Source organism: Lutra lutra, chromosome 16 (genome assembly GCF_902655055.1).
Source record: "Lutra lutra chromosome 16, mLutLut1.2, whole genome shotgun sequence".
Lineage (NCBI taxonomy): Eukaryota > Metazoa > Chordata > Mammalia > Carnivora > Mustelidae > Lutra > Lutra lutra.
Window position 1 is genome coordinate 34,846,591 of NC_062293.1, and position 72,089 is coordinate 34,918,679.

General features: G+C 36.6%; 1 pseudogene; it reads left to right on the top strand.

Annotated features, from left to right (window-relative positions):
- The first annotated feature begins 20,952 nt into the window (after positions 1 to 20,952).
- LOC125086682 (60S ribosomal protein L32-like) lies at positions 20,953 to 35,869 on the top strand (annotated as a pseudogene).
- Positions 35,870 to 72,089: the final 36,220 nt, after the last annotated feature.

The window sequence follows — 72,089 nt, forward strand, 5'->3', positions numbered from 1 at the left end:
ATTTTGATGGATTCCTTTCTCACACTGAGGTTTTTCATCCATTTTGAGTCTACTTTTGTGTGTGGTGTAAGGAAATGGTCCAGTTTCACTCTTCCACATGTGGCTGTCCAATTTTCCCAACATCATTTGTTGAAGAGACTGTCTTTTTTCCACTGGACATTCTTTCCTGCTTTGTCAAAGATGAATTGACCATAGAGTTGAGGGTCTACTTCTGGGCTTTCTATTCTGTTCCATTCATCTAGGTGTCTGTTTTCGTGCCAGTACCATACTGTCTTGATGATGACAGCTTTGTAATAGAGCTTAAAGTCTGAAATTGTAATGTCACCACCTTTGGCTTTCTTTTTCAACATTCCTCTGTCTATTCAGGGTCTTTTCTTATTCCATATAAATTATAGGATTATTTGTTCCACTTCTTTGAAAAAAGTTGATGGTATTTTGATAGGGATTGCATTAAATGTGTAGATGCTCTAGGAAGCATGGACATTTTCACAATATTTGTTATTCCAATCCATGAGCATGGAACGTTTTTGCATTTCTTTGTGTCTTCCTCAATTTCTTTCATGAACACTTTATAGTTTTCTGAGTATAGATTCTTTGCCTCTTTGGTTGGGTTTATTCCTAGGTATCTTATGGTTTGGGTGCAATTGTAAATGGGATCGACTCCTTAATTTCTCTTTCTTCTGTCTTGTTGGTGTATAGAAATGCAACTGATATCTGTGCATTGATTTAATATCCTCACAGTTTACAGAATTCCTGAATGAGTTCTAGCAGTTTTGGAGTGGAGTCTTTTGGGTTTTCCATGTGAAGTATCATATCATCTGCAAAGAGTGAGAATTTGACTTCTTCTTTGCTGATTCAGATGCCTTTTTATTTCTTTTTGTTGTCTGATTGCTGAGACTAAGACTTTTGGTACTATGTCGAATAGCAGTGGTGAGAGTGGATAGCCCTGCTGTGTTCCTGACCTAAGGGGGAAAAGCTCCCAGTCTTTCCCCATTCAGAATGATATTCACTGTGGGTTTTTCATAGATGGCTTTGATGATATTGAGGTAGATACCCTCTACCCCTACACTGTGAAGAGTTTTGATTAAGAAAGGATGCTGTACTTGGTCAAATGCTTTTTTAGCATCTATTGAGAATATTATATGGTTCTTGTTCTTTCTTTTACTAATGTATTGTAACACATTGATTGATTTGCAGATGTTGAACCAACCTGTAGCCCAATTATAAATCCTGCTTGGTCATGGTGAATGAACCTTTTAATGTACTGTCGGAACCTATTGGCTAGTATTTTGGTGAGCATTTTTGCATCCATGTTCATCAGGTATATTGGTCTGTAATTCTCCTTTTTGATGGGGTCTTTGTCTGGTTTTGGGATCAAGGGAATACTGCCCTCGTAAAATGAGTTTGGTAGTTTTCCTTCCATTTCTATTTTTTGGAACAGTTTCAGGAGAATAGGTATTAATTCTTCTTTAAATGTTTGGTAGACTTCCCCTGGGAAGCCATCTGGCCCTGGGCTCCTGTTTGTTGGGAGATTTTTGATGACTGCTTCAGCTCCTTATGGATCTGTTCAGGTTTCCTATTTCTTCCTGGTTCAGTTTGGGTAGTTTATATGGAGCTAGGAATGTATCTATTTCTTCCAGATTGTCCGATTTGCTGGTGTATAGTTGCTTGTAATATATTCTTATAATTGTTTGTATTTCTTTGGTATTAGTTTTGATGTGTCCTCTTTCATTCATGATTTTATTTATTTGGGTCCTTTCTCTTTTCTTTTTGATAAGTCTGGCCAGGGGTTTATCAATCTTATTAATTCTTTCAATGAACCAGCTCCTAGTTTTGTTGATCTTTTCTACTGTTTTTTTTTTCCCCTATTTCATTGATTTCTGCTCTGATCTTTATTATTTCTCTTCTGCTGGGTTTAGGCTTTCTTTGCTGTTCTTTCTGGAGCTCCTGTAGGTGTAGGGCTTGGTTTTGTACTTGAGACCTCTCTTGTTTCTTGAGAAAGTCTTGTATTGCTATATACTTTCCTCTCAGGACTGTCTTTGCTGTATTACAAAGATTTTGAACAGTTGTGTTTTCATTTTCATTTGTTTCCAGGAATTTTTAAATTCTTCTTTAATTTCCTGGTTGACCCATTCATTCTTTAGTAGGATGCTCTTCTGCCTCCATGTATTTGAGTTCTTTCCAACCTTCCTCTTGTGGTTGAATCCTAGCTTCAGAGCATTGTGGTCTGAAAATATGCAGGGAATGATCCCATCTTTTGGTACTGGTTGAGACATGATTTGTGACCCAGGATGTGGTCTCTTCTAGAGAATGTTCCATGTGCACTAGAGAAGCGTGTGTATTCTGTTGCTTTGAGATGGAATGTTCTGAATATATCCATGAAATCCATCTGGTCCAGTGTATTATTTAAAGCCCTCATTTCCTTCCTTTTTTAAAAATTTTATTTATTTGACAGAGATCACAAGTAGGCAGAGAGGCAGGCAGAGAGAGAGAGAGGAAAGCAGGCTCCCTGCTGAGCAGAGAGCCCAATGTGGAGCTCGATCCCAGGACCCTGGGACCATGATCTGAGCTGAAGGCAGGGACCTTAACCCACTGAGCCACCCAGGTGTCCCCCCTCATTTCTTTCTTGATCTTTTGCTTAGATGATCTGTCCATTTCAGTGAGGGGGTGTTAAAGTCCCCTACTATTATTGTATTATTGTCAATGTGTTTCTTTGATTTGGTTATTAATTGGTTTATATAATTGGCTGCTCCTATGTTAGGGCATAGATATTTAAAGTTGTTAGATCTTCTTGTTGGGCAGACCCTTTAGTGTCCTTCCTCATCTCTTATTATAGTCTTTGGCTCAAAAGCTAATTTATCTCATAGAAGGATTGCCACCTCAGCTTTCTTTTGATGTCCATTAGCATGGTAAATTGTTTTCTACCCCCTCACTTTAAATCCGGAGGTTTCTTTGGGTCTAAAATGAGTTTCTTGCAGACTGCATATAGACAGTTCTTGGGTTTTTTGTTTGTTTGTTTGTTTGTTTATTTGTTTTTATCCATTCTGATACCCTATGTCTTTTGGTTGGGGCATTTAGCCCATTTACATTCAGGGTAACTATTGAACAATATGAATTTAGTGTCATTGTATTGCCTATAAGGTGACTGTTACTGTATATTATCTCTGTTCCTTTCTGGTCTGTTACTTTTAAGCTCTCTCTTTGTTTAGAGGACCCCTTTCAATATTTCCTGTATGGCTGGTTTGATACTTGCAAATTCTTTCAGTTTTCGTTTGTCCTGGAAGTTTTTTATCTCTCCTATTTTCTTTTTTTTTAAATTTTTTAAATTAATTTTCAGCGTAACAGTATTCATTGTTTTTGCACCACACCCAGTGCTCCATGCAATCCGTGCCCTCTCCAATACCCACCACCTGGTTCCCCCAACCTCCCACACCCCGCCCCTTCAAAACCCTCGATTGTTTTTCAGAGTCCATATCTCTCCTATTTTCAATGACAGCCTATCTGGATATAGTATTCTTGGCTGCATATTTTTCTCATTTAGTACTCTGAATATTTCATGCTAGTCCTTTCTGGCCTGCCAGGTCTCTGTGGATAAGTCTGCTGCCAATCTAATATTTCTACTGTTGTATGTTATAGACCTCTTGTCCCAAGCTGCTTTCAGGATTTTCTCTTTGTCACTGAAACTTGTAAGTTTTACTATTAGATGATGGGGTGTGGACCTATTTTATTGATTTTGAGGAAGATTCTCTGTGCATCCTGGATTTTGATGCTTGTTCCCTTCACCAAATTAGGGAAATTCTTTGCTATAATTTGCTCCAATATACTTTCTGTCCCTTCTCTCTCTCTCTTTCTTCTTCTTCTGGGATCCTAATTATTCTAATATTGCTTCATCTTATGGTATCACTTATCTCTCGAATTCTCCCCTCATTGTCCAGTAGTTGTTTATCTCTCTTTTTCCCAGCTTCTTTATTCTCCATCATTTGGTCTTTTTTATCACTAATTCTCTCTTCTGCCTCATTTTTTCCTAGCTTTAAGAGCCTCCATTTTTTATTGCACCTCTTTAATAGCTTTTTTGATTTCAACTTGGTTAGATTTTAGTTCTTTTATTTTTCCAGAAATTGATTTTATTTCTCCAGAAAGGAATTCTCTAGTATCTTCCATGCTTTTTTTCAAGCCCAGCTAGCACATTGATACTGTCTTCTGATCACCAGTTCTGACATCTTACTCATGTCCATATTGATTAGGTCCCTAGACATCGGTACTGCCTCTTGTTCTTTCTTTTGAGGTGAGTTTTTCTGCCTTGTCATTTTATCCAGATAAGAATAGATAAATGAGAGAACAAAATACTAAAAAAGTAGCAACAACCCCAGAAAAATATACACTAATTACATCAGAAGAGACCTGAAACTGGGGGAGAAGAAAGAAAAAAGAGAAAAAAGAAAAAATATTTTATATATATATATATATATATATATATGTGTGTGTGTGTGTGTGTGTGTGTGTGTGTGAGAGAGAGAGAGAGAGAGAGAGAGAGAGAGAGAGAGAGAGACTGGTGAATAGAACGGAGCCACACACTTGATTCTGGGTGTATTTTGGTCTGTTACAAGAAACTGCCTCCCAAAATTTTAAAGAAAGAAAAAAAGAAATACACACACACACACACACACAAACACACACAAAAGTAAGGATAAACATGGTAAAGGGGTGGAATATGACCATAAAGATGAAAATTTTTAAAGATTCTAAAAAAAGAATTGATAAGATAAGAAGATGGTTGAAAAAGAAAAAAAGAAAGAGGAAAGAATGTGATCAGGTTGGAGATAGAACAAAGACATTTGCTAGATTTAGGGTATAGTTTGATATGTTAGAAGAAACTGTATCCCAAAATTTTAAAGAAAGAAAAACCTGTATGTATACAAAAAAAGGTTAAATATAATGAAGAAATAGAGTATGACAATAAAAATGAAAATTAAAAATTTCTTATAAGGTATTGATAAGATAAAATTGTTAAAAAACATTAGAATAGGAAAGAGGAAACATTTTTTAAATAGAATAAGAAAAAAATAAAATTAAAAATTTTTAACTTTGAAAGTCTAAAGAATCATGGGGAAAAAGCCATGAATTCTATGTGCTGTATTCTCATAGCTCTGAAGTTTTGCAGTTCTCATTGATCAGTGAATTTGGTCTTGGCTAGATGTTCTTGTTGATCTTCTGGGGGAGAGGCCTGATGCAGTTATTCTCAAATGTCTTTGCCCAAGGCAGAATTGAACCACCCTTGCTAACTAATCTGCTCGTGTTTGCTCTTGGGAGCTTTTGTTCCCTAAATGCTTTCTGTAGAGCTTTGGGGGATGGGAATGAAGATGGCGACTTCCCAATCCCCAGCCCGTAGGAGCTGAGAGCTTGGGGCCCCACTCCTCAGTGAGCTCTCAGAGAAAAGCAGTCTGTCCCATCTCCATGGTCTCCAGCTGCGCTCCAAGCTCACCCAGCCTGTGACCGTGCATTTCTATCTCTGGTGCACAGCCCTGTTTGGGAGTCTCCAAACCCAGGATATCCCTACAGCACACTCCTGTGCCACTCCTCCCAGAAGAGGAAGGAGGGGTTCTCCCCAGATCTGTCACTTGTGGGTTCCCTGCTCGAAGAGCAGTGGCCCGACTGTGCCTTGGATCATGGCTTAACTTAACCCCAAGCTGAAAGCCCCTTCTGCAGCTCTGTCTCTGTAGCCAGCTTCCCCACTCTGTCTGCCACACTCAGACAGCTCTGGTGTTTTTGTGACCCTGCAGTTCCTGAGACCACACTGTCCCAGCAAAGGCTCCACCCACCTCTCACTTCTCCCCTCCTTAGCCCTGGAGTGAAATCCTTCAGTGGGGCAGACTTCTAAAAGTTCTGATTTTGTGCTTGACTGTTCTACCACTTGCTGGGAGCCAGCCCCTCTCCCCTGCAGTCTGTCTTCCCATGTATCACCTCAGATTCACTTCTCCACACATCCTGCCTTCCAGAAAGTGGTCGCTTTTCTGTTCCTAAAATTGCTGCTCTTCTCTTCAATCTCCTGTTGAGTTTGTAGGTGTTCAGAATGATTTGATAGGTATCTAGCTGAACTCCTGGGACCCAATGATATTTAGGTCTCATCTTGCTCCTCCCCCTCCAGCTTCCTTCCTTCTAAGTTTGGACTTCATAGTCACTGTAACTATTCTCTTGCTCAGGTCCTGAACTCCTGTCAACCTTTGTCATTCTGCTATCTTAGTCTTGCAAAATCATAAATCTAATTTAATGTCACAGTCTATCTTCGCTATTTATACATTTGGGAAGTTGAGTACTACTTAAAAATTTTGTATATTGGTGGATTGGTGCCACTGCAGTATAATGGCTTCCAGTCTTCATTGGATTCCCAATACTGCTTTTCAGGTTGTATGTTTTCCCTGATTAGTTTTCCATCTCTTCCCTCACCCGGCAGCAACTGGACTAAACTTACATGTTACTTCTTAGCCCAATTCCCTTCCCAGTTGATATGCTTCCTCTGAATAATCTTATCCTCTCTTCAGCTGTGTGCTGATGATGCTTGACCCATCACCTAGCTATGTACTCAACATGTTGAGTGTTCCATAGTACCTCAAATTCAATTTGTACAAAATAACTCCTGAACTTGCTCTTCTCTGTTTTAGCTGGTGGCACCATCATTCATGTACTTCTCTAAATCTTTTTTTATTTTTTTGAGTTGAAATCTTTTTGTTTTTTTTTTTTTAATTTTATTTTTTATAAACATATATTTTTATCCCCAGGGGTACAGGTCTGTGAATCACCAGGTTTACACACTTCACAGCACTCACCATAGCACATACCCTCCCCAATGTCCATAATCCCACCCCCCCCAACTCCCCTCCCCCCATCAACCCTCAGTTTGTTTTGTGAGATTAAGAGTCACTTATGGTTTGTCTCCCTCCCAATTCCATCTTGTTTCATTTACTCTTCTCCTACCCCGTTATAACCCCCCATGTTGCATCTCCTCTGCCTCATATCAGGGAGATCATATGATAGTTGTCTTTCTCCGATTGACTTATTTCGCTAAGCATGATACCCTCTAGTTCCATCCACGTCGTCGCAAATGGCAAGATTTCATTTCTTTTGATGGCTGCATAGTATTCCATTGTGTATATATACCACATCTTCTTTATCCATTCCTCTGTTGATGGACATCTAGGTTCTTTCCATAGTTTGGCTATTGTGGACATTGCTGCTATAAACATTCGGGTGCACATGCCCCTTCAAATCACTACGTTTGTATCTTTAGGGTAAATACCCAGCAGTGCAATTGCTGGGTCATAGGGTAGTTCTATTTTCAACATTTTGAGGAACCTCCATGCTGTTTTCCAGAGTGGTTGCACCAGCTTGCATTCCCACCAACAGTGTAGGAGGGTTCCCCTTTCTCCGCATCCTCGCCAGCATCTGTCATTTCCTGACTTGTTAATATTAGCCATTCTGACTGGTGTGAGGTGATATCTCATTGTGGTTTTGATTTGTATTTCCCTGATGCCGAGTGATGTGGAGCACTTTTTCATGTGTCTGTTGGCCATCTGGATGTCTTCTTTGCAGAAATGTCTGTTCATGTCCTCTGCCCATTTCTTGATTGGATTATTTGTTCTTTGGGTGTTGAGTTTGCTAAGTTCTTTATAGATTTTGGACACTAGCCCTTTATCTGATATGTCATTTGCAAATATCTTCTCCCATTCTGTCAGTTGTCTTTTGGTTTTGTTAACTGTTTCCTTTACTGTGCAAGCTTTTGATCTTGATAAAATCCCAAAAGTTCATTTTTGCCCTTGCTTCCCTTGCCTTTGGCGATGTTCCTAGGAAGATGTTGCTGCAGCTGAGGTCGAAGAGGTTGCTGCCTGTGTTCTCCTCAAGGATTTTGATGGATTCCTTTCTCACATTGAGATCCTTCATCCATTTTGAGTCTATTTTCGTGTGTGGTGTAAGGAAATGATCCAATTTCATTTTTCTGAATGTGGCTGTCCAATTTTCCCAACACCATTTGTTGAAGAGGCTGTCTTTTTTCCATTGGACATTCTTTCCTGCTTTGTCGAAGATTAGTTAACCATAGAGTTGAGGATCTATTTCTGGGCTCTCTATTCTGTTCCATTGATCTATGTGTCTGTTTTTGTGCCAGTACCATGCTGTCTTGATGATGACAGCTTTGTAATAGAGCTTGAAGTCCGGAATTGTGATGCCACCAACTTTGGCTTTCTTTTTCAATATTCCTTTAGCTATTCGAGGTCTTTTCTGGTTCCATATAAATTTTAGGATTATTTGTTCCATTTCTTTGAAAAAAAATGGATGGTACTTTGATAGGAATTGCATTAAATGTGTAGATTGCTTTAGGTAGCATAGACATTTTCACAATATTTATTCTTCCAATCCAGGAGCATGGAACATTTTTCCATTTCTTTGTGTCTTCCTCAATTTCTTTCATGAGTACTTTATAGTTTTCTGAGTATAGATTCTTAGCCTCTTTGGTTAGGTTTATTCCTAGGTATCTTATAGTTTTGGGTGCAATTGTAAATGGGATGGACTCCTTAATTTCTCTTTCTTCTGTCTTGTTGTTGGTATAGAGAAATGCAACTGATTTCTGTGCATTGATTTTATATCCTGACACTTTACTGAATTCCTGTACAAGTTCTAGCAGTTTTGGAGTGGAGTCTTTTGGGTTTTCCACATATAGTATCATATCATCTGCGAAGAGTGATAGTTTGACTTCTTCTTTGCCAATTCGGATGCCTTTAATTTCCTTTTGTTGTCTGATTGCTGAGGCTAGGACTTCTAGTACTATGTTGAATAGCAGTGGTGATAACGGACATCCCTGCCGTATTCCTGACCTTAGTGGAAAAGCTTTCAGTTTTTCTCCATTGAGAATGATATTTGCCATGGGTTTTTCATAGATGGCTTTGATAATATTGAGGTATGTGCCGTCTATCCCTACACTTTGAAGAGTTTTGATCAGGAAGGGATGCTGTACTTTGTCAAATGCTTTTTCAGCATCTATGGAGAGTATCATATGGTTCTTGTTCTTTCTTTTATTAATGTGTTGTATCACATTGATTGATTTGCGGATGTTGAACCAGCCTTGCAGCCCTGGAATAAATCCCACTTGGTCGTGGTGAATAATCCTTTTAATGTACTGTTGAATCCTATTGGCTAGTATTTTGGTGAGAATTTTTGCATCTGTGTTCATCAAGGATATTGGTCTGTAGTTCTCTTTTTTGATGGGATCCTTGTCTGGTTTTGGGATCAAGGCGATGCTGGCCTCATAAAATGAGTGTGGAAGTTTTCCTTCCATTTCTATTTTTTTGGAACAGTTTCAGGAGAATAGGAATTAGTTCTTCTTTAAATGTTTGGTAGAATTCCCCTGGGAAGCCATCTGGCCCCGGGCTTTTGTTTGTTTGGAGATTTTTGATGACTGTTTCAATCTCCTTACTGCTTATGGGTCTATTGAGGCTTTCTATTTCTTCCTGGTTCAGTTGTGGTAGTTTATATGTCTCTAGGAATGCCTTCATTTCTTCCAGATTGTCAAATTTGTTGGCGTAGAGTTGCTCATAGTATGTTCTTATAATTGTCTGTATTTCTTTGGTGTTCGTTGTGATCTCTCCTCTTTCATTCATGATTTTATTTATTTGGGTCTTTCTCTTTTCTTTTTGATAAGTCTGGCCAGGGGTTTATCGATCTTATTAATTCTTTCAAAGAACCAGCTCCTAGTTTCGTTGATTTGTTCTATTGTTTTTTTGGTTTCTATTTCATTGATTTCTGCTCTGATCTTTATGATTTCTCTTCTCCAGCTGGGTTTAGGCTTTCTTTCTTGTTCTTTCTCCAGCTCTTTTAGGTGTAGGGTTAGGTTGTGTACCTGAGACCTTTCTTGTTTTTTGAGAAAGGCTTGTACCGCTATATATTTTCCTCTCAGGACTGCCTTTGTTGTGTCCCACAGATTCTGAACCATTGTGTTTTCATTATCATTTGTTTCCATGAATTTTTTCAATTCTTCTTTAACTTCCTGGTTGACCCATTCATTCTTTAGAAGGATGCTGTTTAGCCTCCATGTATTTGGGTTCTTTCCAAATTTCCTCTTGTGATTGAGTTCTAGCTTCAGAGCATTGTGGTCTGAAAATATGCAGGGAATGATTCCAATCTTTTGATAACGGTTGAGACCTGATTTAGGACCAAGAATGTGATCTATTCTGGAGAATGTTCCATGTGCACTAGAGAAGAATGTGTATTCTGTTGCTTTGGGATGAAATGTTCTGAATCTATCTGTGATGTCCATCTGGTCCAGTGTGTCATTTAAGGCCTTGATTTCCTTGTTGATCTTTTGCTTGGATGATCTGTCCATTTCAGTGAGGGGAGTGTTAAAGTCCCCTACTATTATTGTATTCTTGTCGATGTGTTTCTTTGATTTTGTTATTAATTGGTTTATATAGTTGGCTGCTCCCACGTTAGGGGCATAGATATTTAAAATTGTTAGATCTTCTTGTTGGACAGTTCCTTTGAGTATGATATAGTGTCCTTCCTCATCTCTTATTATAGTCTTTGGCTTAAAATCTAATTGATCTGATATAAGGATTGCCACTCCTGCTTTCTTCTGATGTCCATTAGCATGGTAAATTCTTTTCCACCCCCTCACTTTAAACCTGGAGGTGTCTTCGGGTTTAAGATGAGTTTCTTGTAGGCAACATATAGATGGGTTTTGTTTTTTTATCCATTCTGATACCCTGTGTCTTTTGATTTGAGCATTTAGCCCATTAATATTCAGGGTAAGTATTGAGAGATATGAATTTAGTATTTAGGCCATTGTATTGCCTGTAAGGTGACTGTTATTGTGTGTTGTCTCTTGTTTCTTTCTGTTCTACTACTTTTAGGGTCTCTCTTTGCTTAGAGGACCGCTTTCAATATTTCCTGTAGAGCTGGTTTGGTATTTGCAAATTCTTTCAGTTTTTGTTTGTCCTGGAAGCTTTTAATCTCTCCTTCTATTTTCAATGATAGCCTAGCTGGATATAGTATTCTTGGCTGCATGTTTTTCTCATTTAGTGCTCTGAATATATCATGCCAGCTCTTTCTGGCCTGCCAGGTCTCTGTGGATAAGTCTGCTGCCAATCTAATATTTTTACCATTGTACGTTACAGACTTCTTTTCCCGGGCTGCTTTCAGGATCTTCTCTTTGTCACTAAGACTTGTAAATTTTACTATTAGGTGACGGGGTGTGGACCTATTCTTATTGATTTTGAGGGGGGGTTCTCTGAACCTCCTGGATTTTGATGCTTGTTCCCTTTGCCATATTGGGGAAATTCTCTCCAATAATTCTCTCCAATATACCTTCTGATCCCCTCTCTGTTTCCTCTTCTTCTGGAATCCCAATTATTCTAATGTTGTTTCATCTTATGGTGTCACTTATCTCTCGAATTCTCCCCTCGTGGTCCAGTAGCTGTTTGTCCCTCTTTTGCTCAGCTTCTTTATTCTCTGTCATTTGGTCTTCTATATCGCTAATTCTTTCTTCTGCCTCATTTATCCTAGCAGTGAGAGCCTTTATTTTTTATTGCACCTCATTAATAGCTTTTTTGATTTCAACTTGGTTCGATTTTAGTTCTTTTATTTCTCCAGAAAGGGCCTTTATATCTCCCGAGAGGGTTGCTTTAATATCTTCCATGCCTTTTTCGAGCCCGGCTAGAACCTTGAGAATCGTCATTCTGAACTCTGGATCTGACATATTACCAATGTCTGTATTGATTAGGTCCCTAGCCTTTGGTACTGCCTCTTGTTCTTTTTTTTGTGGTGAATTTTTCCGCCTTGTCATTTTGTCCAGATAAGAGTATATGAAGGAGCAAGTAAAATACTAAAAGGGTGGCAACAACCCCAGGAAAATATGCTTTAGCCAAATCAGAAGAGATCCCAAATCGTGAGGGGGGAGAAAGGGGATAAAAAGAAGTTCAGAAAGAAAAAAAAAAAACAAAAAAAGAAAACCAATAAAGAAAAAATGTAAAAAATATAAAAATATAAATAAAAAATATATAAAATATAAAATATATATTAGATAAACTAGTTAAAAAACGTTAAAAAAGAAAAGGGTAAAAGTTAAAAAAATTTAGCAGAAGAAGAAAAAAATTGAAAAAGAAAAAAAAATTAAATTAACTGCAAGGCTAAAGAATCATGGGGAGAAAGCCATGAGTTCCGTGCTTTGCTTTCTCCTCCTCTGGAATTCCGCTGCTCTCCTTGGTATTGAAACTGTACTCCTTGGTAGGTGAACTTGGTCCTGGCTGGGTTTCTTGTTGCTCTTCTGCGGGAGGGGCCTGTTGTAGTGATTCTCAAGTGTCTTTGCCCCAGGCGGAGTTGCACCGCCCTTACCCGGGGCCGGTGTGAGTAATCCTTTCGGGTTTGCTCGGGAGCTTTTGTTCTCTGAGCACTTTCCGTAGAGTTCTGGAGGGCAGGAATGAAGATGGCGGCCTCCCGGTCTCCAGCCTGGAGGAGCCGAGAGCCCGGGGCCCCACTCCTCAGTGCGCCCTCAGAGAACAGCGCCCAATTACTCTCGTCACTCTGGCCTCCGGCCGCTCTCTGAGCTGACCGAGCCTGCGACCGGTTCAAGGTAACCCCGAGCTTAGAGCTTACTCCTCGGCTCTGTCTCTGTAGCTGGCTTCCCCGTTCTAATACCTGTAAGCTCTGCGACACTCAGACACCCCCGATCCTTCTGTGACCCTGCGGGACCTGAGGCCACGCTGACCCGCGTGGGCTTCACCCCGGTTAAGCCTCTGGAGCGATGTCCCTCAGCGGAACAGACTTTTAAAAGTCCTGATTCTGTGCTCTGCTGCTCCGCCGCTTGCCGGGAGCCGGCCCCTCCCCCCGCAGTCTATCTTCCCGTCGCTTTGGATTCACTTCTCTGCCAGTCCTACCTTTCAGAAAGTGGTTGATTTTCTGTTTCTAAAGTTGCTGTTCTTCTCTTTGATCTCCCGTTGGATTTGTAGGTGTTTGCAATCTTTAGATAAGCTATTTAGCTGATCTCCCGCTACCTGAAGTAGTCTCAGCCTGCTACTTCTCTGCCATCTTGACTCCTCCCCCACTTCTCTAAATCTTAAACTATCAAGTCATCCAAGTTTTAGAGTTGAGCAATATTGCTCAACTTTCCATCTTTACTGTGATTGCATTAAGACTTTCATAATCTTTTCTAACCTAGAGTAATGGTTCTTAACTAGTCACTTTGCCATCTGTCCTACTCCTAAAGTCCACTTTACATTTTGTTGCCACTTAACTGATCAAAAATGCCAATCTGGCCTTTTCACTCACTTCTTTAAAACCCTTCTGTGGGGGCGCCTGTGTGGCTCAGTGGGTTGAGGCTTCTGCCTTTGGCTCGGGTCATGGTCTCAGGGTCCTGGAATTGAACCCCGCATCTGGCTCTCTGCTCGGTGGGGAGCCTGCTTCCCCCCTCTCTCTGCCTGCCTCTCTGCCTGCTTGTAATCTCTCTCTCTGTCAAATAACTAAATAAAAATATTAAAAAATAAAAATAAAAAAATAAAACCATTCTATGTACAGGACCAAGTCAAAACTCTATATGAAAACATACCAGGCTTTTTATGATCTGGTCTTTGCTGGTGTTTCCAGCCTTATCTCCTGCCACCCCCCCTTTGTTGACATTATACTTAAGAATAGTTTTAAAAACAGACCATGCTGTTTCAGATCCACTGCTTTTGCTAATGCTCTTTCACTTGTGTAGAGTTCCCTCCCTCTTCTTTACCTGGCAAACTCCTACTCATCCTGAGAGATTTAGCTAAGGCATTATTTCTCTGAAAACACTCTGTCTTCCCAGCTGCATTAAATGTACTTCTAATTTTCTTGCTCCCCCCCCAGGGCCTACCTTCAACATAGTATTTTTAACACTATGTTAAGTTGTTTATTTTCACTCCTGTCTCTGTACCAGACTATATAAGCTTATACAACATAAGACCTTGTTTGTCTTTGTAACTCTTGCATCTGGTACATGCTTTAAAACCACCCAATTTATGACACTGTTCAGTTCCATAAGCCAAACTGAATCATGCTATTTTAAGACAAGCTACTTTTATTTAGGTACTGCATTGATTTGTTTATTATATTGCTGATTACTGTTTTAATATTTTAGAGTAGGCCAGAACTTTAGAAATCATATACTTCCCTTACATTAAACATGAGGTAACTGATGTCCAGAGAGATTTAGTACCTAGACCAATGTTGATAGCAATACAATACACTGTGTTTTTAATGTAATTTAGAAAAATTAACTTGATTTAGCCTCTTTTTCAAGCCATTCTTAGAGAAAGGTACAAGGTTAGATAACCAAAAACATTAAAATACTAATTAAGAAGCCACTTAATCACATTCTTTATGATTACATATAACTATAGAGTTTATTATGAGAAGAAGTATATGTTGGTAGTAATATATTTTAATGATAATATACTTTTTTTATTGCTACCACTATGTGTGATAATTCTCCATTGAGTTGTCTTCTGATTGACTAAACTTATACACCTTAATAAATTATCACAACCAGCAGTATATTTTTAGGAAATTAATATAATTGTTAGTGTGATATGGCTTTCCTAAATCTTTTTTAACTTATTTTATTCTTAGGAATTTTTTATAAAACTATTTCCAAGAATACTATGCTGATAAAAATCCAAATTGCATAAAAATCCAAAATCCAAACATTTCCTGAATGTTAAATTAAATTGCACACACAGTGCCTGGGTGACTCAGTCTCTTGAATATCTGACTCTTGTTTTTTAACTTAGGTCATGATCTCAGGGTCGTGGGATTAAGCCCGTGTTAGGCTCTGCACTCAGTGGGGAGTCTGCTTAGAGTTTCTCTCCCTCTGCCCTCTCCCCACCCCACCTCCACCTCTCTAAAATAAAATAAGTCTTTTTAAAAAATTGCACAAAATCCCTTTGCCATTGCTTAACTGAGAATGCAGATCAGAGGAAAATTTATGTCATTGGTGACAGTGCTGCCCTTAATAATTTAAAAGTAATAATTTATTTTTATTTTATCTGATAAGCCTATGGTTTATCAGACTTCAGGGACGAATGTAGGTGAACTTACTTAATTGCTACATAGCATCCTTGTCACTTTCTAAAGCCTTCAAATGTAAATAAGACACCTTTTTCATGCTCATGTAAAATCTGAAATGAAAAGCAATTTTTAAACTTTTAAAATATGATCCAGTCTCTTAAGAATTACAAAGGAAGACACAAATAAAATAATCTCAGATTCTGCTCAAAACATAGAAAGTAAGAAATGTCACATTGTGGCAGATAGGCATTGCTCTATTTGTGTCTGATAATGAATTTTTAAAAAATATTCCCAAGGTACACATAATCCAGATTTCATGCTTTGGCAGGCTTGACTTGGGGAAAGGATGGTTGCTTCCATGGGTTACAGGAAGCAACCTATAGGATTTAGTGACTCATAGAAGCAACCTATAGGATAAAGGGGGATGGGTTCCACCAGCTGTTCCTAAAAAACAATGGGATGGGTGCTCATATACAAACAAGTAACCCGTAAGCCTTTTTCTTTTGCAGAAGTATGTCTTAGGTTGCCTGCTAGCCTTTTTCAATTGCCCAGCCACTTTCAATGCTGCTCGTCATATTAATTTTTATTCTAATACCCACTTCTAATGTTACATAGAAGGGACTAGGTCCCACATTATGATTTACTTAAGGCCCTGCACTCACCCAGAAATAACCTTAAACTCCACTTTTCCTAGAAACAGTATGGCCGAGGAGAAACAGATTAGTTGTATTCTAAAATGCTTATTTTAACATCTATTATTTATCCACTTTCAACATCAGTGGATTCATCTAAATTCTTTCTACCCATTTAAAATCTGAGAGTAACAAGTTCTGTGATAATATGCATTCATTCAATACTTAAGTATAAAAGACACAACTATAACTTGGGATTTTCCCTGCTTCTACCCCCTCAGAGGTGGACCGTTTATGACAAGTCTGAATGTTTACTTTGGTTACAAATGTCTGCAGAAACATATGGTCAGATCATATGGTTCTAATAATGTTCCCTTTAGTACTTTGCAGCTTTGACCAATTTCAATATTTTTTCTGGAATTGGAAATTCTTTCTTGTGGGAATGTACTCATTTATCAAAAAATGAATATGTGGTTGTTAAGAACTTTTTGGCTTAATGCAATATGAAGGACTGTAAGAATTTTTCTGAGAACTACAACTTTGTATAGATTCATAGTCTTATTATACAAATTCTTCAGATTTCAACTGTGTACCCTTGAGCGTGAAGTAAAACGCTATGTTGTTATATTTTTTTTGAGCTGCATCATTCAATATCTTCTCATTCTGAGTTTCCACTCCTCTTTATAGTGATTTCCAGCACAAATGTAATTCAATCCCAAAAAGAGTTTGGGGAAATGGTGTATGGGAGGTTCTCTCTTGGTCTATTTTCTTCTATTTGGTGTAACTAAGAATCTTTGTTGTATAGTACCATTAATTCCTACAGAAGGTAGTGAGAGTTCACTCAACACCAGGAGGAGCTCGTCCTTCCTCTATGAAAACTTGGAGGTTTACTCACTTTGTGCAAAAGGCAGTTTGACATAAAGAAGATTGCCCTTGCTTATTTGAGATTTGCTTAGTGATTGCTTGGATTGTTTGGCTAAAGAATACGGAGAAATTTTTGTCCTGAAACCAGTTGTGTAGCCGTGACTTATTACTATTATTATAAACATACTGTTTAAAAGGAACACTACTCACAGATTTATTCTAATGTGGAGGAAGCTTGAGCAAAATTACTTTGCTATTTCTTTTCATTTAATTTAATTTTTAAATTTATTTGACACAGAGAGAGGGATCACAAGTAGGCAGGGAGCAGGCAGAGAGAGAGGGGGGGAAACAGGCTCCCCATTGAATGGAGAGTCCAATATGGGGCTCAATCCCAGGACACTGAAATCATGACCTGAGCTGAAGAGAGAGGCTTAACCCACTGAGCCACCCAGGCATCCCTACTTTGCTATTTCTAATTGCTAAAGAAATATTTGCATTAAAAATGTTTTCTTTTAAAATAGCTCCCCGGTTTGAAAATTTTGACAGGTACTATTTCAAATTTAATTAATGTAGACAGATTTTCTTATTGTAGAATATGGAGATTTGGTAATATTTTCAATTATACATAATGATAAAACAAAGAAATATACTTTTCTCTTGAACAGTTTTGATTTTTAGGAAGGCACTAAGCCTAATGGATTGGAGCATGAATTTGAGGTTATGACATTTTATTTATTTACTTATAAATAAATTTTTTATAGAGAGAAAGAGAAAGATAAGGGAAGTGGGGGAAGAGCACAGAGAGAATCTCAAGCAGGATCCATGCCTAGCAAGGAGCCTAGCACAGGGCTTGATCTCATAACCCTGAGATCATGACCTGAGTAAAATTAAGAGTCAGCCCAACCAACTAAGCCACCCAGGCACCCCAGGGTTAGCATATTTTAAATCCTCACCTACTGCTTTCTAACTTTTACTTATATTCTCTGAAACTTAATTTTCTCATCTGTAAAATGAGGACAATATACTTACTTCATAGAGATGTTATGAGAATAAACTTAATTAATGAATTTACCTAAAGGCAATAGAAAATGTATGCTAGTAATCTTTTTAAAAACTTATTTTTGTGGGACGCCTGGGTGGCTCAGTTGGTTAAGCAGCTGCCTTCGGCTCAGGTCATGATTCCAGTGTCCTGGGATCGAGTCCCGCATCGGGCTCCTTGCTCAGCAGGAGCCTGCTTCTCCCTCTGCCTCTGCCTGCCATTCTGTCTGCTTGTGCTTGCTCTCTCTCCCTCTCTCTCTGACAAATAAATAAAATCTTTAAAAAAAAAAAAACTTATTTTTGTGACTCTTCTATGTTAAACTAAAGATTGTAAAAGTTAAGATTTTATTTTTTCCTTTACATTAAACTAATGGTTTTCAAATTTTTATCCATTCTTAACATCCACTCTACCTTCTAATGGATCTTTATAAGTGCAATTGAGATGTTGAATCTGGTGGTTCAGGGTTTTTGAAAGGACTTTTTAAATTTTTGGTAGGCATGGAGACAGGTTTATCTTTAAATGCCATCTGGAATATGAAAGAATGTTCTTTAACCAACTACTTATGGCGTAGGAATTGTATAACCAGTCTCTATGCCCATGTCCTTTAATTGGTGCTGAAAAAAGTGATCCTGGAAACATTGCTGAATCAAGGGTAAGTTTTTATACATTCGTTCTTGAAATGTAATATTGAGCTGCTTATGTATAATGATATTTCATATATCTTCATCATAACATAAGTATTGCTATGTTGCAGAGAAATACGATTAATAAGGCCTATTCTCTCCTTTAATAAAAAATATAAAATATGATATACTATTAAAAATGAACTATTTCTAGATATAATACTTCAGTAAATTTGGCATTAAACCATAAGTATTGAAGCCAGAACTAAAAAGCCATTTAATATGGCCACATAGAAAAATTAGACACATTATACTTCCATATTGCAATGAAATTACACTTTAAAAACTTGCATTGTTAAAGCAATTCTGTCTTATCTCTTTGTGTGTTTTTTAATCTGCTCACTGAAGCCTAATCAGGATTAAATATACTGGAGACAAAGACATGACCCAAAGATTAGCCTTGTAAAATAAGGATCGGATTTCCAACTCAATGTAAATTCCTGGTGTATATCCCTAAACCAAGGAGAATCAAAGTTATAATAGTAATGTAAACAATTTGGTTATAAATACAGTTTTATCAAAGGATAGAAGGACTTTCAACACATATGCTCTATGAATAAGACTAGGTATGTTCTTAAAGAACTATGAATTACCTTACTTTAAAAAACATCAAATCCCAGGTAACTAAATGTAGTAAGATTTTTAAAATGTTTTCTTAGTGTAATACAGTGTGGCAGGTAAGAATGTGAACTCTGCAATGCAATCAGTTGGATATCAAATTCTACTACTCTGCCTCTTTATTGGCTCCATGACCTAGAGCAAGTTACTTAACTTTTCTTTTAGTTTTCTACAAAACTAGGGAAATAACACCTAAGCAATAGGGTTGTTATAAGGATTAAATGAGTTAATTCCTATAAACTACTTAGAATACTGACAAGCATGATGTAAGAACTCATGCAACAAATACGATGATGCTATATTATTAATATTTATATCACTTTAAAAAACCTTTAGTCATTAAAAAATACAAAATCACACATTATCCCAACATTAAATAATATAGTTAGAGGTTAGAATATTTATCCATTTTAGTGTTTAAATTGTGTGATGATGGTTAGGCATAGGAACAATTTAAACCGTAATATTCCTGTTATGAAATAGTATCATAGTCCCTCAGCAACAAGACATGCTCTACTGCTGTGGGTTTTATAAGGTGAGTTTCAATACACATTCAGAGGAAATGCCATTTATAAGCATACAGTTAATTGAATGCTCACAGGAAGAGCATAGTTAAGTACTATTCCTTTGTGGACTGGTAAATTATGCCTTACAATTAATACTTCTCTGTGGGAAAAAAATAGAGCTTGTCTTTCTTCCAAGGAAGGTAAAATTGGCAGTATGGGAACATTGAAAAGTTCTGGCAGGGTTATATATTTTATTTTTGAAAATTTACTCTTCCCAACTGGAAATGTAATAAGGATTTTGCAACAAGATTTTGTTCCATTGTCTTACCTGATAAGAAATTTAGACAGGACAGTAAGCATAACCTTATTTTGGTTAGGGCCACTGGGAATTAACTTTCAAATATGACTTTCTCTTTTTTGGTTATCCCCATATCATAGCTATCCACATTACACTCTTGTGTTAGTGAGTTATATCACTTATTATCATGTATGTTGAAATTATATCACTTATTATCATGTATGTTAACTTAACATCACTATTACCTGTGTTACTGAGAGATAATTTGCTTTCTGTTCTCTCATTCAGTCTTACCTAATAGTAGCACATTAGATATTTTTTAACTTGTTTTAATATAGTGAATCTTTTTAAATAAATATTGGAGATATTTGGGGGTCTAAAATCTGAAATGATTGTACATACAAATGTACTGTGTGCAAATGAAGGATTAGTTCTACTGATTCTGACTTTACTGAAGGTGGTTGTTTTAAGCATTGTTGACAGTCTTATTGATGGAAATGAGATTTGCTCTAGAGATGTTAATATTTTAAGCTAGTTATATCATATGTAACTTAAAAGCTTATTGAAGATGTATTTTTTAAACAAACTCCATTTTCTCTGATTTGTTGTGTTCTTAACATCTCCCTCTTCCCTTTTATCTTCAAAACATCCATTGAATAATGTTAGTTTTTAAAATTTTCTGTAGGTTTATTTTTTCTTATTGTTTTATTTCTCTCATTTATGCCTATTTGTAACCCTTCTCTTTTCTTGTTTTTTTTTGCTACTATTTATACTAAATTAGAGTTTTCATACTAGTGTGCTCTAAATGACTGCATCAGTAAAAATCACATTACTCCATAAAAATACTTTATTTGTTTTAGATGATATAACACTTTTAATTCCATAGAAAAAATAGTAGGAATGTTTTCACATTTTACGCATGTGGCTTGATGAAGGACCTATGTGTACATGGCTTGGAGCCTTTCTTTCAGTGGAGAAGGTGAGTTTCAATACACATCTAGCAGTACTAGAAAAGCACAAGTAAATCAATGACAAGGAAGAGAATCTAGGAAAAAGGAGGAGTGGGGAAAGGAAATAAAAATATTATAGCAAGCACTTGATCCTATTTGGCTACTATTGTAAGAGAACATTGTGTCAATCCAAAACATTCAACTTCTCCTTAGTTAAGACAACACTTCTTTCTAAGAACTAGACATACTGTGAGATTATTATGTCACTGCCATTGCAATATTGTTAAAGCGGGATGAAGGATGAAGAAGAACCTCAAAATCTCAGGTTGCATCCAAAGATCAGCAAGAGTAATGGTTCAATAGGGAATTGGTAAAAAAAACAAACAGGCAAACAAACAAACAAAAACCCAACAACAAAAAGCTGCTCTCTTTCAGATCTCCTGGTTTGGTTAGTATGTGTATGTAAATGAAAGAAAAGAGTTCTAAATAAATGATGTTTAAGTGTTCTTTTTAATAATCCATTCTTTATTCATAGTTCATTAAAGCTTTTGAAATTTTGTTCTTATTATCCTTTGAATTTATCTTTGTAAACTTATAGATTCTTTAGAAGATACCTTAATACAAGTAAGAAACTTTGCACACTCATAGTGATCATTAGTGAAAGGACTAAGCAACTATACTTTATTATAGTTGATCATCTAAGTTTTCAGTAATTTTTTCAAATAATTGCCTAATTCAGTTCTATTGGGCATTTTCTTCAATGAGTTAATTTTCTACCTCTTTGTTATTATAGAAATCTTTTTATGTTAATCTTAAACTTGTATGGTAACCCCATAATTTCAAAATACTCACTTTTTTAATGTAATAAAACAAAAAGTTCTTTAATATTGTTTCAGATTCTACATTACAACTTATCACATTTGGTGGAGTATCAAAGAAAAACATTAACAATTATGTGAGAAAATTACTTAAGGATTCCTTTTTCTCCAACTACGTATGTGTATGAAACCAGATTTTCTTCAGAAATATCAACCAAGACAACACATTTCAAGAGATTGAATGTAGAAGCAGATATGGTAATTGAACTGTCTTTTAACTTTTTGCTTTTTATATTAAGTGAGAATATAGTTAATATGATGTAAAATTTACCATATTAAGTTCAGCAGTATTCAGTAAATTCACATTGTATCTCCAGAACTCTTCCTTTTCTCAAAGTGATTATACTCATTAAATAGTCATTTTAAATATTTTTTTTTCTTTATTGAGAGAGAAGAAAGCACATATGGAGTGTGGAGATGGACAGGGGGAGAGGGGGAATCTTAAATAGGCTCCACACCCAGTGCAGAGCCCATTGTGGGGCTTGACCTCATGACCTTGAGATCATGATCTGAGCTGAAATCAAGAGTTGGACACTTAACCAACTGAGCCACCCAGATGCCCCAGTCATTATAAATCTTAACGAGTATATTATTCTATGTTTAAGAATATTACTCCTGATATTTTGTAAAACAGTATATACTTTTGATAAGGCCATAGTTAAAATAACCTCTAAGGAGGAAAAATTGAAATAACTAATATTCAAGATAATTTTCACTTCTATCTTTATTTTTAAAGAACGTTTTAAAGTATTTAGAGGATACTTGGAATATCAATTTCTCTTACAAGATGAAAAAGTCCATTTAAATCTAGGAAATGTTTACAACCTATTGGAAGAAAATCATAAAACTTATCTGGAAGGTGTTAAGCAGTGATTTTCAAATGAAGGGAAGTGTATCAACTTCTACTCCAAAGATTTCCTACATAATTAGAGTTACTATTGATGGAAGTGTGGATGCATGTAAATGACATGGAGGCTGAAAAGAAGTTTGAGAGTAAAAGCTTTAAATAGATACTGTGTCATAGGATTAGGGAAATAAATATTGTACAGATATTAGTTCTTTATTACTTAAGACATAGAATTAACTGATTTGAATATGGCTAATGAAGGGATCTCATCTTAAGGGATGTTAAAAACATACATCAAACTTACAAATAATTAATATAGGAGGTCAATGTCTGGAATGGTAGTATGAGGATCTTTGTAACTCACTTTTCCACAAAAACCATAAAACGACTAACAGCTATTTCGCAAACCAAAGACACAGAATGAACTGAAAACAAAACAAAACAAAACATCGATCCAAGGGATACTATTATACCTCAGTAAGACAACAATGTTAATGACTTCTTCCTAACTCCGTGATACCATACCCATTCAAAGCTATCAGTTTCACAGCTAGTAGAGAGGCACTCATTTAAAAGGTAACACCACTACTCAAAAAAAATTAAAAGTAGAATTGTTATATAATACAGCAATTCCAATTCTGGGTATTGTATTAAAAGCAGGGTCTCAAAGAGATAGTTGTACACTCGTTAATCATAGGAGCATTATTTAAAATAGCCAAGAGGTTGTATCAACCTAAATGTCCATCAGTGGATGAAAAGATAAAGAAAATGTGGCAGGCACATACAAAGGGATCTTCTTTAAAAAAGTTTTTTAAATCAACATATAATGTATTATTAGCCCCAGGGGTACAGGTCTGTGAATCATCGGGCTTACACACTTCACAGCACTCACCATAGCACATACCCTCCCCAATGTCCATAACCCAACCACCCTCTCCCTACCCCCTTCCCCTAGCAACCCTCAGTTTGTTTTGTGAGTTTAAGAGTCTCCTATGGTTTGTCTCCCTTCTGATCCCATCTTTTTTCATTTTTCCTTCCTTAGTCCCCAAACCTCCACTTTGCCACTCAACTTCCTCATATCAGGGAGATCATATGATAATTGTCTTTCTCTGAATGACTTATTTCACTCAGCATAATACCCTCTAGTTCCATCCACGTTGTTGCAAATGGCAAGATTTCATTTCTTTTGATGGCTGCATAGTATTCCATTGTATATATATACCACATCTTCTTTAACCATTCATCTGTGGATGGACATCTAGTTTCTTTCCATAGTTTGGCTATTGTGGACATTGCTGCTATAAACATTGGGGTGCACGTGCCCCTTTGGATCACTATATTTGTTATCTTTAGGGTAAATACCCAGTAGTGCAATTGCTGGGTTGTAGGGTAGCTCTAGTTTCAACTTTTTGAGAAACCTCCATGCTGTTTTCCAGAGTGGCTGCACCAGCTTGCATTCCCACCAACAGTGTAGGAGGGTTCCCCTTTCTCTACATCCTTGCCAGCATCTGTCATTTCCTAACTTGTTAATTTTAGCCATTCTGACTGGTGTGAGGTGGTATCTCATTGTGGTTTTGATTTGTATTTCCCTGATGCCGAGTGATGTGGAGCACTTTTTCATGTGTCTGTTACCCATCTGGATGTCTTCTTTGCAGAAATGTCTGTTCATGTCTTCTGCCCATTTCTTGATTGGATTATTTGCTCTTTGGGTGTTGAGTTTGACAAGTTCTTTATAGATTTTGGATAGTAGCCCTTTATCTGATATGTCGTTTGCAAATATCTTCTCCCATTCTGTCAGTTATCTTTTGGTTTTGTTGACTGTTTCTTTTGCTGTGCAAAAGCTTTTGATCTTGCTGAAGTCCCAATAGTTCATTTTTGCCCTTGCTTCCCTTGCCTTTGACGATGTTTCTAGGAAAAAGTTGTTGCGGCTGAGGTTGAAGAGGTTGCTGCCTGTGTTCTTCTCAAGGATTTTGATGGATTCCTATCTCACACTGAGGTTTTTCATCCATTTTGAGTCTACTTTTGTGTGTGGTGTAAGGAAATGGTCCAGTTTCACTCTTCCACATGTGGCTGTCCAATTTTCCCAACATCATTTGTTGAAGAGACTGTCTTTTTTCCACTGGACATTCTTTCCTGCTTTGTCAAAGATGGATTGACCATAGAGTTGAGGGTCTACTTCTGGGCTTTCTATTCTGTTCCATTCATCTAGGTGTCTGTTTTTGTGCCAGTACCATACTGTCTTGATGATGCCAGCTTTGTAATAGAGCTTGACATCTGAAATTGTAATGTCACCACCTTTGGCTTTCTTTTTCAACAATCCTCTGGCTATTCGGGGTCTTTTCTGGTTCCATATAAATTTTAGGAATATTTGTTCCATTTTGGGGGAAAAAATGGATGGTATTTTGTTAGGGATTGCATTAAACGTGTAGATTGCTTTAGGTAGCATAGACATTTTCACAATATTTGTTTTTCCAATCCATGAGCATGGAAATTTTTGCATTTCTTTGTGTCTTCCTCAATTTCTTTCATGAACATTTTATAGTTTTCTGAGTACAGATTCTTTGCCTCTTTGATTACGTTTATTCCTAGGCACCTTACAGTTTTAGGTGCAATTGTAAATGGGATCGACTCCTTAATTTCTCTTTCTTCTGTCTTGCTGTTGGTGTACAGAAAGGCTACCAATTTCTGTGCATTGATTTTATATCCTGACACTTTACTGAATTCCTGTACAAGTTCTAGCAGATTTGGAGTGGAGTCTTTTGGGTTTTCCACATGAAGTATCTTATCATCTTCAAAGACTGATAGTTTGACTTATTCTTTGCTGATTTGGATGCTTTTAATTTCTTTTTGTTTTCTGATTGCTGAAGCTAGGACTTCTAATACTATTTTGAATACCAGTAGTGAGAGTGGACAGACCTGCCATGTCCCTGACCTAAGGGGAAAAGCTCTCAGTCTTTCCCCATTGAGAATGATAATTGTTGTGGGTTTTTCATGGATGGCTTTGATGATATTGAGGTAGGCAGCCTCTACCCCTACACTGTGAAGAGTTTTGATCAAGAAAGAATGCTCTACTTTGTCAAATGCTTTTTAAGCATCTATTGAGAGTATCATATGGTTCTTGTTCTTTCTTTTATTAGTGTATTGTATCACATTCATTGATGTGTGGATGTTGAACCAACCTTACTGCCCTGGAATAAATTCCACTTGGTCGTGGTGAATAATCCTTTTAATGTACTGTTGGATCCTATTGACTAGTATTTTGGTGAGAATTTTCACATCTGTGTTCATTAAGGATATTGGTCTGTAATTCTCTTTTTTAATGGGGTCTTTGTCTCGTTTGGGATCAAGGTAATGCTGGCCTCCTAAAATGAGTTTGGAAGTTTTCCTTCCATTTCTATGTTTTGGAACAGTTTCAGGAGAGTAGGTATTAATTCTTCTTTAAATGTGTGGTAGAATTCCCCTGGGAAACCATCTGGCCCCGGGCTCTTGTTTGTTGGGAAATTTTTGATGACTGCTTCAATCTCCTTACTGGTTATGGGTCTGTTCAGGTTTTCTATTTCTTCCTGTTTCAGTTTGGGTAGTTTATAGGTCTCTAGGAATGCATCCATTTTTTCCAGATTGTCAAATTTGCTGGTGTGTAGTTGCTCATAATATGTTCTTATAATTGTTTGTATTTCTTTGGTGTTGGTTGTGATCTCTCCTCTTTCATTCATGACTTTATTTATTTGGGTCCTTTTGCTTTTCTTTTTGATAAGTCTGGCCAGGGGCTTATCAATCTTACCAATTCTTTCAAAGAAATATCTCCTAGTTTCATTGATTTGTTCTATTTTTTTTTTTGTTTCTATTTCATTGATTTCTACTATGATTATTATTTCTCTTCTCCTGTTGGGTTTAGGCTTTCTTTGTTCTTCTTTCTGCAGCTCCTGTAGGTGTAAGGTTTGGTTGTGTACTTGAGAACTTTCTTGTTTCTTGTGAAAGGCTTGTATTGCTATATACTCAAAAATTTAAAAAAAATTTTTTTTTCTAAATACTACCAATAAGCATGTGGACATCAAAGTTTAAAAATGCAGTGTGATTTATAATAGCTCAAAAAATGAAATACTTAAGTGTAACTCTAACAAAATATATATTAGATTTGTATGCTGAAAATTATGCAGCACTGAAGAAAGCAAAGATCTAAAATAAACAGGGTGTGCCTGGTTGGCTCAATCAGTTAAGCATCCACCTCTTGGTTTTGGCTTAGGTCATGATCTCAGTGTCTTAGGATTGAGCCCTACCTAAGGCTCCATGCTGGGCACAGAGTCTGCTGCAGGTTCCCTCTCTCTCCCACTGCCCCTCCCCCTGTTCATTCTGTCTTTCTAATATGTGTATGTGTGTGTGTATGTGTGTATATGTGTGTGTGTGTGTGTGTGTGTGTGTGTGTGTGTGTGTGTGTGTGTATGACATAAAATAGGGCACCTGGGTGGCTCAGTGGATTTAAGCCTCTGCCTTCAGCTCAGGTCATAATCTCTCAGGGTCCTGGGATTGAGCCCCACATTGGGCTCTCTGCTCTGCTGGGAGCCTACTTCCTCCTCTCTCTCTCTCTGTCTTCCTCTCTGCCTACTTATGATCTCTGTGAAATAAATAAATAAAATCTTTTTAAAAAGCATAAAATAAACAGAGAGGGGCACCTGGGTGGTCATTTGAGCAACTCACACTTGAGGGTCTGCACTCAGTGGGGAGTCTGCTTAAGATTCTCTCCCTCTCTCCTTCTTTCCCTCTCTCCCTCTTCCCCCTTGCTTTCTCTAAATTAAATGAATAAATCTTTTTAAAAATATGAAAGAAAATAAACAGAGATATGTTATGTGTTCATTCTAAGAGTTTAGATGTCATTTCTCCTCCCCAAATTGATATACCATTTATGTAATAACTGTCAAAATCCCAGCAAAGGTTTTGTAGATATAGACAATATTATTCTAAAATTTATATGGGAAGGCCAAAGTACTAAGATAGCTAAAACAATTTTGAAAAAAAAATAATAAAGTGGAAGGGATCGGTCTACCTGATTGCAAGACTTTTTATATACTTGTAATCAAGACTATGTATTTTTTTTTAGGAGGGATAGAAACATAGATTAATGGGATAGAATAGTGAACTCATAAATAGATCCTCACAATATCCCCAGCTAAATTTTGACAGATACAAAAGAAATTCGATGGAGGACAGATTGACTTTTCAATAAGCAGTGCTAGATCAATTTGACATCCACAGGCAAAATAAAATGAACCTCAACATGAACCTCACATCTTACACAAAATTTAACTCAGAAGTGATCAAGAATTTAAATGTAAAATGTGAAACTATTGAACTTTTAGGAAAAAATAATAGAAGGAAATCTTTGGAACCAGGTTAAGAAAAAGAGTTTTTAAACTTGATCCCAAAAGCATGACTCATAAAAAGGAAACATTAATAAATTAGACTTATTCAGAATTTAAAACTTTTGCTCCAAAAAAGACCCTCATAGGATGAAAATTCAAACTGCAGAGTGGGAGAAAATACCTGAAACCACATTTCTGACAAAGGACTTCTTTGAAGAATTCTCAAAACTAAACAGTAAAAAGCAAGCAACCTAATTAGGGTATGGGCAGAAGATATGAAGAGACCTTTTGCCAAGGAAGATATGCAAATAACAAAGAATTACATGGAAAAATGTTTGACATTATTAACCAATAGGGAAATGCAGTTAACCATACTGAGATCACTACATACATATCAGAATGACTAAAATTTAAAAATTGTGACAACACCAAGTGATGGTGAGAATGTAGAGAACCTACATCACTCATACACTATTGTGGGAATGTAAAATAGTACAGCCATGCTCACAATTTGGAAGTTTCTTTAAAAACTAAGAATGCACATTCACCAAGAGAAGCACTTTCTGAACCTGAAAATACAGCTTAACAAATTTATTCATTCACTTATTTATTTATAGGTTTTAGTTATTTAACCGAGAGAGAGAGAGAGAGAGAGAGATATCATGAGCAGGGCGAGGGATAGAGGGAGAAGAAGACTCCCCACTGTGCAGGGAACCTCATACAGGACTTGATCCCAGGATCCTGGGATCATGACCTCAGCCAAAGGCAGACACTTAACCACCTGAGCCACCCAGGTGTCCAACAAATTTAAAAGAATAGAAATCATACAATGTCAGCTCTGAGAACACAATTGAGTCAAATTAGAAATCAATAACAGAAAGATAACTGGAAAATCTCAAGGTACATGAAGATTAAACAACACACTTCTTAATAATAAATGGGTTAAAGAAAAAAATCTCAAGAGAAATTTGAAAATATTTTGAACTAAATGAAAATGAAAGCACAACTTATCAAGATGTGTGGATGCAGCAACATCAACGCCTAGAAGAAATTTATAGCAATGAATGCATATATAAGAAGAAAGATTTAAAATTAAAAATCTAAGTCTCCACTTTAGGAAACTAGAAAAAGAAGAGCAAATTAAATCCAAATTAAGCAGAAGGAATATAATAATAATTCAGAGCAAAAATCAATGAAATTGTAAACAAGATATAATAGAAAAAATTCAGTGAAACACAAAGGTGCTTCTTTGGAAAGATAAAAAATCAACTAGCCTCTAGCCAGTTTAACTAAGCAAAAAAAGGAAAAAAATTACCTATGTCAGAAATGAAAGAGGGAATATTACTGCAGATCCTGTGCACTTTAAAGGATAACAAAGAAATATCATAAACAACAAATATTAGTGGTCTAGATGAAATAGACCAATTTCCTGAAGGACATAATTTGACAAAACTCACTCAAAGAAAATCTGTATAGGCTTATATCTATTAAAGAAATTGAATCCATAATTAGTAATCTTCTGAAACAGAAAGAACCCAGCCCAAGTGGGTTCACTGATTATTTCTACTAAACATTTAAGGAAGAAATTTTACTAATTCTCTACAATCTCTTCAGAGAATAAAAGTAGAGGGAATACTGCCTAACTCATTGTATGAGGCCAGAATTACCCTAATCCCAAAACCACACAAAGACATTAGAAGAAAACTACAGAACAATATCTCTCTTGAACATGGATGTAAAAATTCTTAGTAAATATTATCAAATCAAATCCAAAAATGTATAAAAGAATTATACATCACAACCAAGTGGGATTTATCCCAACCATCCAAAGCTAACTCAGTATTCAAAAATCAATTAATGTAATCCATCACATCAATAGGCTAAAAAAGAAAAATCCCATGATCATATCAATAGATGCAGAAAAAGAATTTCACAAATCCAACACTCAACATGATAAAAACTCTCAGTAAACTACAAATAGAGGAGGACTTCCTCAACTTGATAAAGAATATCTACAAAAACCCAAAGCTAACATTATACTTAATGGTGAGAAACTCAGAGGTTTCCCACTAAGATCAGGTACAAAGCAAGATGTCCCTTCTCATCACTCCTTCTCAACACTGTACAGGAAACTCTAGCTGATGCAATAAGACAAGAAAAGGAAATAAAAGGTAGTCAGAATGGGAAGGAAAAAATAAATCTGTCTTTGTTCAGTGATGACATGACAATGTATGTAGAAAATCCAAAAAAACCCACATCAACCAAAACACGCCCCCACCGCAGAACTAGTAAGTGATTATAGCAATACTGCAGGATATGAGATTAATGCACAAAAGTCAGTTGCTGTCCTATATAGCAGCAACGAACAAGTAGAATTTGAAATTAAAAACACAAAACCGGGGCACCTGGGTGGCTCAGTGGGTTAAGCCTCTGCCTTCGGCTCAGGTCATGATCTCAGGGTCCTGGAATCGAGCCCCACATTGGGCTCTCTGCTCAGCAGGGAGCCTGCTTCCTCCTCTCTCTCCACCTGCCTCTCTGCCTACTTGTGATCTCTGTCAAATAAACAAATAAAATTTAAAAAAAAAACACAAAAGCACTTACACTAGTCAAAAGAACTAATGAAATAATTAAGTATAAAGCTAGCAAAGTAGGTACAAGATGTAGATGAGGAAACTACAAAACTCTGAAGAATGAAATAAGAGAAGAACTAAATAAATGGAAAGCTACTCCATATTTATGGTTATATTATCAAGATGTCAGTTCTTTCCAACTTGATCTATAGACTCGATGTAGTCCCAATCAAAATCCAAGCAAGTTATTTTGTGGATGTCAACAAACTGGTTTGAAAGTTTATATGAAGAGGCAAAAGGCCCAGAATAGCCAACACAATATTGAAAGAGAAGAACAATATTGGAGGACTGACACTACCTAACATCAAGACTTACTAGAAAGCTACAGTAATCAAGACAGTGTGGTATTGACAAATCATAGCTAACTAGATTGATAGAACAGAATAGAGTCCAGAAAGAGATCCCCATTAATACAGTCAGCTGATATTTGGCAAAGGAACAAAAAGAGTATGACAGAGCAAAGATAGTGTCTTCAAGAAAGGCTACTGGAACATCTGGACATCTGCACGCAAAAAAAGTGAATCTAGACTTAAACCTTTCATAAAACTTTACTCAGAAAGACTGCAGACCTAATGTAAAACACAAAAGTATAAAACTCATGTAAGATAACATATGCTCATGTGATAACATATGAGAAAACCTTGGTGACATTGGCTAAGGTGATAACTTTTTAGATACAGTAAATAAAGTCTTACTTTAAAAGTTGATATATAAACTAAGGATCCTCCCTATTGCCATATAACAGCAATTCACTCCTAGGTATTTATCCCAGGGAAATGAAAGCTGTGTTGCCTCAGAAATCCATACACAAATGTTTATAGCAGCACTATTCATAACAGCTAAAAGATGAAAACAACCCAGATGTTCTTCAACAGGTTAGTAAAGAAACTGTACTTTATACACACAATGAAATACTAAACAGCAATAAAAGATATGAATTATTGATACACAGAACAACCTGGATGTATCTCCATAGAATTATGCTAAGTTTAAAAAACCAATCTCAAAAGATTACATGCTGTATGATTCCATTTATATAAAATTCTTGAAATACAAAATTATTCAAATGGTGAGCAGATTAGTGGTTACCAAAGATTAAGGAGGAAATGCAAGTGAGAGTGTTTGGGTGTGGCTATTATAAGGCAGGAGAGATTCTTGTCATGATGCAAATGTTGCATATTGACTCTTTTAATATCAACATTCTTGTTGCAATATCATGCTCTTATTTTGCAAGATATTATACTTTTGGAAACTGGGCAACAGGTCATGGGATTACTATATTATATCTTACAATTGCATATCATTCTACAACTACCTCAAAATGAGTTGAATTTTTAAAATGAAGGAGAGGGATGCCTAGGTGGTAGTCAGTTAAGCATTGAACTCTTGATTTTGTCTCAGGTCGTGATCTCAGAGTCGTAGGATCAAGCCCCTTGTCTGGCTCCATATTCAGCAAGGAGTCTGTTGGAGATTCTCTCTCTCGCTCTCCCTCTGCCCCTCCCCCCACTCTTACTCTCATTTTCTCTCTCAAATGAAAAAATAAATCTTTTTTTTTAAAGAAAAAGATCACAGAGATCACAAGTAGGCAGAGAGGCAGGCAGATAGAGAGGAGGAAGCAGTCTCCCTGCTGAGCAGAGATGGGGGACTCGATCCCAGGACCCTGAGATCATGACCCAAGCTGAAGGCAGAGACCCAACCCACTGAGCCACCCAGGTGCCGAAAAAATAAATCTTTTTAAAAATGAAGGAGAAATTCTGGTACTCTCAGATAAACAAAAACAGAGTATATATTACTAGCAAACTTGTTATATGAGAAATGCTAACTGGAGTCCTTCAGGCTAAATGAAAAAACAAAAAACAAAAAACAAAAAAACACCACCACCAGATGGTAACTTGAATTCTCATGAAGAAATATAGAGCACTGGTAAAAGTAATTTCAGAAATAAATAAAAGACAGCATAGGGACGCCTGGGTGGCTCAGTTGGTTAAGTGGCTGCCTTCGGCTCAGGTCATGATTCCAGCGTCCTGGGATCAAGTCCCACATCAGGCTCCTTGCTCAGCAGGAAGCCTGTTTCTCCCTCTGCCTCTGCCTGCCACTCTGTCTGCCTGTGCTCACTCTCTCTGACAAATAAATAAATAAAATCTTAAAAAAAGAAAAGAAGACAGCATAAATGTGTTTGTTTATAATCCTTTCCTTTTACCTCTTTTCAAAGACAACTAAGTATAACAATAATTATAAAAGCCACTGATGAGTTCATATTAAAGATGTAAATTGTGTGGCAACAATTGTACAAGTGACAGGTTGGAAATGTTGGAAGAAAGTTGGTATATAACATTGAAATTAATATTAATCTGAACTAGATTGTTTCAAGTTAAGTTGCTAATTATAATCGCCAGAGCATCCATTAAGGAAATAATTTTTTAAATGCGGGAAGAGACACAAAAGAGTTAAAATAGTACACTACAAAATATTTAACACAAAAGAAGTCAATCTCCTCTTCTTATAAGGACACCAGTTATATTAGAGTAGGTCTTACACCAATGATCTCATTTTAACTTGTTTTTGCTTTAGTTTTTATGACCCTATATTCAAATGCAGTTATATTCTGAGTTAGCAGAGGTTTGGGCTCCAATATATGAATTTTGGGGGGAGACAATTCAGCCCATAATACTGATCTATAGAATTTTCTTTTTTTCTGAGGAATTTCTTCTAACATTTCTTATAAAACATGGAAGTTGCCTATGGGTAAAAAATTCCCTCAAATCCATTTTTGCTTATCTGAGAATGTATTTCTCCTTCATTTTTCAAGTTTAATTTAGCTGGAGATAAAATTTTAGGTTGGTTATTTTTTTTTCTTTCAATGCTTTAAGTATTTTATGTTTTTACAATATTTTATTTATTTATTTGATACAGAGAGAGATCACAAGTAGGCAAAGGGTCAGGCAGAGAGCAGGGGGAAGCAGGCTCCCTTCTGAGCAGAGAGAGCCTGATGTGGGGCTCGATCCCAGCACCCTGGAATCAGGACCTGAGCTGAAGGCAGAGGCTTAACCCACTGAGCTTCCCAGGCGCCCCAACACTTTAAGTATTTTACTCCACTATTTTTTTTCCTTGCTTGCATGTTTTCTGAAGAGAAGTTTAATGTAATTATTATCCTTGCTCCTCTGTGGTAAAGTGTTTTTTCCTCTGGCTTCTTTCAAAATTTTTTTCTTTGTCTTTGATTTTCTGAAGTTTGAATGTGGTACACGTTGGTGTAGATTTTGTGGTATTTATTCTCAGTGGTTTATGAACTTCATGGTTCTGTGTTTTGATGTTTCTCATTAGTTTTGGGAAATTGTCAGTCATTATTGTTTCAGGTATTCCTTTTGTTCCTTCCTCTTTTCTACTTCTGGCATTATTATTATACATGGGGCGCCTTGGTGGCTCAGTGGGTTAAGCCGCTGCCTTCGGCTCAGGTCATGATCTCAGGGTCCTGGGATCGAGTCCCGCATCGGGCTCTCTGCTCAGCAGGGAGCCTGCTTCCCTCTCTCTCTCTCTCTCTCTGCCTGCCTCTCCGTCTACTTGTGATCTCTCTCTGTCAAATAAATAAATAAAATCTTTAAAAAAAAATCCCTAAACAATTAAATATATATAACTCATAAAGATGTTTGGTCTATTTTCCAGATAGACAAGTCAGCTGTTAAAAAGGTGACCTTTGTGTAACAGGGATTTTGTGTAGATTTTTTAGGGGGGTCTATGTTAACACATTTGATAAACTTTTATCTTAATGTGCCTTTCTGGAATACCAGTCTGATCTCAATTCGAACAAAGGCTTAGTTGACGTTTACTGGTGGTTGAGGTGGCTTGGTCATTTTCCCAGCCTGTATGTTTATTATTGAATGTTAATCAGATTCGTTATTAAAGATTTCATCTGCCACACAAATAAGTAATTGGCTATGTCTGAGTGACCACCTTTTGTCTTTAGGAGATTGCTTAAAACTGCATTAAACATCATTAGACCAGAATGATGACCATTTGTCCTTTACTTGTTTTCTAACAGATTGGATCTTATTATTATGCAAACACACTACAAAGAACAGTCTTAGAAAAAGCTCATATGAATTACTCTAAGTTCATAACAAGCTTTTATATTGAAGGATGCATGAAATTATAACTAATTATGTTAAACTATTTCCTTTTGTATGTATTATAGGGCACTGTTTAGAATCCATGGGTTAAAAATTATACAAAAGTGAGAAGTTTGTAAGCATTGCTTTCTACCTTAATATATTTTATCATCCTCTTTTATTGATGAAATGATACAGAAGAAAAAAGATTAAATATATTATTTAAATTTACATGTTTTCTCTTAAATGAGTCCATGAGATAGAATAAGCAGAAAATAATCATGAAGGTATAATTATTAAACAATATAATTATAAATCCACATTTTTCCTACAACATATTTTTCTTAAAATCATGTATGACGGGGCACCTGGGTGGCTCAGTGGGTTAAAGCCCCTGCCTTCGGCTCAGGTCATGGTCCCAGGGTCTTGGGATGGAGCCCCACATCGGGCTCTCTGCTCTGCAGGGAGCCTGCTTCCTCCTCTTTCTCTGCCGGCCTCTCTGCCTACTTGTGATCTCTGTCTGTCAAATAAATAAATAAAATCTTAAAAAATATCATATATGCCAACCCACAGAACTTTATTTGTAAGTCATTCATCTATTTTGATCCCCCCAAAGAATTATATGTAATGCTATCTTTCTTGTTCAATTTCTATTATTGTTGTGACTAAATAAATTCAGTGGCTCTGAAATGCATGAAATTGGCTGTCATCTGAGATCTGACAATTTCATAATTGGTTTAAGCAGAATGTACTTCATACTGATCTTAAAATATCTTTGGTAATCTTTCTGCTCCTGGAGCTGAGTTGGCCACAAATGAAATTATTTCAGCCTTAGGAATGAAATCCTCACCCACCTCAACTAAGGGTTCAGGTGGACTTAGCTTTATAATCTGGTTTAAAAGTTTTGAGTAGATGGAGCCCTCGCGTGCCATCTTCCTTTCTCTTCCTCCACGCTACCTGTGGAGGTGGCAGCCGTGTGTTACAGGGCAATGTCGCTGCCCTCAGACCTCTGATGAAGCCCAAGATCATTAAAGAAAGGACCAAAAAGTTCATCTGGTACCAGTCAGACCAATATGTCAAAATTAAGCGCAACTGCCAGAAACCCAGAGGCATTGACAATAGGATGCGCAGAAGATTAGAGGGCCAGATCTTGATGCCCAATTGGTTAGGGTAGCAACAAGAAAGCAAATCATATTACCCAAAAGCTTCCAGAAATTCCTAGTCCACAATGTCAAGGAGCTTGAAGTGCTGCTGATGTGCAACAAATCTTACCGTGCAGAGATTGCTCACAATGTCTCCTCAAAGAACCGCAAAGCCCTTGTGGAAAGAGCAGCCCAGCTGGCCATCAGAGTCACCAATCCCAATACCAGGCTGCACAGCAAAGAAAATGAATGATCAGCTTGTGCACATTATAGTTATGTTAAAACCATAAAAGTACAAAAAATTTTTTTGAGTAAATTGAATTATATGGTTGTCCTTCATATTTCCTGACCAGTTTTAGGGAAGAGTATTTATTATTTTCTGTTTCATCAAGGAACTGAATCCTCTCAAATTCATACATTGCAAATTATATTAGGAATGAAATATGGTCAAGAATTTTATGAATAAAGCAATTAATACTAATTAATAAAAGTATTTCTGTATATCTAAAGAGTGAAAATAATTCACTTTTTTAAAAAGATTTTATTTATTTATTTGACAGAGAGAGAGATCACAAGTAGGCAGAGAGGCAGGCAGAGAGATGGGAGGAAGCAGGCTCCCCGCTGAGCAGAGAGCCCGATGTGGGGCTTGATCCCAGGACCCCAAGATCATGACCCAAGCTGAAAGCAGAGGCTTAACCCACTAAGCCACTCAGGTGACCCCAAAATATTCACTTTTAAAATAATTCTCTAGTGCCTTTATTGTTTTCTATCCTCTTTTAGATTTAAAATGCATCTGAGTTTTTCCCCAGTAATATTGAGGTAAATTGTATAGATTTAAGTTGTACATGATGTTTTGATATTTGATATTTGATACATTGTGAAGTGATTACCACATTAACCAAATTAATATATCCATCAGCTCACATCGTGACCTTTTTTGGGTATGTGGTGAGAGAAAACATCTATCTTAGCAAAGTTTAAGTATACAATACATTATTATTGGCTATAGTCACTATGTTGAACACTAAGTCTCTAGAACTTATTCATCTTATAACTGAAAGCTTGTACCCTTTGACCAATATCTCTCCATTTCTTCTGCCCCTTGTGAGAACCATTCTACCCTCTGGTTCAATGAGTTAGGCTTTTTTAGATTCCACAAATAAGTGTGGTCATGTAGTATTTGTCCTTTGTGTCTGACTTACTTTACTTAGCTTAATATCTTCAGGGTTCATTCATGTGGTTACAAATGGCCAGATTTCTTTTTTTTTTTTTAAAGGCTGAATATTATTCCATTATATATTTTTCTTTTTCGCAAAAATAATGAATACTGTTATGCTGAAAAAAAAATTAATAAAGTGCAAAATATATTTTTCTTTTTCTATTCATCCATTGACAACCCTTAAGTAGTTTTCATATCTTGGCTATTATGAATAATGCTGCAGTGAACATGGGGGTACATACATCTTTTCAAGTTAGAGTTCATTTTCTTCAGATAAATACCCAGAAGTGAAATTGCTAGGTCATATGGTAGTTCTATTTTGTATTTTTTGGAGAAAACTCCATATTGTTTTCCATAATGGCTATACCAATACACATTACCACTATAGTGTACAAGGATTCTTTTCTCCACACTCTCACCAACACTTGTTATCTTTTGTTGTTTTGTTTGTTTGTTTTGATAATAGCCATGCTAACAGATGTGAAGTGATACTTCAATGTTCTTTTGCATTTTCTTTTTTTTTTAAGATATTTTTTAAATTTATTTGACAGACAGATCACAAGTAGGCAGAGAGGCAGGCAGAGAGAGACAGGAGGAGGAGGCAGGCTCCCTGCTGAGCAGAGAGCCTGATGCGGGACTCGATCCCAGGACCCTGAGATCATGACCCAAGCCAAAGGCAGAGGCTTTAACTACTGAGCCACCCAGGCGCCCCTCTTTTGCATTTTCTTGATGATTAGTTATGTTGAGCACTTTTTATATACCCATTGGGCATTTGTATGGCTTTGGAAAAATGGCTATGTAGGTTCTCTGCTCATTTTGAATCAGGTTGTTTGGGTTTCTGGTTGTATGAGTTGCTTATATATTTTGGATATTACCCCCTTATCAGATAAATGGTTTCCAAATATTGTCTCCCATTCCATTGGTTATCTCTTCACTCTGATGACTGTTTCCTTTGTTATGCAGAAACTTCCTGTTTTTGGTGTCATATCCAAAAAATTATTGCCAAGATTAATGTCAAAGGAGCTTTCCCCCATGTATTTTTTAAAGTAAATCTTCCCTCTTCAAGATTTATTTATTTCTTTGAGAGAGAGAGAGTGCACAAGCAAGGGGAGGGACATACAGAGAAGGAGAGGGAGAGACTCTCAGGCAGACTCCTTGCTGAGCTTGTAGCTGGAGGTGGGGTTTAATCCAATGACAACTGAGATCATGACCTGAGCTGAAATCAAGAGTCTGACACCCAACCACCTGAGCCATCCAGGTTCCCCCTGGACCCCCTGTATTCTTCTAGGAGTCTTATAGCTTCAGGTCATACATTTAAGTCTTTAATCCATTTTGAGTTGATTTTTGTATATGGTGTAAAATAAGGATTTAATTTCATTCTTTTGCATGTAGGTATCCAGTTTCCCACCACATTTTCTGAAGAGATTATCCTTTCCCCATCGTGGATTCTTGGTTCTTTTGTTGAAGAATTAGTTGAACATATATGCATGGGTTTATTTCTGCAATCTCTATTGTTTCATTTGCCAGTACCATCCTGTTTTGATTGCCATAGTTTAAAATAGGGAAGAGTGATGCAACCAGAAGAACATCCACTTTATCATTTCTCATTATTGCTTTGGCTATTTGGGGTCTTTGTGGTTCCATACAACTTTTAGGATTGCTTTTTCTGTTTCTGTAAGAAATGCCATTTGGATTTTATAGGGATTGCATTAAATTTGTAGATCACTTGTGTAATATGGATATTTTAACAATAATAATTCTTCCAATTCACATACACAGATATCTTTCCATTTACTTGTATCTCCTTCATTTTCTTTCATCCATGTTTTAGAGTTTCAGTGTGAAGATCTTTACTTCCTTGGTTAAATTTTTTCTTAGTATTTTATCTTTTTTATGATATTGTAAATGGGATTCTTAATTTCTTTTTTGGGGGGGCGGATAGTTTATTGTTAGTGTGTAGAAATACAACTGATCTTAGTATGTTGATTCTGTGTCCTGTAATCTTACTTAATTTATCAGTACTAATAGTTTTTAGGTGGAGTCTTTAGGGTTTTTTTTTTTAATATATAGAAGATCATACATCCATGAACAGAGACAATCTCTTTATTCCTTTCTGATTTGGATGCCTTCTATTTTTTTTTTCTTGCCTAACCATTCTGGCTAGGATTTCTAGTCTTATGTTGAATAGTGGAGGGGAGAGTCGTCATCATTGTCTTGTTCCTGATCTAGAGGAAAACTTTCAGCTTTTCACCATTGAGAATAATATTAGCTGTGAACGAATCATATACAGCCTTTGTTAAGTTGAGCTACATACCTTCCATATCTTAAAATGTATTGAGAGTTTTTATCATAAACAGATGTTGAATTTTGTCAAACACTTTTTCTGCATATATTGAGATGATCATATAAGTTTTTTCCTTCCTTCCATTAATGTGGTATGTCACATTGATTGATTTGTGTATGTTTCTTGCATCTTAGAGATAACTCCCACTTGGTCATGTTGTACGATCTTTGTAATGTGCTGGCGAATTCAGTTTGCTAGTATCTTATTAGGATTTCTTTATTCTTCAGATATGTTGGTCTATAATTTTTTTGTAGTGTCCTTGTCTGGCTTTGTTATCAGGGTAATGCTGGCCTCATAAAATGAGTTTGAAGTGTTCTCTCCTCTTCAACTTTTTGGAAGTGTTTGAGAAGAATTGATATTAATTCTTTAAATTTTATGTAGATTCCACTCATAAAGTTATCTAGACCTAGGCTTTTCTTTGTTTGGAGGTTTTTGATCATTACTTTAGTCTTCTAACTTATTATTGGCCTATTCTTTCATATTTTCTTTTTCTTTATGATTCTTGGTAGGTTGTATGTTTCCAGGAATTTACCCATTTCTTCTAGGTTACCCAATTTTTTAGTATATAATTGTTTATATTAGTTTTTTATGATCCTTCATATTTCTTTGGTATCAGTAGTAATGTCCCCACTTTCATTTCTGATTTTATTTTATTTTTTATTTTTATTTTATTATGTTATGTAGGTCACATACAGTATATCATTAGTTTTTGATGTAGTGTTCCATGATTCATTGTTTCTGTATAACATTCAGTGCTCCATGCAATACATGCCTTCCTTAATACCCATCACCAGGCTAATGCATCCTCCCATCCCCCCTCCCCTCAGAAACCCTCAGTTTGTTTCCTGTAGTCCATAGTCCCTCACGGTTCATCTGCCCCTCTGATTTCCACCTCTTCATTTTTTCCCTTTCTTCTCCTAATGTCCTCTATGTTATTCCTTATGTTCCCCATATCAGTGAAACCAAGTGAAAATTGTCTTTCTCTGCTTTACTTATTTCACCTAGCATAATCTCTGATTTTAATTTATTTGAATCCTTTCTCTTTTTTCTTAGGCTAGCTTAAGATTTGTCAATTTCATTTGTCTTTAAAAAAAATCAACTATTAGGGGCTCCTGGGTGGCTCAGTGGGTTAAAGCCTCTGCCTTCGGGTCAGGTCATGATTCCAGGGTCCTGGGATCGAGCCCCGCATCGGGCTCTCTGCTCAGTGGGGAGCATGCTTCCTCCTCTCTCTCTGCCTGCCTCGCTGACTACTTGTAATCTCTGTCTGTCAAATAAATAAATAAAATCTTTTTAAAAATCAACTATTAGTTTCATTGGTCTTTTGTTTTTCTAGTCCCTATCTCATTTTTCTCTGCTCTGATCCCTGTTATTTCCTTCCTTCTGCTAACTTTGAGTTGAGTTTGTTCTTCTTTTTCTAGTTCCTTGAGGTGTGAAATTAGGTTGTTTAGAGATCATTTTTCTTTTTTAATATAGGCGCTTATTACTATAAATTTCCCTCTAATAAATGCTTTTACTGTGTCCCCAGTGTTCTGTTGTATTGTGTTTCATTAGTCTCAAGATTTTTTTTATTTCCCTTTTGATCTCTTCTTTGACTTGCTGATTGTTCAGCAGTATGGTCAATTTTCACATATTTGTGAATTTTCCAGTTTTTCTCCTGTTATTTATTTCTAGTTTCCTATTGTTTGTGTCAGAAAAGATACTGATTTCAATTTTCCTAAATGTTAAGATTTGTTTTGTGACCTTAAATATGATTTATCCTGGAGATTATCCTGTGCACCTGAGAAGAATGTGTACGCTGTTGCTGTTGAATGGATTGTTCTGTTAGGTCCATTTGAAGTATAGTTTAAGTCCTGTGTTTCTTTATCAACTTTTATCTGGATGACCTATATTTTATTGAAAGAAGGGTACTAAAGTCTCCTACTATTATTGTATTGTCTATTTCTGCATATCTGTTAATATTTATATATTTAGGAACTCTGATGTTGGGTGCATATATATTTATAACTATTGTATCCTCTTGATGAATTCACCTTTTTATCTTCATCTCTTATGACAGTTTTGGGCTTAAGGATTATTCTGTCTCATTTAAATATGGCTACATCTGATCTCTTTTTGCTTTCCATTTGTATGGAATATCTCTTTCCATTTTTTAACTTTCAACCTACATGTATCTTTAAAGCTGAAGTGAATTTCATGTAGACAGCATGGAGCTCGGTCTTGTTTTTTTTTTTTTTTTAATTTTATTTTTTATACACATATAATATATTTTTATCCCCAGGGGTACAGGTCTGTATCGCCAGGTCCACACACTTCACAGCACTCACCATAGCACATACCCTCCCCAATGTCCATAATCCCACCCCCCCTCCCAATCTCCCTCCCCCCATCAACCCTCAGTTTGTTTTGTGAGATTAAGAGTCACTTATGGTTTGTCTCCCTCCCAATCCCATCTTGTTTCATTTACTCTTCTCCTACCCCCTTAACCCCCCATGTTGCATCTCCTCTGCCTCATATCAGGGAGATCATATGATAGTTGTCTTTCTCCGATTGACTTATTTCGCTAAGCATGATACCCTCTAGTTCCATCCACGTCGTCGCAAATGGCAAGATTTCATTTCTTTTGATGGCTGCATAGTATTCCATTGTGTATATATACCACATCTTCTTTATCCATTCGTCTGTAGATGGACATCTAGGTTCTTTCCATAGTTTGGTTATTGTGGACATTGCTGCTATAAACATTCGGGTGCACGTGCCCCTTCGGATCACTACGTTTGTATCTTTAGGGTAAATACCCAGCAGTGCAATTGCTGAGTCATAGGGTAGTTCTATTTTCAACATTTTGAGGAACCTCCATGCTGTTTTCCAGAGTGGTTGCACCAGCTTGCATTCCCAACAACAGTGTAGGAGGGTTCCCCTTTCTCCGCATCCTCGCCAGCATCTGTCATTTCCTGACTTGTTAATTTTAGCCATTCTGACTGGTGTGAGGTGATATCTCATTGTGGTTTTGATTTGTATTTCCCTGATGCCAAGTGATATGGCACTTTTTCATGTGTCTGTTGGCCATCTGGATGTCGTCTTTGCAGAAATGTCTGTTCATGTCCTCTGCCCATTTCTTGATTGGATTATTTGTTCTTTGGGTGTTGAGTTTGCTAAGTTCTTTATAGATTTTAGACACTAGCCCTTTATCTGATATGTCATTTGCAAATATCTTCTCCCATTCTGTCAGTTGTCTTTTGGTTTTATTAACTGTTTCCTTACTGTGCAAAAGCTTTTGATCTTGATAAAATCAAAATAGTTCACTTTTGCCCTTACTTCCCTTGCCTTTGGCGAAGTTCCTAGGAAGATGTTGCTGCGGTTGAGGTCGAAGAGGTTGCTGCCTGTGTTCTCCTCAAGGATTTTGATGGATTCCTTTCTCACATTGAGATCCTTCATCCATTTTGAGTCTATTTTCGTGTGTGGTGTAAGGAAATGATCCAATTTCATTTTTCTGAATGTGGCTGTCCAATTTTCCCAACACCATTTATTGAAGAGGCTGTCTTTTTTCCATTGGACATTCTTTCCTGCTTTGTTGAAGATTAGTTGACCATAGAGTTGAGGATCTATTTCTGGGCTCTCTATTCTGTTCCATTGATCTATGTGTCTGTTTTTGTGCCAGTACCATGCTGTCTTGATGATGACAGCTTTGTAATAGAGCTTGAGGTCCGGAATTGTGATGCCACCAACTTTGGCTTTCTTTTTCAATATTCCTTTGGCTATTCGAGGTCTTTTCTGGTTCCATATACATTTTAGGATTATTTGTTCCATTTCTTTGAAAAAAATGGATGGTACTTTGATAGGAATTGCATTAAATGTGTAGATTGCTTTAGGTAGCATAGACATTTTCACAATATTTATTCTTCCAATCCAGGAGCATGGAACATTTTTCCATTTCTTTGTGTCTTCCTCAATTTCTTTCATGAGTACTTTATAGTTTTCTGAGTATAGATTCTTAGCCTCTTTGGTTAGGTTTATTCCTAGGTATCTTATAGTTTTGGGTGCAATTGTAAATGGGATTGACTCCTTAATTTCTCTTTCTTCTGTCTTGTTGTTGGTGTAGAGAAATGCATTGATTTCTGTGCATTGATTTTATATCCTGACACTTTACTGAATTCCTGTACAAGTTCTAGCAGTTTTGGAGTGGAGTCTTTTGGGTTTTCCACATATAGTATCATATCATCTGCGAAGAGTGATAGTTTGACTTCTTCTTTGCCAATTCGGATGCCTTTAATTTCTTTTTGTTGTCTGATTACTGAGGCTAGGACTTCTAGTATTATGTTGAATAGCAGTGGTGATAACAGACATCCCTGCCGTGTTCCTGACCTTAGTGGAAAAGCTTTCAGTTTTTCTCCATTGAGAATGATATTTGCCGTGGGTTTTTCATAGATGGCTTTGAAAATATTGAGGTATGTGCCCTCTATCCCTACACTTTGAAGAGTTTTGATCAGGAAGGGATGCCGTACTTTGTCCAATGCTTTTTCAGCATCTATGGAGAGTATCATATGGTTCTTGTTCTTTCTTTTATTAATGTGTTGTATCACATTGATTGATTTGCATATGTTGAACCAACCTTGCAGCCCTGGAATAAATCCCACTTGGTCGTGGTGAATAATCCTTTTAATGTACTGTTGAATCCTATTGGCTAGTATTTTGGTGAGAATTTTTGCATCTGTGTTCATCAAGGATATTGGTCTGTAGTTCTCTTTTTTGTTGGGATCCTTGTCTGGTTTTGGGATCAAGGCGATGCTGGCCTCATAAAATGAGTGTGGAAGTTTTCCTTCCATTTCTATTTTTTTGGAACAGTTTCAGGAGAATAGGAATTAGTTCTTCTTTAAATGTTTGGTAGAATTCCCCTGGGAAGCCATCTGGCCCCGGGCTTTTGTTTGTTTGGAGATTTTTGATGACTGTTTCAATCTCCTTACTGCTTATGGGTCTATTGAGGCTTTCTATTTCTTCCTGGTTCAGTTGTGGTAGTTTATATGTCTCTAGGAATGCCTTCATTTCTTCCAGATTGTCAAATTTGTTGGCGTAGAGTTGCTCATAGTATGTTCTTATAATTGTCTGTATTTCTTTGGTGTTCGTTGTGATCTCTCCTCTTTCATTCATGATTTTATTTATTTGGGTCTTTCTCTTTTCTTTTTGATAAGTCTGGCCAGGGGTTTATCGATCTTATTAATTCTTTCAAAGAACCAGCTCCTAGTTTCGTTGATTTGTTCTATTGTTTTTTTGGTTTCTATTTCATTGATTTCTGCTCTGATCTTTATGATTTCTCTTCTCCAGCTGGGTTTAGGCTTTCTTTCTTGTTCTTTCTCCAGCTCTTTTAGGTGTAGGGTTAGGTTGTGTACCTGAGACCTTTCTTGTTTTTTGAGAAAGGCTTGTACCGCTATATATTTTCCTCTCAGGACTGCCTTTGTTGTGTCCCACAGATTCTGAACCATTGTGTTTTCATTATCATTTGTTTCCATGAATTTTTTCAATTCTTCTTTAACTTCCTGGTTGACCCATTCATTCTTTAGAAGGATGCTGTTTAGCCTCCATGTATTTGGGTTCTTTCCAAATTTCCTCTTGTGATTGAGTTCTAGCTTCAGAGCATTGTGGTCTGAAAATATGCAGGGAATGATTCCAATCTTTTGATAACGGTTGAGACCTGATTTAGGACCAAGAATGTGATCTATTCTGGAGAATGTTCCATGTGCACTAGAGAAGAATGTGTATTCTGTTGCTTTGGGATGAAATGTTCTGAATCTATCTGTGATGTCCATCTGGTCCAGTGTGTCATTTAAGGCCTTGATTTCCTTGTTGATCTTTTGCTTGGATGATCTGTCCATTTCAGTGAGGGGAGTGTTAAAGTCCCCTACTATTATTGTATTCTTGTCGATGTGTTTCTTTGATTTTGTTATTAATTGGTTTATATCGTTGGCTGCTCCCACGTTAGGGGCATAGATATTTAAAATTGTTAGATCTTCTTGTTGGACAGTTCCTTTGAGTATGATATAGTGTCCTTCCTCATCTCTTATTATAGTCTTTGGCTTAAAATCTAATTGATCTGATATAAGGATTGCCACTCCTGCTTTCTTCTGATGTCCATTAGCATGGTAAATTCTTTTCCACCCCCTCACTTTAAACCTGGAGGTGTCTTCAGGTTTAAGATGAGTTTCTTGTAGGCAACATATAGATGGGTTTTGTTTTTTTATCCATTCTGATACCTTGTGTCTTTTGATTTGAGCATTTAGCCCATTAATATTCAGGGTAAGTATTGAGAGATATGAATTTAGTATTTAGGCCATTGTATTGCCTGTAAGGTGACTGTTATTGTATGTTGTCTCTTGTTTCTTTCTGTTCTACTACTTTTAGGGTCTCTCTCTGCTTAGAGGACCCCTTTCAATATTTCCTGTAGAGCTGGTTTGGTATTTGCAAATTCTTTCAGTTTTTGTTTGTCCTGGAAGCTTTTAATCTCTCCTTCTATTTTCAATGATAGCCTAGCTGGATATAGTATTCTTGGCTGCATGTTTTTCTCGTTTAGTGCTCTGAATATATCATGCCAGCTCTTTCTGGCCTTCCAGGTCTCTGTGGATAAGTCTGCTGCCAATCTAATATTTTTACCATTGTACGTTACAGACTTCTTTTCCCGGGCTGCTTTCAGGATCTTCTCTTTGTCACTAAGACTTGTAAATTTTACTATTAGGTGACGGGGTGTGGACCTATTCTTATTGATTTTGAGGGGGGGTTCTCTGAACCTCCTGGATTTTGATGCTTGTTCCCTTTGCCATATTGGGGAAATTCTCTCCAATAATTCTCTCCAATATACCTTCTGATCCCCTCTCTGTTTCCTCTTCTTCTGGAATCCCAATTATTCTAATGTTGTTTCATCTTATGGTGTCACTTATCTCTCGAATTCTCCCCTCGTGGTCCAGTAGCTGTTTGTCCCTCTTTTGCTCAGCTTCTTTATTCTCTGTCATTTGGTCTTCTATATCGCTAATTCTTTCTTCTGCCTCATTTATCCTAGCAGTGAGAGCCTCCATTTTTGATTGCACCTCATTAATAGCTTTTTTGATTTCAACTTGGTTCGATTTTAGTTCTTTTATTTCTCCAGAAAGGGCTTTTATATCTCCCGAGAGGTTTTCTCTAATATCTTCCATGCCTTTTTCGAGCCCGGCTAGAACCTTGAGAATCGTCATTCTGAACTCTGGATCTGACATATTACCAATGTCTGTATTGATTAGGTCCCTAGCCTTTGGTACTGCCTCTTGTTCTTTTTTTTGTGGTGAATTTTTCCGCCTTGTCATTTTGTCCAGATAAGAGTATATGAAGGAGCAAGTAAAATACTAAAAGGGTGGCAACAACCCCAGGAAAATATGCTTTAGCCAAATCAGAAGAGATCCCAAATCGTGAGGGGGGAGAAAGGGGATAAAAAGAGGTTCAGAAAGAAAAAAAAAATTAAAAAAAGAAAACCAATAAAGAAAAAATATAAAAGGAAATATATATATATATTGATAGATAGATAGATAGATAGATAGATAAACTAGTTAAAAAACGTTAAAAAAGAAAAGGGTAAAAGTTAAAAAAATTTAGCAGAAGAAGAAAAAAATTGAAAAAGAAAAAAAATTAAATTAACTGCAAGGCTAAAGAATCATGGGGAGAAAGCCATGAGTTCCGTGCTTTGCTTTCCCCCCCTTGGAATTCCGCTGCTCTCCTTGGTATTGAAACTACACTCCTTGGTAGGTGATCTTGGTCCTGGCTGGGTTTCTTGTTGCTCTTCTGCGGGAGGGGCCTGTTGTAGTGATTCTCAAGTGTCTTTGCCCCAGGCGGAGTTGCACCACCCTTACCCGGGGCCGGTGTGAGTAATCCGCTTGGTTTTGCTTTCGGGAGCTTTTGTTCCCTGAGCGCTTTCAGTAGAGTTCCGGAGGACGGGAATGAAGATGGCGGCCTCCCGGTCTCCAGCCGGGAGGAGCCGAGAGCCTGGGGCCCCACTCCTCAGTGCGCCCTCAGAGAACAGCACCTAATTACTCCCGTCACCCTGGCCTCCGGCCGCGCTCCGAGCTGACCGAGCCTGTGTCTGGTTCAAGGTAACCCCGAGCTTAGAGCTTACTCCTCGGCTCTGTCTCTGTAGCCGGCTTCCCCGTTCTAATACCTGTAAGCTCTGCGACACTCAGACACCCCCGATCCTTCTGTGACCCTGCGGGACCTGAGGCCACTCTGACCCGCGTGGGCTTCATCCTGGTTAAGCCTCTGGAGCGATGTCCCTCAGCGGAACAGATTTTTAAAAGTCCTGATTTTGTGCTCTGTTGCTCCGCCGCTTGCTGGGAGCCAGCCCCTCCCCCCGCGGTCTATCTCTCCGTCGCTTTGGATTCACTTCCCTCCAGTCCTACCTTTCAGAGAGTGGTTGATTTTCTGTTTCTAGAGTTGCTGTTCTTCTTCTCTTCGATCTCCCGTTCGATTTGTAGGTGTTTGCAATCTTTAGATGAGCTATCTAGCTGATCTCCTGCTACCTGAAGTAGTCTCAGCCTGCTACTTCTCCGCCATCTTGACTCCTCCCCTCGGTCTTGTTTTTTAATCCATTCAGTCACACTGTGTATTTTGTTTGGAGGATTTAACCCATATACATTTAAAGTACTTTTTGATGGGTAAACCTTACTGTGGCCATTTCATCATTAATTGTTTCCTGGCAGCTTTTGTAGTTCCCTTTTTCTTCAATTGCTATTTTTCTTTTTGATTGATGGTTATCATTAGTGTGGTACTTTTTTTTTAATTTTTTAATTTTTCAGTATAACAGTATTCATTATTTTTGCACCACACCCAGTGCTCCGTGCAATCCGTGCCCTCTCCAATACCCACCACCTGGATCCCCCAACCTCCCACGCCCACCCCTTCAAAACCCTCAGATTGTTTTTCAGAGTTCATAGTCTCTCATGGTTCACCTCCCCTTCCAATTTCCCTCAACTCCCTTCTCCTCTCCATCTCCCCTTGTCCTCCATGCTATTTGTTATTCTCCACAAATAACTGAAACCATATGATAATTGACTCTCTCTGCTTGACTTATTTCACTCAGCATAATCTCTTCCAGTCCCATCCATGTTGCTACAAAAGTTGAGTATTCATCCTTTCTGATGGAGGCATAATACTCCATAGTGTATATGGACCACATCTTCCTTATCTATTCATCCGTTGAAGGGCATCTTGGTTCTTTCCACAGTTTGGCGACCGTGGCCATTGCTGCTATAAACATTGGGGTACAGATGGCCCTTCTTTTCACTACATCTGTATCTTTAGGGTAAATACCCAGTAGTGCAATTGCGGGGTCATAGGGAAGCTCTATTTTTAATTTCTTAAGGAATCTCCACACTGTTCTCCAAAGTGGCTGCACCAACTTGCCTTCCCACCAACAGTGGAAGAGGGTTTCCCTTTCTCCACATCCCCTCCAACACATGTTGTTTCCTGCCTTGCTAATTTTGGCCATTCTAAGTGGTGTAAGGTGGTATCTCAATGTGCTTTTAATTTGAATCTCCCTGATGGCTAGTGATGATGAACATTTTTTCATGTGTCTGATAGCCATTTGTATGTCTTCATTGGAGAAGTGTCTGTTCATGTCTTCTGCCCATTTTTTGATATGATTATCTGTTTTGTGTGTGTTGAGTTTGAGAAGTTCTTTATAGATCCTGGATATCAACCTTTTGTCTGTACTGTCATTTGCAAATATCTTCTCCCATTCCATGTGTTGCCTCTTTGTTTTTTTGACTGTTTCCTTTGCTGTGCAGAAGATTTGATCTTTTGATTCCTTTATTTTTTGTGTGTTTACTGTAGACTATTGTCTTGTGGTTTCCATGAGGCTTACCTAAAACATATTTTAGTTATCACAGTGTATTTTAAGGTGGTAGCAACTCAAAATCAATTCCAAAGAAAAGCACTATACTTTTTCTACTCCCTATTATTTCATTTTTAATGCCACAGTTTACAAATTTTTATATTGTGTATCCATTAACAAATTATTTTGGGTAGAGTTATTTTTAAAACTTTTGTCTTTTAACTTTTATACCAGAGTTGAAAGTGATTAACTCACCACCATTCTGGTTTAGAGTATTCTAAATTTGACTATATTAAGACATATATTTTCTTATTGCACTTTGCAGATATTGCATTTTTTATGAATTGAAGGTTTGCGGGAAACTTGTGTTAAGCAAGTCTATGAGCACTATCCTTTCCAACAGCATCTTCTCACTTTGTATCCTTGTGTCACATTTTGGTAATTCTCATAGTATTTCAAAACTTTTCACTATTATTAGTTTGTTATTTTGATCTGTGGTCAGTGATTGTAGTTCACTGAAAGCTCAGATGATGGTTAACATTTTTTTTTCAATAAAGTTTTTTAAAATTAAGGTATGTACATTGCCTTTTTATATAATGCTATTACACACTCAATATACTACAGCATAGTGTAAGCATAACTTTTATATGAACTGGGAAACCAAAAAATTTATTTGGATTATTTTATTGCAATATTCACTTTATGGTGGTGGTCTGGAACTGAACCCTCGATATCTCCAAGGTATATCTGTATCTCCCTTTATTTTTTTTTTCTAAATACTTTGTTTAGGGGTGCCTGGGTGGCTCAGTGGGTTGGGGCGTCTGCCTTCGGCTCAGGTCATGATCCCAGGGTCCTGGGATCGAGCCCCGCATCGGGCTCTCTGTTCAGCGGGAAGCCTGCTTCTCCCTCTCTCTCTCTGCCTGCCTCTCTGCCTACTTGTGATTTCTGTCTGTCAAATAAATAAATAAAATCTTAAAAAAGAAAAAAAAATAAATACTTTGTTTATTTGAGAGATAGGGAGAGGTCATGCAAGGGAGAGCATGAAAGGTGAGGAGGGGCGGAGGGAGAGGGAGAAGGAGACTTCCCACTGAGCAGGGAGCCCAGCAGTGGGCTTGATTCCAGAACCCATGAGATCATGACCTGAGCCAAAGACAGATTCAACCTACTGAGCCACCTAAATGCCCCTTACCTTCCTTTACCAGTGAGTTCTATACTTTCATATGTGTTCATATTAGTAATTAGCATCCTTTTGTTTCAACTTGGAGAATTCCCTGTAGCATTTCTTGTGAGGTGTGTCTAATGGTGATGAACTTCCTCAGCTTTTTGGGGAGAGTTTTAGCTCCTTCATTTCTAAGAGAAGGATTTGCCAAGTGAGTTATTCTTGATTGGCAACTTTTTTTTTCTTCTAGCACTTTGAATATCCCACTCTCTCCTGGTCTTCAAGGTTTCTGCTGAGAAATCTGCTTATAGTCTTATGGGGGTTCCCTGGTATATTATGAGTCACTTTCATTTTGCTGCTTTAATAATTCTTTGTCTTTGATTTCTGGCAGTTTGATTATTATGTGCCTTGGTGATTTCCTCTTTGGTTTAAATCTGTTTGGGGATCTTTTACTCTCATGTACCTGGATGTCATAAAGCTCTCAAAATTTGGGAAGTTTTCATCCATTATTTCTTTAAAAAAGCATTCTGCCCCCTTCTCTTCCTTCTGAGACTCTCATAACACATACATTACTGTGGGTTTTTTTGGTTTTTTTGTTTGTTTGTTTGTTTTGTTTTGGATGGTGTTCTCTAAATCCCATAGACTTTCTTCATCCATTTTCATTGTTTTTTTCTCTCTGTCTAGAATCTTTCAAATGATTCATCTTTGTATTCATGATTCTTTCATCTACTCCTGACCATCTCTATTGCATTTTTTATTTCATTTTAAAAATTTTTCATCTACAAAATTTCTCTCTTATTGGTTTTTATGATTTCTTTCTTTTTATTAAACTTCTCATTTTGTTTATGTATTTTTTCTGATTATGTTATGTTGTTTTTGTTATCTTGTTGTTTGCTGATCTTCCTTAAACCAGTTATTTTTATTTCTTTATAATGTAATTCATAGATCTCCCTATCTTCGAGCAGGTTACTGAAAAATTGGGTCATGTTCAAATGACACAGGATCACCACTTTGGTGGTGTCATGTTTCTTTGTTTTGTATGTGTGTGTGTTCTATGAAGTCTTGTGTTGCTGTATTCACATTTGAAGAAGTAGTGACCTCCTTTAGTCTTTATTAACTAACTGCCTTTGGGTGAGAAATGCTTTCACTGCTCAGCCTGGTTAGTAATTCTGAGGCTCTCTTCAACATTTTCTATGGCTGTGTCTATTTGACACCTCTTGGGGTGAATTGGAATTCTTAAGATTATATGCTTTCTCTTGATTTCTGCAAAGCCAGACAAATGCTGAGATTCTTCCATTTGTTTTTCCTAAGGTGGTACCCTGAAATGTTTAAACTTGCATACCATCTCCCAAACTCATTAAGTCCAGTTGGATGTTTGTGTGTGCTTGCAAGTTGTCTGCAGTGGCTTGCATATATCCACAGGAACATGCATTATGATATGGCCATGATGGGGGAGATGCATAGCTTGTTAAGGGAGTCCATGGGATAGTTGTGGGGGTTCTTTAGGCAACGAGGCATCCCAAGTGGCTTTCTTTTTATTTCTTTTTACTTTTTTCTTTTCAGTAACAGAATTCATTGTTTATGCACCACACCCAGTGCTACATGCAATCCGTGCCCTCTCCAATACCCACCACCTGGATCCCCCAACTTCCCACCCCCGCCCCTTCAAAACCCTCAGATTGTTTTTCAGAGTTCATAGTCTCTCATGGTTTACCTCCCCTTCCAATTTCCCCCAACTCCCTTCTCCTCTCCACCTCCCTATGTCCTCCATGTTATTTGTTATGCTCCACAAATAAGTGAAACTATATGATAATTGACTCTCTCTGCTTGACTTATTTCACTCAGCATAATCTCTTCCAGTCCCGTCCATGTTGCTACAAAAGTTGAGTATTCATCCTTTCTGATGGAGGCATAATACTCCATAGTGTATATGGACCACATCTTCCTTATCCATTCATCCGTTGAAGGGCATCTTGGTTCTTTCCACAGTTTGGCGACCGTGGCCATTGCTGCTATAAACATTGGGGTACAGATGGCCCTTCTTTTCACTACATCTGTATCTTTGGGGTAAATACCCAGTAGTGCAATTGCAGGGTCATAGGGAAGCTCTATTTTTAATTTCTTAAGGAATCTCCACACTGTTCTCCAAAGTGGCGGCACCAACTTGCCTTCCCACCAACAGTGAAAGAGGGTTCCCCTTTCTCCACATCCCCTCCAACACATGTTGTTTCCTGTCTTGCTAATTTTGGCCATTCTAAGTGGTGTAAGGTGGTATCTCAATGTGCTTTTAATTTGAATCTCCCTAATGGCTAGTGATGATGAACATTTTTTCATGTGTCTGATAGCCATTTGTATGTCTTCACTGGAAAAGTGTCTGTTCATGTCTTCTGCCCATTTTTTGACATGATTATCTGTTTTGTGTGTGTTGAGTTTGAGAAGTAAGTTCCTTATAGATCCTGGCTATCAGCCTTTTGTCTGTACTGTCATTTGCAAATATCTTTGCCTCTTTGTTTTGTGGACTGTTTCCTTTGCTGTGCAGAAGCTTTTGATCTTGATGAAGTCCCAAAAGTTCATTTTCGCTTTTGTTTCCTTTGCCTTTGGAGACATATCTTGAAAGAAGTTGCGTGGCTGATTTCGAAGAGGTTACTGCCTATGTTCTCCTCTATGATTCTGCTGGATTCCTGTCTCACATTGAGGTCTTTTATCCATTTCAAGTTTATCCTTGTGTACAGTGTAAGAGAATGGTCAAGTTTCATTCTTCTATATATAGCTGTCCAATTTTCCCAGCACCTTTTATTGAAGAGACCGTCTTTTTTCCACTGTATATTTTTTCCTGTTTTGTTGAAGATTATTTGACCATAGAGTTGAGGGTCCATATCTGGGCTTTCTACTCTGTTCCACTGGTCTATGTGTCTGTTTTTATGCCAGTACCGTGCTGTCTTGGTGATCACAGTTTTGTAGTAAAGCTTGAAATCAGGCATCACGATGCCCCCAGTTTTGTTTTTCTTTTTCAACATTTCCTTAGCAATTCGGGGTTTCTTCTGATTCCATTCAAATGTTAGGATTATTTGCTCCAGCTCTTTGAAAAATACCGGTGGAATTTTGATCACAATGGCATTAAAAGTATAGATTGCTCTAGGCAGTATAGATATTTTAATAATGTTTATTCTTCTGATCCAAGAGCATGGAATGGTGTCCCATCTTTTTGTGTCTTCTTCAATTTCTTTCATGAGTGTTCTGCAGCTCCTCGAGTACAGATCCTTTACCTCTTTGGTTAGGTTTATTCCCAGATATCTTATGGTTCTTGGTGCTATAGTAAATGGAATCGACTCTCTAATTTCCCTTTCTGTGTTTTCATTGTTAGTGTATAAGAAAGCAACTGATTTCTGTACATCGACTTTGTATCCTGCCACATTACTGAATTGCTGTATGAGTTCTAGTAGTTTGGGGATGGAGTCTTTTGGGTTTTCCATATAAAGTATCATGTCATCTTCGAAGAGAGAGAGTTTGACTTCTTTGCCAATTTGAATACATTTTATTTCTCTTTGTTGTTTGATTGCTATTGCTAAGACTTCTAATACTATGTTGAACAGAGTGGCAAGAGTGGGCATCCTTGTCGTGTTCCTGATCTCAAAGGGAATGCTGTCAGCTTTTTCCCATTGAGGATGACATTCGCTGTGGGTTTTTCATAGAGAGATTTTATGAAGTTCAGGAATGTTCCCTCTATCCCTATACTTTGAAGCGTTTTAATCAGGAACGGATGCTGGATTTTGTCAAATGCTTTTTTCTGCATCAGTTGAGAGGACCATGTGGTTCTTCTCTCTTCTCTTATTGATGTGTTCTATCACATTGATTGATTTGTGAATGTTGAACCATCCTTGAAATCCAGAGATGAATCCCACCTGGTCGTGGTGGATAATCTTTTTAATGGGCTGTTGGATCCTATTTGCTAGGATCTTGGTGAGAATCTTAGCATCCATATTCATCAGGGATATTGGTCTGAAATACTCCTTTTTGGCAGGGTCTTTGCCTGGTTTGGGGATCAGAGTAATGCTGGCTTCATAAAAAGAATCTGGAAGTTTTCCTTCTGCTTCAACTTTTTGAAACAGCTTCAGGAGAATAGGTGTTATTTCTTCTTTGAAAGTTTGGTGAATTCCTCAGGGAATCCATCAGGTCCTGGGCTCTTGTTTTTTGGGAGGTTTTTGATCACTGCTTCAATCTTGTCACTAGCTATTGGTCTATTCAGGTTGTCAATTTCTTCCTGGTTCAATTTTGGAAGTTTATAGTTCTCCAGGAATGCATCCCCTTCATCTAGGTTGCTTAACTTATTGGCATGTAACTGTTGATAATAACTTCTGATGATTGTTTCTATTTCCTTGGTGTTAGTTGTGATCTCTCCCTTTTCATTCATAATTTTATCAATTTGGGCCTTCTCTCTTTTCTTTTGGATTAGTTTGGCCAATGGTTTATTGATCTTATTGATTCTTTCAAAAAACCACCTTCTAGTTTCATTGAGGCGTTCTACTGTATCTCTAGTTTCTAGCTCCTTGATCTCTGGTCTGATCTTGATTATTTCCTTTCTTGTGTGTGGAGTTGGCTTAATTTATTATTGATCCTCCAGTTCCTTAAGGTGTAAAGACAGCTGGTATATTCTGGATTTTTCAATTTTTTTGAGAGAGGCTTGGATGGCTATGTATTTCCTCCTTAGGACTGCCTTTGCTGTATCCCATAAGTTTTGGGCCGAAGTGTCTTCATTCTCATTGGTTTCCATGAATTGTTTAAGTTCTTCTTTGATTTCCTGGTTGATCCAAGCATTCTTAAGCAAGGGGGTCTTTAGCTTTCAGGTGTTTGAATTTCTTCCCAACTTTTCCTTGTGGTTCAGCTCCAGTTTCCAAGCATTGTGATCTGAGAATATGCAGGGAATAATCTCAATCATTTGGTATCGGTTGAGCCCTGATTTGTGACCCAGTATGTGGTCCATTCTGGAGAAGGTTCCATGTGCACTTGAGAAGAATGAGTATTCTGTTGTTTTAGGATGGAATGTTCTGTATATATCTATGAGGTCCATCTGGTCCAATGTGTCATTCAATGCTCTTGTTTCTTTATTGATTTTCTGCTTGGATGATCTGTCTATTACTGAGAGTGGCATGTTAAGATCTCCTACTATTAATATTCATATCAGTATGACTATTTATCTTGATTGACAGTTTTCTTATGTAATTGGCTGGTCCCTTATTGGGGCCATAGATATTTACAATTGTTAGATCCTCTTGGTGGATAGTCCCTTTAAGAATGATGTAGTGTCCTTCTGTATCTCTGACTACAATCTTCAGTTTAAAATCTAATTTATCTGATATGAGAATTGCTGCGCCAGCCTTCTTTGGAGGCCCATTGGCATGAAAGATGCTTCTCCATCCCTTCACTTTCAGTCTGGATGTATCCTTGGGTTCAAAATGGGTCTCTTGTAGACAACATATGGATGGGTCCTGTCATTTTATCCAATCTGCAACCCTATGCCGTTTTATGGGCGCATTTAGGCCATTCACGTTGAGAGTGATTATTGAGAGATACATTTTTATTGACATCGTGTTACCTTTAAAGTCTTTTCTTTCTGTAGATTGTCTCCATATATTTCTGTTCAATGATATCTTTGGGTTTTTTTCCTCTTTTATAGAACACCCCTTAATATTTCTTGCAGTGCTGGCTTGGTGTCACATACTCTTTTAAACCTTGCCAGTCTTGGAAGCTTTCTCTCTCCATCCATTTTGAATGTCAGTCTTGCTGGATAAAGTATCTTGGCTGCATGTTCTTCTCATTTAGTGCCCTGAGTACACCTTGCCAGCCCTTTCTGGCTTGCCAGGTTTCTGTGGACAGGTCTGACATCATTCTGATGGGCTTTCCTCTGTACGTAAGGAGCTTCTTTGTCCTAGCTGCTTTCAAAAGATACTGTCTACAATTATGATTCCTCATTCTTACTATCAGGTGTCTTAAAGTCTTTCTAGATTCTATAATCTTGGGGGGAGACCGTTCTGCCTCTAGTACATGAACGCTGGTTCCATTTGCATATTGGGAAAATTTTCATGGAGAATTTGTTCCACTACATCTTCTAGTCTTTCTTTCTCCTCCCCCTCAAAGATTCCAATAATTCTGACATTGGGATGTTTCATGGCGTCATTTATTTCCCTAATTCTGTTTTCATGGCTTCTAAGATGTTTGTTCCAGGCTTCCTCCTGATCCTTTCTCTCTATCTGTTCTATCTTCTGCCTCTGATACCCTAGCTTTTAGAGAATTTAGATTAGATTGGAACTCATTGAGAACATTGTGAACATCATCCCTGGTGGCTTTCAGTTCTGCCCTAATCAATTCCATTTTGTCATCCATGGTTTTCTCCAGCCTAGCTATTGCCTGGAAAATTATTAGCCTGAATTCCCTTTCCAACATATTGTCTATGTTGAAAGCCATTAGCTCTGGTGTAGAAGGCCCAGCCTCTGAATTTTTCTTCTGTTGGGAGCTCCTTCTCCTAGTCATTTTGGTGAGAGATGGCTGAATGGATGTAGCTGAATGTATCAACTGTGGTGCAGGCAAGGTGCATCCTGGAACACTTCTGAGCAATCAAGAGTCCCCACCCAACCAAAAGAAAATAGAAAGAGAGAAAAAAGAGAAATAGAAAAAGAGAGAGACAGGAAAAAAAAAGATAAAATAAAAGAGAAGGGCCAGTCCAAATGGGCCCCAAGGTAAGATTTATGAAGTATACAAACAAAAACAAACAAAAAGACTGATAAAAGTGGATGACAAGAGAAAAAATATATATATAAAAGCAAAACAAAACAAAACAAAACCTCATCAAAAAGAACCCCAAGATGTGGTCCATATACACTATGGAGTATTATGCCTCCATCAAAAAGGATGAATACCCAACTTTTGTAGCAACATGGACGGGACCGGAAGAGATTATGCTGAGTGAAATAAGTCAAGCAGAGAGAGTCAATTATCATATGGTTTCACTTATTTGTGGAGCATAACAAATAGCATGGAGGACAGGGGGAGTTAGGGGAAGGGAGTTGGGGGAAATTGGAATGGGAGGTGAACAATGAGAGACTATGGACTCTGAAAAACGATCTGAAGGGTTTGAAGAGGTGGGGGTGTAGGAGGTTGGGGGAACCAGGTGGTGGGTATTAGAGAGGGCACGGATTGCATGGAGCACTGGGTGTGGTACAATAACAATGAATACTGTTATGCTGAAAATAAATTTTAAAAAATGATTAAAAAAAAAAAGAACCCCAAGTATAAGATTCATACACTACCAGGACAAACACAAATACACAGAAACAATGGTGGAAGAAAAAGATGGGAGAGTGGTTATAAATTCTCAGTGTAGCAAGGAAGGTTATTTTGATTCTTCCTGGATGTATCTTGATATCTTTGTTAAAGTACTCAACTTTCCCAAGATAAAGGGTGATTAAAAATTGTTTTACCTATAAGGGTAGCATTTATTGGGGAAAGGGGATTACCCTGAAGCTTAACTCTATACGAATATTAAAAAATAAAAATAAAAAAAGAATAAACTAAACTAAAACTAAATTAAATTTTAAAAATTAAAAAATAGAAAAGCAAAAGAAAAACACAGGTACATGTATCAAAAAGTTCAGGTTAAAAGATTATGATGGAATTTGATGTACTGGACATCTCACTGTGATGGTAAATAGGTTAAAAAATTATCTATAAAATATTGAAAAACAGAAATAAAACTGGTGGCATCATGTTACCTGATTTCAAGCTTTACTACAAAGCTGTGATCACCAAGACAGCATGGTACTGGCATAAAAATGACACATAGACCAGTGGAACAGAGTAGAAAGCCCAGATATGAACCCTCAACTTTATGGTCAAATAATCTTTGACAAAACAGGAAAAAATATACAGTGGAAAAAAGACAGTCTCTTCAATAAATGGTGCTGGGAGAATTGGACAGCTATATATAGAAGAATGAAACTTGACCATTCTCTTACACCATACACAAAGATAAACTCAGAATGGATAAAAGACCTCAATGTGAGACAGGAATCCATCAGAATCCTAGAGGAGAATATAGGCAGTAACCTCTTCAATATCAGCCACAGCAACTTCTTTCAAGATACGTCTCCAAAGGCAAAGGAAACAAAAGCAAAAATGAACTTTTGGGACTTCATCAAGATCAAAAGCTTCTGCACAGCAAAGGAAACAGTCCACAAAACAAAGAGGCAACCCAGGGAATGGGAGAAGATATTTGCAGATGACAGTACACAAAAAAGGTTGATATCCAGGATCTATAAAGAACTTCTCAAACTCAACACACACAAAACAGATAATCATGTCAAAAAATGGGCAGTAGACATGAACAGACACTTCTCCAATGAAGACATACAAATGGCTATCAGACACATGAAAAAATGTTCATCATCACTAGCCATTAGGGAGATTCAAATTAAAAGCACATTGAGAGGGGCGCCTGGGTGGCTCAGTGGGTTAAAGCCTCTGCCTTCGGCTCAGGTCATGATCTCAGGTTCCTGAGATCGAGCCCCACATTGGGCTCTCTGCTCGGCAGAGAGCCTGCTTCCCTCTCTCTCTCTCTGCCTGCCTCTCTGCCTACTTGTGATCTCTGTCTGTCAAATAAATAAATAAAATCTTTAAAGAAAAAAAACCGCTTTAAAAAAAAAAAAGGCACATTGAGATACCACCTTACACCACTTAGAATGGCCAAAATCAGCAAGACAGGAAACAACATGTGTTGGAGGGGATGTGGAGAAAGGGGAACCCTCTTCCACTGTTGGTGGGAAGGCAAGTTGGTGCAGCCACTTTGGAGAACAGTGTGGAGATTCCTTAAGAAATTAAAAATAGAGCTTCCCTATGACTCCACAATTGCACTACTGGGTATTTACCCTAAAGATACAGATGTAGTGAAAAGAAGGGCCATCTGTACCCCAATGTTTATAGCAGCAATGGCCACGGTCGCCAAACTGTGGAAAGAACCAAGATGCCCTTCAACGGATGAATGGATAAGGAAGATGGGGTCCATATACACTATGGAGTATTATGCCTCCATCAGAAAGGATGAATACTCAACTTTTGTAGCAACATGGACGGGACTGGAAGAGATTATGCTGAGTGAAATAAGAAGATATGGTCCATATATACAATGCAGTATTATGCTTCCATCAGAAAGGATGAATAGCCAATTTTTGTATCAACATGGACGGGACTGGAGGAGATTATGCTGAGTGAAATAAGCCAAACAGAGAAAGTCAATTTTCATATGATTTCACTTACTTGTGGAGCATAAGGAATAACATGGAGGACATTAGGAGAAGAAAAGGAAAAGTGAATTGGGACAAATTGGAGGGGAGATGAAACATGAGATATTATGGGCTCTGAGAAACAAACTGAGGGTTTTGGAAAGGGAGGGTATTGGGGGGATGGGTTAGACTAGTGGTGGGTATTAAGGAGGGCACATATTGCATGGAGCACTGGGTGTGGTGCATAAACAATGAATCTTGACACACTGAAAAAAAAAACAAAATAAAACAGTTGCGTTTAAAAAAAAAAAGATACCTCTTTAAAGACACATCCAATTCCCTCTCTGCCACCATCTCTAACTTCTGGAAATTCCTTATTGTTTTCCATTTATACAATTTTGTCTTTTCAAAAACGTTATATAAATGGAATCACATGGTTGCTTTCTTATACACTAACAATGAAAACACAGAAAGGGAAATTAGAGAGTCGATTCCATTTACTATAGCACCAAGAACCATAAGATATCTGGGAATAAACCTAACCAAAGAGGTAAAGGATCTGTACTCGAGGAGCTGCAGAACACTCATGAAAGAAATTGAAGAAGACACAAAAAGATGGGACACCATTCCATGCTCTTGGATCAGAAGAATAAACATTATTAAAATATCTATACTGCCTAGAGCAATCTATACTTTTAATGCCATTGTGATCAAAATTCCACCGGTATTTTTCAAAGAGCTGGAGCAAATAATCCTAACATTTGAATGGAATCAGAAGAAACCCCGAATTGCTAAGGAAATGTTGAAAAAGAAAAACAAAACTGGGGGCATCGTGATGCCTGATTTCAAGCTTTACTACAAAACTGTGATCACCAAGACAGCACGGTACTGGCATAAAAACAGACACATAGACCAGTGGAACAGAGTAGAAAGCCCAGATATGGACCCTCAACTCTATGGTCAAATAATCTTTGATAAAGCAGGAAAAAATATATGTTGAAAAAAGTCTCCTCAATAAATGGTGCTGGGAAAATTGGACAATCTGTAGAAGATATATATACATATAGCTATGTATATATATACATATAATATATGTAGAAGATATATATACATATAGCTATATGTAGAAGAATGAAACTTTACCATTCTCTTACACTGTACCCAAAGATAAACTCGAAATGGATAAAAGACCTCAACGTGAGACAGGAATCCAGCAGAATCATAGAGGAATGCACAGGCAGTAACCTCTTTGATATCAACCACAGCAACTTCTTTCAAGATATGTCTCCAAAGGCAAAGGAAACAAAAGCAAAAATGAATTTTTGGGACTTCATCAATATCAAAAGCTTCTGCACAGCAAAGGAAACAGTCAACAAAACAAAGAGGCAACCCAGGGAATGGGAGAAGATATTCGCAAATGACAGTACAGACAAAAGGCTGATAGCCAGGATCTATAAAGAACTCCTCAAACTCAACACACACAAAACAGATAATCATGTCAAAAAATGGGCAGAAGACATGAACAGACACTTCTCCAATGAAGACATACAAATGGCTAACAGACACAGGAAAAATGTTCATCATCACTAGCCATCAGGGAGATTCAAATCAAAACCTCATTGAGATACCACCTTACACCAGTTAGAATGGCCAAAATTAGCAAGACAGTAAATAATGTGTGTTGGAGAGGATGTGGAGAAAAGGAAACCTTGTTACACTCTTGGTGAGAATGCAAGTTGGTGCAGCCACTTTGGAAAACAGCATGGAGATTGCTTAAGAATTAAAAATAGAGCTACCCTATGACCCTGCAATTGCACTACTGGGTATTTACCCCAAAGATACAGATGTAGTGAAAAGAAGGGCCATCTGTAGCCCATTGTTCATAGCAGCAATGGCCACAGTCACCAAACTGTGGAAAGAACCAAGATGCCCTTCAACAGATGAATGGATAAAGAAGATATGGTCCATATATACATTGCAGTATTATGCCTCCATCAGAAAGGATGAATACTCAACTTTTGTAGCAACATGGACGGGACTGGAAGAGATTATGCTGAGTGAAATAAGTCAAGCAGAGAAAGTCAATTTTCATATGGTTTCACTTATTTGTGGAGCATAACAAATAACATGGAGGACATGGGGAGATGGAGAGGAGAAGGGAGTTGGGGGAAATTGGAGGGGGAGACAATCCATGAGAGACTATGGACTCTGAAAAATGATCTGAGGGTTTTGAAGGGGTGGGAGGGGGTTGTAGATTGGGTGAGCCTGGTGGTGGGTATTATGGAGGGCACATATTACATGGAACACTGGGTGTGATACATAAACAATGAATTCTGGTACACTGAAAAGAAATTTTTAAAAAACACTATTTCTGAAGAGCAGTAAAGCAAAGCACAATAAAATGAGGTGGCATGTAATGCAATCCCTCATATTGATAGACTAAAAAGAAAAATCACATGATCATATCAATAGATGCAGGAAAAGCATTTCACAAAACCCAGTACCCATTTATAATAAAAACTCTTTAGACTAGGAAGAAGAGGAAACTTCTTCAACTGATTAAGAATTTTTTTGAAAACCTTCAGTTAATATCCTACTTTATGGTGAGAAACTCAGAGGTTTCCCACTAAGATCAGGTACAAAGCAAGGTTGTACCCTCTCATCACTCCTTTTTAAAACTGTACAGAAAATTCTAGCTAATGCAATAAGACAAGAAAAGGAAATAAAAGGGAGTCAGAATGGGAAGGAAAAAATAAATCTGTCTTTGTTCAGTGATGACATGACAATGTATGTAGAAAATCCAAAAAAACCCACATCAACCAAAACATGCCCCCACCCCAAAACTAGTAAGTGATTATAGCAAGATTGCAGGATATGAGATTAATGCACAAAAGTCAGTTGCTGTCCTATATACCAGCAATGAGCTAGTAGAATTTGAAATTAAAAACACAAAACCACTTACACTAGTCAAAAGAAATAATGAAATACTTGGGTATAAAGCTAGCAAAGTAGGTACAAGATGTAGATGAAGAAACTACAAAACTCTGAAGAATGAAATAAGAGAAGAACTAAATAAATGGAAAGCTACTCCATATTTATGGTTATATTATCAAGATGTCAGTTCTTTCCAAATTGATCTATAGACTCGATGTAGTCCCAATCAAAATCCAAGCAAGTTATTTTGTGGATGTCAACAAACTGGTTTGAAAGTTTATATGAAGAGGCAAAAGGCCCAGAATAGCCAACACAATATTGAAAGAGAAGAACAATATTGGAGGACTGACACTACCTAACATCAAGACTTACTAGAAAGCTACAGTAATCAAGACAGTGTGGTATTGACAAATCATAGCTAAATAGATTGATGGAACAGAATAAAGAGTCCAGAAAGAGACCCCCATTAATATAGTCAACTGATATTTGGCAAAGGAGCAAAAACAGTATGACAGAGCAAAGAGTGTCTTCAAAAAAGGCTACTGGAACATCTAGACATCCACATGTAAAAAAATGAATCTAGACTTAACGCTTTCATAAGACTTTACTCAGAAAGACTGCAGACCTAATGTAAAACACAAAAGTATAAAACTCATGAAAGATAACATATGAGAAAACCTAGGTGACCTTGGCTAAGTTGATAACTTTTTAGATATAACACCAAAGGCATGATTCATGAAGGAAATAATTGATAAGCTAGACTTCATAAAAATTAAAAACTGTTCTGTGTGGGGCATCTGAGTGGCTAGTTGGTTAAGTGTCTCTTGATTTCAGCTCAGGTCATGATCTCAGGGTTGTGAGATCAAGCCTCATGTCAGGCTCCATGCTCAGTGGGGTCTGCTTGAGATTCTTTCTCTTCCTCTCCCTCTATACCCCTACTCTTTGTCTCTCTCACTCTTACTCTCAAATAATAAATAAATCTTTTTTTAAAAAAACTGTTCTGTGAAAGACAATGTCAAGAGAATGAGAAAACAGACCACGGTCTGGGAGAAAATATTTGCAAAATACATATTTGATAAAGAATTTTTACCCAAAATATACAAAGAACTCTTAAAACTCAAAAACTTAATTAAAAAATGGACCACAGACCTTGATAGACACATCACCACAGAAGATATACAGGTGGAAAATAAGCATATGAAAAGATTTTCCACCTCCTATGTCCTCAGAGAAATGAGTATTAAAACAACAACAAGATACCACCACACACCTATTAGAATGAACAAAATCTGTAACACTGACAACAGCAAATGCTGGCAAAGATGTGGAGCAACAGGAACTGATTCATTGCTGGTGGAATGCACAATGGTATTGCCACTTTTGAAGATGGTTTGGCAGTTTTTTACAAAACTAATCATACTCTTGGTAATGTACTAAGTCATACTTAGTAACATACTCACACAATCCAGGAATTTCAGTGCTTGGTGTTTACTCAAAGGAGTTGAACACTTTTATTCTCATAAAAGCTTACACATAGTTGTTTTAACAGCTTCATTCATAATTGCCAAAACCTGGTAGCAACATAGATGTGCTTCAGTAGATGAACTGATAAACAAATAAACTTTGGTACATCCAGCGATGGAATATTATCCAACACTGAAAAGAAATGAGCTATCAAGCCATGAAAAATTATTGAGAAGTCTTAAATACATATTACTAAGTGAAAGAAGTCAATATGAACAGATTACATACTATATGGTTCCAACTATATGACATTCTATTAAAACTATGTAGATGGTAAAAATATCAGTAGTTGCTCAGGGCTGGGGATAGGAGGGAGGGGATGAATGGGCAAAAGACAGAATTTTTAGGGTAATAAATACTATATGATATTATATTGATGTATACATGTCATTATGCATTTTTACAACACCAAGAGTGGACCATAATGTCAACTACGGACTTTAGGTGATCTTGATGTGACATTGTAGATTCATCAAATATAACAAATGTACCACTCTGTTGGGGGATGTTTTTAATGAGGGAGGCTATGCATGTGTGGGGCAGGAGGGTTATAGGAAATCTCTGCACCTTCCTTGAAATTTTGCCATGAATCTGAAACTATTATTAAAAACACTCTTTAACAACAACTACAGCCAGCAGTATACTTAAATTTGGTGAAAGATTAAATACTTTTCCCTAAGATCAGGAACAAAAGGATATCTGCCCTCGCCGCTTCCATTCAACATTGTACTAAAGGCTCTCTAGTCAATGCAATGGGGGTGGGGGAAGTAGAGCATATAGATTGTAAAGAAAAAGTTAAACTGTTTTTATTCATAAACAACATTCAACCTATGCAGAAAATCATAAAATATCTATAAAAAGCCACCAGAACTAAGCAGTGTGTTTAAGAAGGTCTCGTGAGTCAAAATCAAAGTACAAAAATAAATTATATTTTTATGTAGCAATGTTTCTTTTAGTGTTTATCTGTTGGTCATGAAGTCTTTTAATATTTAGTTATCTGTAAATGCTCTTTCACATACATTTTTGAAGGATATTTTCAATGGGTATAGAATTCTAGGTTGGAGTTATTTTCCTTAACCATTTTGAAAATAATCTATTGTCTTCTGACTTCCATTATTTTCATTGAAATATCAGGTGTCTTTTTTTTCTCTATGTCTAAGATTTTCTTTTTGTCTTTTGTTTTCAGCACTTCTATTATGATGCTCCTAGTTTTCCTTTTATTTATTGCTCCTGGGGTATTAGTATTTCTTAAATATGTGGCTTGATATCTTTTGTGAGTTTTAGAAAATTCTCAGGCATTATCTCTTCAAATATTTCTTCTGTCTTACTCTCCTCCACTACTCTTGGGCTCCAGGAAAGTCTCAGAACTTTTGTACCCAACTTATTACATGTTCTCTGAAAGAAATTGGCTTAACATGCCCTCATCTTTCTCTGTTAATATTTTTAGGCTATCATGCTGTAATTTTGTTGCATATCAATAAAAATAATTTTTTTACTTAAGATGAGTACTAAAGCTTCTGAATACCTTTCAAAAGAATAATCATAATCTTTCTTTCTTTGATTTATGCCTTCTTGTGAATTAAATGGATGTTGGCTTTAAAAAAAGAGCATCAGTCTCAAATACTGTTTTGATACTTACACTGTATTTTATAAGCATTAACTTCTATTCACCCATAGTTATGGAAAAAGTCTGTATCCTTCATTTATTACTACCAGCTAGGGATATATGATTGTGGATGCATATTTCTGTTTCAGCTTTTGTTTGAGCAGCTTCCAAAACATCATCCTATAGGTTTTTAGAATCTGTGCCAAGTTCAGCTCAGATTAAGTTTCTTTGTTAGAATTGCTTTTTAAAGCATCTGGATCAGAAATCATATACTTCTGCTGCATAGCAAAAGAACATTTGGAAATCATCAGGGGCATCATAATAGAAGATGATAGTATTGTATGTTCTTTCTCAGAGTAGGTAAAGACTACAACAAAAATAATTTTATTAAGAATTTAGAAAATGCTGTTTTGATATTGTTAAAACATGTAGAGCAGAGGATGGCTGGCTTCAAAAATAATGTCATTCTACACATTATTATTCCTAAAACCATCATAGAATATTTCTAGGTAAAACAGAGATTTCTGCTTTTTACCTATTTTCAATGGTATACAAACAGGCACACACACAAATATGTTAAGAAGGCATGCAGTGTTAAAAAATTTTTGTTTAATGTGATAATTTTATTTTTGTTTCTTCCCTAAATTTGAAACAGAGACCTAAATTATTCTTCATATCCTTTTAAAAAACAGCATTCATTTTGTTAGGTTTGGTTTAGATTTCATTAGATGACAATAATCACTTTGCTCTCCTAAAGAGAAAGATCCATTTTTTTATTTAAAAAAAAAAAAAAGAAACACAAAACTCCAAGAGAAGCCTTCAATTTTTAATATAGTACATTGTGTCATTTTTGTAAATGGGAAAGTGTTTCAAAAATAGTCTCAGAACTTTTGTACCTATGAAGTAAACTTAAATCTATGGTTTTTAGGCTCTCTAATGTTTCCAAAATGATTGATGGATTTTGGAGAAATCATTTGATTATTCCATATATAGCCATGAGAGGGTACATTCAGGTTGTGGTTTGGAAATCCAAATGATTTAGTGGATAAGCTCCAGACTGTGGAACCAGAAGAAAAGAGTTCTTTTTCTGGTTGGAGTGTGACCTTTGTCATGTTCACCTCTGCTATTCTCAAATTTAGAAATAACTTTCTCTTCTATGTTCATTTCCAAAGATAGTGTGAAATCACCAAGGTACATCACAACCTAATTTTACTTTCTCATAGCTATATATGGGGTTATCAAATGATCTCTCCAAATCTCATTAATCATTAAATTATGATTAGTATGACCATTTTTGTACCAATTTAAATATTATAGTTCTTACTTTTATGAATCATATAACCTTCGTATTGATAGCACCATTTTTCAAAATCTAGCCTAATATATGTTTTTATTTTCTTCCTCTCATTAGCCAAGGAAGATAGTAGAGGAAAGGCGGACACATTCTTTAGAGAGTAAGGAAATACAATTTTGCTTCTTTATAGTCTACCTTATCTGTACCTTAAAGACATAGCTAAAATGTGATGTCTGAAATATATGTAGCAATGAAGTTTTTATTGATTGATATAAATATGGATGGCTTTGTTCAGCTGAATACTGCTGGTAGGAGTTACTGGCGTATGTAATACATTATCTTATTACACTCATTTTATGGAAGCTGATCCTGATGGGACAGTGGAAGGAGAGCTTTCTCCAGCTTTCTGGAAAAGCAATTAATCCTACTGCTTATGTAGCAACCATGTCTTGGATCACATTGGTGTACTGGCACCCTTTCTCCTTTTATTAAAACAAAAATGCAGCTGCTGACCAGAAGTGCAGCTCTACAAGTGGGGCTTTCATCGTACTGGTAAGAGATTCATATCCAGGGTTGACATCATTTCAGTTATGGCTTTTTCATTATTAAATTTTGGAATTTCAAGTTTGTTTATTAAAGATTTAAAGCTATAGGTTAAATCACCAAATTGAAATCCACTTATTTTTCTATCCTATGATAAGTGGATAAGGTGTGCTGGAAAATGTATTTTTCAGATTTTACCACCAGATGAATTATTTTAATTGTGAAATACATGGTATCATAAGGAAATTGATAATTTTCCCTGAATCTTTCTGTTCTGAAACATTTCTATTTTATATGTAACTGTCCATGTTCCTCAGTTTGTAAGTAAATTTAGTAAGTAAGTTTAACAAATATTTTAGAGTTATTGACTATTAACTGTTGGTAAAAATAGTGGCCAGGACTTTTACTTAGTCCTTGTGGCAACTTTACTGTGTACTTCATCTGTTTCTCATCAGTATTGAAAATTGATAATTCTTTAAAACATGTTGCATTCACTAATGCTAACAAAGATTTTCAACTCTTAGTATAGTCTTGCATATAAGGGCTCTTTTAATTTGTAATCCAGTCTTTTTCAAGGCGGTTCATCTTTTACTGCAAAACCAAAAATTAGCAGAATACTTTTATCTAGGGTTTAATGTAAATTTTATTTTAAATAGCAGAAGCAGTATTGTATAGTTAACAGACACTTTTACGAAGACATTTATGAAACAGAAAGTTCCAACTGCAGTATATTTTATGTTTGTAAATTTCTAATACTTTGGATTTTTTATATTTTAGGTCTTGCTTTCCCATTCAATCAGTCTATTGGGTTTCAATTTTGACCTCTGTGAAATCCATTTTACCAAAGACCATTGGTCTTTGGTAAAATGGATTTTTATATATATATATGTATATATATACATATATATATATATAATATATGTATATATACATATAATATATGTAAAATGGCTTCTATTCTCATGCCATTCTATTCTCATTTCAATTTTGACCTCTGTGAAATCCATTATTATATATATATATATATATAATATATATATATTATACCAATGGTCTTTGGTAAAATGGATTTTTATATATATATGTATGTATATATACATATATTATATATGTATATATACATATAATATATGTATATATACATATAATATATGTAAAATGGCTTCTATTCTCATGCCCTGTGCATTGTGCATATATACTAGTAGGTAATAGTTGTTTTTCAGAAATTGTTGTTATTGGGGACCTGGGTGGTTCAGTCAGTTAAGCATCTGCCTTCGGCTCAGGTCATGATCCCAGGGTCCTGGGATTAAATCCTGCATCAGGCTCCCTGCTCAGCAGAGAGCTTGCTCTCCTCACTCTACCTGACATTCCCCCTGCTTGTGCTCTCCCTCTCTTTCTCTGTCAAATAAATAAATAAAATCATTTTAAAAAATTTAAAATCAATAATAAAATAAATAAATAAAATAATCAATAATTTAAAAAAATTTAAATCAATTAAAAAATAAAATTGTTATTTATTGTTTTGCTATTTAAGATAAAAATAACAGAACAAATAACTGGAATAATGGCTGACACATCACTCTGACATGTATTCTTTAAAGACTTTTTAAATTGGTTACATACTGCAGGGGACAGGGCAGGAAAATCTAAAAGTTTACAGTTCTTAAGATAAAAATATGTGTTGCTGTGTTCCAACGTCAATTCTCTGATACCAATTGGGTGTTCTACTATTCAATTCAATTATGATACCAACTACCCAAGTTAGAGTCAGATTCCACACATTTAAGACAAAGTTCTTCACAAGACAACGCTCACATCAGATCCCAATTGCAAGTTTTGGATGTCACCAAACACCCACATTTCTGTCTGGCCTACTACAAATTCAGCCAGGGCCTCATGCAACCTCTTCAGGTTTGATAATTCTAGAATGACTCACAGAATTCAGATAAGTGCTACATTTATAATTGCCACTTTATTATAAAGGATACAAATGAATAGTCAGATGAAGATATATACAGGACAAGGTTTGGAATGGTCCAAAGTACAGAGTTCTGTCTCTGTGGAGTCATGCTATCTGCCACCAGCATATTAATATGTTCACCAACCAGGAAGCTCCCCTGAACCTGTGTGTCTAGATGGTTGCATTACATAGACTTAATAAATCAAATCACAGAACACTGTGATTGATCTCTCTAGACTACCTCTTTTCCCTGAAGGTTGGACTGGCCCAAAGTTCCAACACTCTAATCATGTGGTTCATTTTCTGGTTATAACCCTCATTCTGAAGTTGTCTGGGGCCCTGTCTTGAGTCACCTCATTAGCATGATGAAGACACTCCCATCACTCAGGAAATCTGAAAGGTTTTTTGAAGCTCTGTGCCATGAATAAGGCCAGATAAAGATTTAATTATACCATGGTTGTCTATTATAATGGTTATAATTATAAATACTTTTATGAGATAAAACATAAAGAGATATTTAGAAAGAGAATTCTGATGTAGGGCTCATCAGTAAATTAATGATAGGCACATTGGATATGTCTCTTGTGGGAGTTGCAGGTTTTTAAATTTCTACATCTACAATTAAGCTAGGTTTAAAGACTGGACCATTTTCTTACATCATATACAAAAAGAAACTTAAAATGTATTAAATACCTAAATATGAGATATGAAGCCATAAAACTCCTAGAAGAAAACATAGGCAATAATTAATTTTACATTAGCTATAGCAACATTTTTCTAGATGTGTCTCCTCAGGCAAGAGAAACAAACATATGCTCAGCAAAGGTAAACATCAACAAAATGAAAAGGCAACCTACTGAATGGGAGACGATATTCACAAATGATGTATTTGATAAGGGGATAATATCCAAAATATATGAAGAATTTATATAACTCAAGAGTGAAAAAACAAATAAATAACCTGATTAAAATAGGCAGAGAATCTGAAGAGACATTTCTCCAAAGAAGACATACAGATGGCCAACAGACACATTAAAAAGATTCTCAACATCACTCATCATGAGGGAAATGCAAATCAAAACCACAATGAAATACCATCTTCTACCTGTCAGAATGGCAAGAATCAAAAAGACAAGAATAACAAATATTGGTGAGGATGTGGAGAAAAAGGAACCCTCATGCATGGTTGATGGAAATGTAAATTGGTACAGCCACTGTGGAAAATAGTATGGAGTTTCCTCAAAAAATTAAAAATAGAAATACCATGTGATCCAGTAATTCAACTTCTGGGTATTCATCCAAAGAATACAGAATCATTAATTCAAAAAGATACATGCACCTCTATGTTTACTTCAGCATTATTTACAATAGCCAAGATATGGAAGCAATCCAAGTCCATCCATAGATGAATCGATATAGATGTGGTATATACATACAACGGAATTTTACTCATACATAAAAAAGAATGAAATCTTGCCATTTGTGACAATTTGTATGAAACTAGAGGGTAATATGCTAAGTGAAATAAGTCAAACAGAGAAAGACAAATAACCATATGATTTCACTTGTATATTGAATCTAAAACACACACACACACACACACACACACAAATGAATAAACAAACAAAAAGCAGAAACAGAGGATAAATACAGAGAATAAACCAATGGTTGCCAGAGGGGTGGGGAGATAGTAGATGAGCTAAATAGAAGAAGAGGAGTGGGAGATACAGGCTTCCATTTGTGGAATGAATAAGTCATAGCAATAAAAGACATAGCCTAGGAGATATGGTATATCAATGATGCTGTAACAGCATTGTCTGGTGACATAAGGTAGCTCCACTTATGGTGAGCATAGCATGACATATAGATTTGTCTGATCACTATGTTGTACACCTTAAATTAATGTAACACTGTGTGTCAACTATACTTCAATTAAAAAAGAAAAGAAATGAAAACATGATTTTAAAAATATTTTTTAAATATCCATAATAACTGGTTACTTATTTGATACGGAATCATGAAAATAATGTTCTGATTCCTGTTTTACATTTTAAAAAGGCTTAAACTTCACAACTGCCAAACACCAGGGTACTTGAAATATGCACTTTCTACCCATTGAAAACTGGTTTTATTTATCATGAGTACGTTGTATTTATGATATCCATGTCATGGCAAATTGCGAAAACAAAGATTTAGTTATTAAGTTATTAAGTTTAAGTTATTTTTTCAGCCATACATAATTAGTGCCAGAAACTGAAATCTGAATACTAATTTTCCATAGCCTGTGCTTAGCATGCTTATCCATAATATAATTCAATTACTAAAACACAAATTTATATGAAGTATTTGATAATATAATAATGATTTCATTGTATATATCACATGCCACATCTTATTTTTACTTTTGTTAATATCACTTCCAATTGACACAATAGATTTCCTTATGAAAAATGAATGAATGACATTATTCAAATCTCATAGAAACTGGGCAAACATGCTTTTTTTATTTTTTAAAAGGGTAGGAATTGAACTTAGGTTTTCTACTAAGTTCTAGGTCTCTATTGATTACTATATTAAATGTACACTTTTCTTATAAAATAATCATAAGTCACAAAAAAAGATATGAGGATTTATAATCTATGCATAGCTAGATTATAGAGTATTGAAGCTAAGATTGCTAACACCACCATAAGAAGAAATCAAGAAGTTTTTTAAAAATTATTTATTTATTTATTTATTTATTTATTTTTAATTTTATTTATTTTTTAAAATTTTTT